The following is a 70,072-nucleotide window of genomic DNA, read 5'->3' as shown; positions in this document are numbered from 1 at the left end:
TTTCACACATTCGGTTTTCAACATCACTACCACATGACATACATGCAAATAAATAGAAATGTATTGAAATAATGAAGCTTAATGTGATCAACATTTCAGATACATGCAAATAGACAAAAATATATGAAGCCTTCAACTAATTTTTGTTCTCTTTTTCTACACAGTATTATGTGTCATTTTGCAGTGATTATGGCTACATGTTGATTAGTAATAAAGAAAGGAAAAAATACAGTAAGAACTATATAATAGTGTTAGAGAACAAACTAAACAATTAATTTATGACATTAAGCTGAAGACTAAGGATACATATCCATCATCTTTTCCTTACAGTACCACATATCCGAATCACTTCTATCAAATCTATTTGAATAGTTTATCTTATTAAAAGTTGCTAAAGATGAGTTCATAGTGTATATGGTTTCGTAGCGTAATATCTACTTTTTTTTCTTTGACATATATGTCACACTTTCCCATTCCACATGAAACTGCTGTGTCAATTCAAATTTACCACAACATTAATGCTTGTTTCCATAGCTGCAAAAGAAGTGTTTGAAATGAAAATATGAGTGGAAGTGTAAATTGTTTGTAGTATTTAAAATACATACATTGACAAAAAGTAAGAAAAAAAAAAGTCATATCCAATTAGATTGACCAGAAGCTCAATCAAAGATAATATCAAATATAAAACCTGTTACTTTGCATTTCGTTGACATTTGGAGCTGTTTAAATTAGCTTTTGTTACCAAAAACTAAACAATAGAAAGAAGAACCTCTTCGAAGAAGAATTTACAGTAACTACATACTATAATGCTTTTGTCTACAATGATATTAACACAACAACAACAACAACAACAAAGCCTTTTCACACTAAGTGGGGTCGGCTATATGAATCCTAGAACGCCATTGCGCTCAGTTTTGTGTCATGTCCTCCGTTAGATCCAAGTACTCTAAGCCTTTTCTTAGAGTCTCTTCCAAAGTTTTCCTAGGTCTTCCTCTACCCCTTCGGCCCTGAACCTCTGTCCCGTAGTCACATCTTCGAACCGGAGCGTCAGTCGGCCTTCTTTGCACATGTCCAAATCACCAAAACCGATTTTCTCTCATCTTTCCTTCAATTTCGGCTACTCCTACTTTACCTCGGATATCCTCATTCTCAATCTTATCCTTTCTCGTGTGCCCACACATCCCACGAAGCATCCTCATCTCTGCTACACCCATTTTGTGTACGTGTTGATGTTTCACCGCCCAACATTCTGTGCCATACAACATCGCTGGCCTTATTGCCGTCTTATAAAATTTTCCCTTGAGCTTCAGTGGCCTACGACGGTCACACAACATGCTGGATGCACTCTTACACTTCATCCATCCAGCTCGTATTCTATGGTTGAGATCTCCATCTAATTCTCCGTTCTCTTGTAAGATAGATCCTAGGTAGCGAAAACGGTCGCTTTTTGTGATCTTCGCTAAATTGCTCCGGTCATTAGTGTGGATAAGTATATAAATGGATAGAGATAGGAAAGCAAACACAAGATGTACGTGGTTCACCCAGATTGGCTACGTCCACGGAATAGAAGAGTTCTCATTAATTGTGAAGGGTTTACACAAGTACATAGGTTCAAGCTCTCCTTTAGTGAGTACAAGTGAATGATTTAGTACAAATGACATTAGAGTACAAATGACATTAGGAAATATTGTGGGAGAAGGATCTCGTAATCACGAAACTTCTAAGTTTCGGAGTGTGGTATCATCTTGACTTGCCTTATCTGTCTCATAGGTAGATGTGGCAGCTTCTCTGGAAGTACTCTTCCTCCATCCAGGGGTGGTATCTTTAACTGGTGGAGATGCACAAGGTAATGTATCAATGTCACTTGAAGCTTACTTGTAGTTTCAGGCTTGGTCAAGCGCGATACAAACCATGTAGTAGGAGTCCCCCAAGTCGCCGAGCTAGGGGATTTGCTGAAAGAGGTGACAGACAAGGTAAGCAATCAGAGCTCCGGCTGATTGTTCACCTTCTCCCCATCTTGCAGCAGCATGAAGGATAAAGAGAAGAAAAATGAGAAGAGATGATATGAGATACTTTTGCTTTTGAAGAAGTAACTTTCCACAGGCTTATTCTTGAACTGAGCTGGAGGGTTTTCTGGTTTCCTCCAGAGTATAAGGCCGACTAAAGAATTTGAGGGTCAAAACAAGTCCATCAAATCTAGAGTACGTTCGACCCTGCTGATATGGGATACTTTTGCTTTTGACAGAGTAATGGATGGATCGGCACGTGTGCTGTTACGCTTGTCTCCACATGCTTCCTTGTATCCTTCGCACTTGCCCTATCTGTTCCTCAAGCAGATGGGGTATCTTCCCTGGCAACATAAGATGTTGAAGATGAGTACTCGAGAGCAATACCAGGTAAGTAATCAGGTAAGGGGTTCCAGGCTGTCAGTTCCTGGCTGGGAGCTTGATTTCAAGTGCTGACTGATTGCTCTCTTTCTCCTTGTCTTGCAGGTAAAAACAAGGCCAAAGGAAAAGACAGGGAAAAAGCATGATATGGGATACTCTTGCTTTTAACCCTGATGATATGAGATATTCTTGCTCTAGTATAGCTTGTTTGCAGAGGTATTATCGGGGGGAAAGAAAGCTGAATATTTCAAAAGGCTTCGTTGGGAGTGCCCTCTCAGATATGAGGAAGGGTTGAGCATTTTTGCAGGTCTGCCTGTCCGTTGGGGATGAAGGTCGACATATATAGGAGTCTCCCTAACAACAAGTAGTAATGCTATTCCTTTACCCTACTTGGTCATAGCACGGTAGTGGGAGCTGCCAGCTTCACATGTTTTAACTCTGTCAGAGCACTTTGAAAAAGTGGTATGTGGTATCTGGCTCTCGAGATTCGGAGAACGATGCTTCTTCGATTTTTGAGAAAGCAATCATGGTGGGGGTCTGGCTCTCGAGATTCGGGGAGCAGTGTCTCTTCGATTTTTGAGAGAGTAATCATGTTGGGAGTCTGGCTCTCGAGATTCGGAAGGCGGTGCCTCTTCAATTTTGGAGTAAGCAATCTTGTTGGGAGTGTTTTCTCGGATGTGAGTAAAGGTTGGGCATGTTTGCTAGTCTACCTTGCCACGAAGCACGGAGGTTGACACACAGGGACTTTCCAATTATCCAACAGTGGTACTGTTCCTTTACCCTTGTGGGTAATAATATGGTAGCTAGACCTTCAAAATTTATGTGTCTAAACTTTGTTAGTGCTGTTTCTTTGCTATTCTTTTACCTTTCTTGGTCAGAGCGATGTAGTGGGAGCTGCAAGCTTCACGTGCTCAACTTTGGCAGAGACTTTGACAAAGTTATCTGTGGTACCCATGAGCTATTGTTGCGTGTGGGAAGTGGGTGATTGAACAGTAAGATTCATGTGCTTTCTACTTCACCAGAAGTCTTCGACAGAATGCCCATAATTTCCGCAAAGCTGAGTGTGCGTGTGACAGGTGCTGACAAGGCTAGAAAAGAATGTGCCTCTTCGATTTCTGAGATCGGCCCTCGTGGTCTCTGAGCAGCCCAGCTTTTGAGAAAGCGAGCGCCTCTTCGATTGATTCGGAGAATGATGCCTCTTCGATTTTTGAGAAAGCAATCATGCTGGGGGTCTGGCTCTCGAGATTCGGGGAGCAGTGTCTCTTCGATTTTTGAGAAAGTAATCATGTTGGGAGTCTGGCTCTCGAGATTCGGAGGGCGGTGCCTCTTCGATTTTGGAGCAAGCAATCTTGTTGGGAGTGTTTTCTCGAATGTGAGTAAAGGTTGGGCATGTTTGCTAGTCTACCTTGCCACGAAGCACAGATGTTGACACACAGGGACTTTCCAATTATCCAGCAATGATACTGTTCCTTTACCCTCTCTTCGATTTTTGAGAAAGTAGTCATGTTGGGAGTCTGGCTCTCGAGATTCGGAGGACGGTGCCTCTTCGATTTTGGAGCAAGCAATCTTATTGGGAGTGTTTTCTCGAATGTGAGTAAAGGTTGGGCATGTTTGCTAGTCTACCTTGCCACGAGGCACAGAGGTTGACACACAGGGACTTTCCAATTATCCAACAGTGGTATTGTTCCTTTACCCTTGTGGGTAATAATATGGTAGCTAGACCTTCAAAATTTATGGGTCTAAACTTTGTTAGTGCTGTTTCTTTGCTATTCTTTTACCCTTCTTGGTCAGAGCGATGTAGTGGGAGCTGCAAGCTTCACGTGCTCAACTTTGGCAGAGAACTTTGGCAAAGTTATCTGTGGTACCCATGAGCTATTGCTGCGTGTGAGAAGTGGGTGATTGGACAGTAAGATTCATGTGTTTTCTACTTCCCCAGAAGTCTTCGACAGAATACCCATAATTTCCGCAAAGCTAAGTGTGCGTGTGACAGGTGCTGACAAGGCTGGAAAAGTAGGTGCCTCTTCGATTTCTGAGATCGGCCCTTGTGGTCTTTGAGGAGCCCAGCTTTTGAGGAAGCGAGCGCCTCTTCGATTTCTGAGATCGGCTTTCGTGGTCTTTGAGCAGCCCAACTTTTGAGAAAGCAAACACCTCTTCGATTTATGAGATCAACCCTCGTGGTCTCTAAGCAGCCCAGCTTTTGAGAAAGCAAACGCCTCTTCGATTTCTGAGCAGGCGCCTCTTCGATGTCTGAAGCTCCGTCGAGTGCAGCTTTTTATAGGGGCTGGCATTAAGTTCCAAAGCACACTTGAATCTCCACCAGTAGAAGCTCCATTCTTGCACTTCTAAGATCTTGATTTGTCCGACCTTTTCTCTCTTCAATACCTTTGAAAATGTCTGGCCCCTCCGACCGTCGTTTTGACTTAAACCTTGTTGAAAAGGCAGCCCCGCCTTCTCCAGACAACATATGGCGCCCATCCTTCGTCTCCCCTACTGGTCCTCTTACCGTTGGGGATTCCGTGATGAAGAATGATATGACCGCTGCGGTGGTGGCCAAGAACCTTCTCACTCCTAAAGATAACAGACTACTTTCCAAACGGTCTGATGAGTTAGCTGTTAAGGATTCACTGGCTCTCAGTGTTCAGTGTGCAGGTTCTGTGTCTAATATGGCCCAACGCCTATTTGCTCGAACCCGCCAAGTTGAATCATTGGCGGCCGAAGTGATGAGTCTCAAACAGGAGATTAGAGGGCTCAAGCATGAGAATAAACAGTTGCACCGGCTCGCACATGACTATGCTACAAACATGAAGAGGAAGCTTGACCAGATGAAGGAAACTGATGGTCAGGTTTTACTTGATCATCAGAGATTTGTGGGTTTGTTCCAAAGGCATTTATTGCCTTCGTCTTCTGGGGCTGTACCGCGTAATGAAGCTCCAAATGATCAACCTCTGATGCCTCCTCCTTCTAGGGTTCTGTCCAGTACTGAGGCTCCGAATGATCCCCCTTCAATGCCTTCTCTTTCTGGGGCTCTACCGACTGCTGAGACTTCTCCTAAGCAACCTTTGTGAAGGCTCCATCTTGTTTGTTTATTTTGACTCATGTATATGTACATATTTGTAGCTTATCGGGGATATCAATAAATAAGTTTTCCTTCATTTCAACGTATTGTGTTAGATACACCAAAGCCTTCTTCGCTAAGTTCTTTGAATTTTCTTTTGTTGAAGCTTGTATGTTGAAGCTTTCTGAGTGGAGCATGTAGGTTGGGGTAGTGTTCCCTTAATTTTTCGAGTGAGGAAAACTTCTCGGTTGGAGACTTGGAAAATCCAAGTCACTGAGTGGGATCGGCTATATGAATCTTAGAACGCCATTGTGCTCGGTCCTGTGTCATGTCCTTCGTTAGATCCAAGTACTCTAAGTCTTTTCTTAGAGTCTCTTCCAAAGTTTTCCTAGGTTTTCCTCTACCCTTTCGGCCCTGAACCTGTCCCATAGTCGCATCTTCTAATCGGAGCGTCAGTAGGCATTCTTTGCACATGTCCAAACCACCGTAACCGATTTTCTCTCATCTTTCCTTCAATTTCGGCTACTCCTACTTTACCCCGGATATCCTCATTCCTAATCTTATCATTTCTCGTGTGCCCATACATCCAACGAAGCATCCTCATCTCCGCTACACCCATTTTGTGTACGTGTTGATGCTTCACCGCCCAACATTCTGTGCCATACAGCATCGCCGGCCTTATTGCCGTCCTATAAAATTTTCCCTTGAGCTTCAGTGGCATACGGCGGTCACACAACACGCCAGATGCACTCTTCCACTTCATCCATCCAGCTTGTATTCTATGGTTGAGATCTCCATCTAATTCTCCGTTCTTTTGCAAGATAGATCCTAGGTAACGAAAACGGTCGCTCTTTGGTATTTCTTGATCTCCGATCCTCACCCCTAACTCGTTTTGGCCTCCATCTGCACTGAACTTGCACTCCATATATTCTGTCTTTGATCGGCTTAGGCGAAGACCTTTAGATTCCAACACTTCTCTCCAAAGGTTAAGCTTTGCATTTACCCCTTCCTGAGTTTCATCTATCAACACTATATCGTCTGCAAAAAGCATACACCAAGGAATATCATCTTGAATATGTCCTGTTAACTCATCCATTACCAACGCAAAAAGGTAAGGACTTAAGGATGAGCCTTGATGTAATCCTACAGTTATGGGAAAGCTTTCGGTTTGTCCTTCATGAGTTCTTACGGCAGTCTTTGCTCCTTCATACATATCCTTTATAGCCTGGATATATGCTACTCGTACTCCTTTCTTCTCTAAGATCCTCCAAAGAATGTCTCTTGGGACCCTATCATACGCTTTTTCCAAATCTATAAAGACCATGTGTAAATCCTTTTTCCCATCTCTATATCTTTCCATCAATCTTCGTAAGAGATAGATTGCCTCCATGGTTGAGCGCCCTGGCATGAACCCGAATTGGTTGTCCGAAACCCGTGTCTCTTGCCTCAATCTATGCTCAATGACTCTCTCCCAGAGCTTCATTGTATGACTCATTAACTTAATACCCCTATAGTTCATGCAATTTTGTACGTCGCCCTTATTCTTGTAGATAGGCACCAAAGTGCTCGTTCGCCACTCATTTGGCATCTTCTTCGTTTTCAAAATCCTATTGAAAAGGTCAGTGAGCCATGTTATACCTGTCTCTCCCAAAACTTTCCACACTTCGATTGGTATATCGTCTGGGCCTATTGCTTTTCTATGCTTCATCTTCTTCAAAGCTACAACCACTTCTTCCTTCCGGATTCGACGATAAAAAGAGTAGTTTCTACACTCTTCTGAGTTACTCAACTCCCCTAAAGAAGCACTCCTTTCATGTCCTTCATTGAAAAGATTATGAAAATAACCTCTCCATCTGTCTTTAACTGCGTTCTCTGTAGCAAGAACCTTTCCATCCTCATCCTTGATGCACCTCACTTGGTTTAGGTCCCTTGTCTTCTTTTCCCTTGCTCTAGCTAGTTTATAGATATCCAACTCTCCTTCTTTGGTATCTAGTCGTTTATACATATCGTCGTAAGCCGCTAACTTAGCTTCTCTGACCGCTTTCTTCGCCTCTTGCTTCGCTTTTCTATACCTTTCACCATTTTCATCGGTCCTCTCCTTGTATAAGGCTTTACAACATTCCTTCTTAGCCTTCACCTTTGTTTGTACCTCCTCATTCCACCACCAAGATTCCTTTTGGTGTGGGGCAAAGCCCTTGGACTCTCCTAATACCTCTTTTGCTACTTTTCGGATACAACTAGCCATGGAATCCCACATTTGGCTAGCTTCCCCCTCTCTATCCCACACACATTGGGTGATTACCTTCTCTTTGAAAATGGCTTGTTTTTCTTCTTTTAGATTCCACCATCTAGTCCTTGGGCACTTCCAAGTCTTGTTCTTTTGTTTCCCTCTTTTGATATGTACATCCATCACCAACAAGCGATGTTGATTAGCCACGCTCTCTCCTGGTATAACTTTGCAATCCTTACAAGTTATACGATCCCCTTTCCTCATTAGAAGAAAATCTATTTGTGTTACAATAAATAAAAAAGAGTTCTCAAATGTACATAATCTTTACTCTGTTTTTTCAAATTCTAAAGCATGATATGGTATCTACCAAATGGAAATAATAAAAGGAAGAAGACCCTTAAGAGTATATGAATGGGCAATCTTTTTCTATATGTCGACTAAATGATGTCCTCTATTTGTTTTTCCTTTTGTTATTTTTTGGCTCAACTATATTTTTTTCCAAAAGTATGCTTGTATTGCACAACTTGCAAGGAGATTCGTTCATTAATTGATACCATGACCAAAGTAATAACCAAACAAAACAAACAATGGGTTAAGGGGATGTAAAAATGGCTTCCAGAACTATTGGATGAATAGCATTTGGAAATATGTTAAGGTTGGAGGAACTACAATGTTGGCATCAAATGAAACATTTCTCATATGACCATCAAACGCCACTTTTTTTGTCAACATGTTTAAATTATAACCGCTCAGTTTAGGAGGATAATTATCTTTTTTTTTTTTTTCCAAATAGGAAGATAATTAGCCAACTGTTCATCTTCAAATATTGTCCAATATTTTAATTCGAATTGTAGAGATAAAATTCAGAAATTGAAGAAACGTGGCATACCTGTAAAGAAGGTGGATGGATTAAGGTGCAAAACAAGCAATGCTCCTTTGGGTTTTCCTTCTGCAAATTTGTCAAAGCCTCCTCAAACAAAACCGAAACCAAAAACAAAAACTTAACCATTGCCAAAGCCTCCTCAAGCCAAAAACAGAATGCCAGTATCAATTACAAAGAAAACAAATTTCAGACCTCGTTACTTGTTTGTTCCACGATTAGTAAATTCCAGAAACTGATTTGTAGAACTTCAATTTAATAATTATGTGAAAATGCATGAGAAGATTGACATTAAGGAATAAGGAGCAATGTGATAGAGAACAAAATACAAAAGTTTAATAATTGAGAACTATGGAGGAGGAATAAAACTCAATTAACCGAAAGAAAAAAAAAAACAGAAGCTAAAAGTGGATGATCATGCAATTGAAAAACCCAAATGTGCAGTAAAAACAACCAAGAGAAAACAGAAGCCAAAAGAAATCACACTAAAAAAAAAATCAAATTGAAATTAAGCAATCGCTGTGCACTTGATCAACCCTAAAGTAACGTACAAATGCCAATTGCCAAAAAATTTAAGAAACCACGTTGAAATTAAGCAGACATTGTTGTAATAAGAAAAAACCTCAAATGTGCAGTATAATTGAAATCAACTCCATTTGGAGGGAATTAAAGAATGCCAAAACCACAATAACTTCATATTACATTAAACATTTTGGCTAATATGTTATAAGCACAACCAACTCATCCATATTAAGAACCCAACAGAAATAGAAACCAAATGATGCACTCTGGCAATTAATTGTTTCACGCATCAACTTGTGAACGAAAGGAAAGATGTGAACAGAAAATAAATTCAACAAAACTGGAAAAATGAAGAGAAGAAATTCCACTTATGAATAGTGGTTAGGAAAAAAAACCAAAATGAATCAAAAGTAGAAGAAATTCCATGACCGACTTGCATATTTATCCTATACAGCAGTCGTTATCAAACTCTTCAGTCGAGGCTCTACACATTGCTTATATCTGTGAGATGAATACGACAAACATTTGAGGTTGAATTAGTGAATTTCAAATACACTGGAAAAGAGAAAATGCAGACCACATCTTGACAAAAATTAGAGAAAATGGCGGATAAAAAATAGAAAGGGAAATCGATTAGGTACTCATGACTAAAGGAAGATTAGAAATTTCATGAAAATAAAAAGAAGAATTGAAAGCAAAATCAAATGTAGAAGAAAATTTTCATACTACTAAAACTACAATATTGGGCGAGTCTCGCCCAGACAACACACATCACATTTATCTCCACCGCCTGCACCGATACAAATGATTTGAAACCTAATGGAAAAAGCACGACAAATAATTGGAAAATGGATTAATATAAACAAAAACTCCCCAGAGCCAAGAGTTTCCTTGTAAGCATAAGAACCTCACCAACGGGCTTCATTGGAATGTAACGAATGCAGAGGGAAACATAAAGACACTTACATGGAGAAGAAACAAATCCAAGTTTTTCACTCAAAAGAAAATAACCAACAATCATACATGAAAATAGAAGGAAAAATGAATTTGGTTAATGGTGGACAACTGTTGGAAAAGAATGCAGAGATCACGGAGAATCCGAGATTGAAAGTTACCTGTGATAAGAATCAGTTGATGTAGAGGAAGAGTCTTTGTTAATATATCTATCTGTCAGTTTCTCCCTCCCTCTCGTTGTCTTCTCCTTGATTTCTGCACGACTACAAATAAATTGCCAAAATTAATATGAAAGTAAACTTACCCAGTGAAATTTGAACACAATGAATTACTTCTCCAGTAGAGTTCATTTCCATATCCTACTACTTTGAGAGGATTTAAAAAACCCTGTTTTCAAAAAATTTGGAATCTCTAATAACAGAAGAATCACACTATGCAAAACCCAAGTCGTTTATTAGGACGAAGAATCGCAAAAGCCTCGGAATTTGAAATCTCATACTTCATTTGAGGTTTTTTCTAATTGAAAACCCAACAATAATAATCCAATCGAAATTGATTGTAAAGACAAAAAGTGAAGGAATTTACGAAAAATCACCTGAAATCTTGTCTAAATCGAGTGTGGATTTCAAAGGAACTTCGAAAAAACACGAAGAAGAGGGGTCTGTGCGGAAGACGAAAGTGGGTTCATTTTTTCCGATGTTTGACCTGTTGTTTCTGTAGAACATGTAGTAGATGGCGGTTTCATCCGAGCTATAAAATATCGATGATATCGGAAATATATGGAAATTTCGATGAAAATATTGAGATATTATCGATATCGATAAAAATTGAATAAAAACCACGGAAATTATAAGAAAAACTTGAAAATTTTTATTGAAACTTTGCAAGATGTTTATTTAGTCAATTATCTATTAGTTTATCACAAAAAATTAGAAGGAAATGCATTGCATGATAGATATAACTGATTTAAGTTGATTATATAGCGAGCTGACAAACATTGTGAGTGTAGAAAATATGTAGTAATTAATGAAAAAAGTTTAAACACATCATAATCATTTATATATAATGAATTAGTATAATATTTTATACTTTATACATTGCATGGTAAGATACATGAGTGACTTAGCAAGGTCGAAAATATCGGTAGTTCAAAAAAATATCGATAGTCCAAAAACACGAAAATTTCGATGAAAATATCGGGATATTATGGATATTTTAGACCATAGTTTCATCTCATCATTGCGGTTAGATGTGGTGTTCGAGAGGTCTACTCTTTTTCCTCTCTCTCGGAAAGATAGGACACAATGCAGTATTTGTGGGAGGATTAATCCAAGGGTCAAAATGAATTTGAAGTGCAAGTATTTTCATCTGGCAGTTGTCAATTGTTATAGTTAAGATGGGCGTTTTTTTAATTTGCTTGTGCTTTTTTTTTTTAAGACAATTTTATACTCTTATGTTTTTTTTACTAGTTTATCCTCATTTTTTGAAATGTTTTGGGTTTGGTTGTGAAGAAAACAAAGGGGCTGTGTTGGCATTTTGAAATGCTTCACCTATTTGGCCTTCTCCCTTTATATATATAGATAGATAGATAGATGATAGAAAATCGGTTAAGGTGGTTTGTGTTAATCTTTAACTTATGAAGAACATTGATGGAGTTTTCTGTGTAGTCTCAGAGAGAGAGAGAGAGAGAGAGAGAGAGAGAGAGAGAGAGGGAGAATCACAACTAAATTATCCTTTTTGTATTCAATGAATGAATCTTATAGTACATAATTATATATATGCCTGACTTTCCTTACACACTAAGTAATCTTCTACTATCTAATTTAACTACCATAACAAGCTTATTCATTCATCTATTAACACTTGTCATGATCCGACGATTCTATATCTTTACACCCCCCTCGATCATATGCTTGGAGAAACCAAGCATAAGATTGGAACAATGAAGCTGAAATAAGGGTGCAGACAGTCCCTTTGTTAATATATCTATGAATTGTTCTTTTGATGACACATGATCAACATGGAGATCACCTCGAATGACTTGTTCCAGCACAAAATGATAATTTATTTTGATATGTTTCACTCGAGAATGAAAAATAGGATTATAGCATAATGCAATTGCTGAGATGTTGTCACAATAGATCATTGGTGCAGTGTAAATTGGTACACACATATCACATCATAACTGCCTTATCCATGCTAACTCATCAGCTGTAATTGCCAATGCCCTATATTTTGCTTCTGTAGATGATCTAGAAACATTATGTTGCTTCTTAGATGCCCAAGATATAGGACTTGAACCAAGATATACAATGTGACCAAAAGTGGATCTTCTATCATTTTGGTCACCTGCCCAATCAGCATCACTATAAGCTTGTCATTGTAACTTGCTTGTTCGAAATTGAAGACCATAATCCAAAATACCACTAAGATATCGTAGGATGCATTTGATAGCTACAACATGGGAGGCCATAGGGTTATTGACACACCTGACCCTGATGTTCTCCAAACATCAGGGTAGGCACTTGCTGGTTGACACCCGAAGGTGACAAAGACATATTAGGATGCATGAGAACAAATAAATATAAACAATACTTATAAATTCAAATACAATGATTATGCAATTATGGAATGTGTTCAGAGCATATAACTAATCATAGACACTAAAAAGGAATAATATAAAATTGAATGAACAAAAGGATGGGTCCTACACTGAAAGGACTCAAAGACGCCGATGCGGGAGTGCCTTGACGCCGGGATTGTACGCCTCGATTCTAAGTCCTGAGGGGGAGCAAAACAAAATATGAGTGGACCAAGTTGATATATAAGTAGTAATAAAATAGTTAATCAACAACGTACTAACCCCCAGGTTTAGAAAATTCGTATAACATAATAGGTAATAGGTTTTTCCGAAAACCTTAGCATGCCATAAAACATTTCCTAAAACATATATCATATATAGTGTGCTAACTAGTGGTATCAAATCGCCCGAAGGCTCTCCATCGCGCGCCTGTAGGCAGGACATACGCCCTGTAGGCAGAACATACGCTCGTAGACAGGACCGTTACGCACCCGTAGGTAGAACATATGCCAGTAGGTAGAACATACACCCATAGGAGGACAATCGCTCGTAAGCAGAACATACGCCCGTAGGCAAGACAGTGACCACCAGATACGCACAAAAACATTGAATATAATCTTTCCAACATAAGTACATATATCTTAAAACATCTTCATAGTATATAGTCATCCATCATATATACTACAAAGAGTGTAAAAACATGTTCATAAATAGTATATAGTCATTCATCATAAATACTACAAAGAGTTTAAAAACATGTTCATAAATAGTATATAGTCATCCATCATATATACTACAAAGAACATAAATTCGATAAAGTATGGTATTTCAAAATATTCTTCATAAAGCATGATAATCATAAAGCGTAAATCTAATTTACTCATAAAACGTTTCATAAAATGTAACCATTAAATCATGCTTTTCATGTATGCATTTCTACTATTAAAACATGCATTTTAGAAAGGGTCCACTCACAGATACTTCATCGTTGAAGAGCTATGACGTAATCGTCGCTAATAATCGCACCTAAGCACATAAAGGGTCTAATTAATAAAACTCTATCATAACGATTGAATTTTGGAAAATGGACTTCATAAGCGGATTTAGGACGTCGAAATTAGTCTAGGAGGGGTCCCGACCGAAACCCGAAAAAAAGTCAACAAAGAGTCAATGTTGACAGGTCAACGATCAACGGTCAAATAGGTCGGGTCAAAGGCCGATCAACGGGCCAAGTCACGGTTTGGGGCTACTGGGCCGAAGGCCCAAGGTCTGGGTCCAAAGGGGTTTGGGGTTTAATGGGTTAATAGGTTTAGAGATTGGGCCTGGGTTTAGGTCGGGTTACAAGGCCCATGGGTTTGGGCCAACTTTGAATTGGGTTTGGTTAGCTTAGGACTAGGTTGGGTTACTTGGGTTAGCTTCCATGGCCCAATTCTTTGGGCCGACCTAGTGCTCTTGGGTTGGGTTTGACCCAGTTTCTGGCCGGGGTGTGCTTGTTTTAAGGAAGAGGAAAGTCGAAGCTTTCCAAGCTCCGTTCAACCCCAAAACATGACCAAAACAGGTCATACAATATACCAAAATGAAGCCCAAGGAACAAGGAAGAGATTCGTACTAATTTCAAGGCGTGTGGTGGCTGGAGTTGGCCTAAAAACGCCATAGAAGCCACGGGTACATGCCGAAAACTAAGTTTAGCTCGTCCGAGGCGATTTCTCGATGTTTCAACGCCCACAATACACATATATGATTAGAAGTGAAATATGGGAACCAAAAAGGAAATCTTTGGAGTGTTTTTCGAGACCTACCTATGTAGAGGGTAATGGAGACCCGCTGGAGCTACTTCATGCATTTGTACCAATTCTTGGGGTGTCCAAATTCTGGAGTTGTCACACACAGAGGAGGGAGATGGACAAGAAAGGTGAGGGAGGTCCCAGAGAGAGTTAGTGTATGTGTGTAGGTGCTCGGGGGAAAAGAGAGCTGAGGGAGAGAGAGTGAAGGTGTGCACGGGAAGGGGAACAAATGAGGAGTTGGGCTGGGGGACAAAAACTAATGGTGGGCCCCACTTGGGCATACCAAAGAAGACCCAAAAATAATATTTTAAACAAATATCCCATAACCCAATTGAATTTACCACAATACCCATATGTTCCTAAATATCCGAGACGGGTTGTTATAGTTATGCATGAACTGACAATATTGATTAACAGAGAAGGCAATATCAGGCCTTGTAAAGGTTAAGTATTGCAAGGCTCCCATAATGCTTCGATACTGTTGTGGACTGTGATAAGGAGTGCCCTCAGTTTTAGATAACCTGTGATAAGGCAAACATGGTGTGGCACTAGGTTTTGAATCTTGCAAACCAACCTTTTTGAACAAGTCCTTTTTGTACTTAGTTTGGGAAACAAAGAGACCATGAGACTGATATGTTATCTGTATCCCCAAGAAATAGTGTAATTGACCCAAGTCCTTCATGTCAAACTCCTTAGTTAATGCTTAAACAACTTTATCAATCAACTGAGATAAACTGCCAGTTAGGATGATATCATCCACATATAAAATGAGAACAATAGTACCAAGATGAGTGTGTTGCACAAACAATGATGGGTCTGCAAGAGAAGCCTTAAATCCCAACCATGGTAAAAAGCTTGTAAATTTTTCATTTCAGGCTCGGGGAGCTTGTTTCAAACCATAAAGTGACTCCCTAAGTTTGCAAACATAATGAGAGGGATGAATTGAACTTTCAAAGCCTTGTGGTTGAGACATATACTGTCACGCCCCAAAAAGAGGCACGTAATAATGCCATGCTCTATTAGTAACTTAATACTATAGTGTTAAAATCTAACACTATAGCACTACATTCCTAATAGAACGTAAGGCTATTTGAGGGGAATAAAATAATTTATTTTTGAGCAGTACGGAAGCGGAAATTATATTGGTAAAACGAAGAATAAAAGGGCAACTGAATTTGGATAAAATTTTTACATAGGAAAAGAATTTCACAATCTACAACAAAACCAAAGAGTTTAAGGTAATTATCATACTAAACCAACTCTTTAGTACGATTTGAAAATGCAAAACGTTGAGTTTGGCTACAAAAATCCCTTCAAGACGATGAGGCTATGAACAACTGAGAAGTTGACAAGTAACAAACAACGCTAGTCCCGACTTTTGTCCAGTTCGTCTACTTATAGGTGCACCAGACCTGTAATAAAGTAATGGTAAGCATCACAAACGTTCATCGTTCCCCCTCAGGGAATCCACCCCAGCTAGGTTTGAAAATAGTATACGACACTATATATACTATAGGAAAATGATTGATGCACAACAAAAGCTTTGTTTAGTTTTGAAAATAGGTTATATGCTCACACAATTTCCTTTAAAAAAACAATAGGGATCCCAATAAATTGCTACATGCCTGATGACCAGTCTAATGACCAACTACTCGCTTACCTGGACCAACTCCGAACGAATATACTTATGGTAAGTTGTAGCGAGAGTGTCCCTTAATGCTCTACCCTTAGATGTCCTAGTACCTCTCCTAGAAAGGTAGCGATACTAATCCCTTTGTAGTATCCCCTCCGGAGGTTTAGGGGATCGAAACCCAAGGCGGTCGCTATGCCCCCTTCACTCTCAAGTCATCACTTTAATTTGTAGCATAAAACAACATGTATATCATGATATAAAACAAAACCATTTTTCCTTATGGTTCTATCACAACAAAATCTATGTAGCTTTCATAGGCATTCGTATATTTACATATACATACATGCACAAAATTCCATAACTAGGGTAAGTGAGGATTCTCCTACCTGGTCTCCAAGCCAAGCAAGCAATATTCCTCACCAATACCTCGATTAAACGCAAGCACTACGAGTAATTGGAGTCCCTAGTTCAACAATTACAATATGCCACTATATGTCCATATATAATGACTAAACTTTATTCCCATAACAACAACTATATCCAATAGGGACCTTCACTTAACCAGAATAAAAATTATGTATTTGAACTTTTTATTATTTCAAATAGATCCCAAAATTTTTGATAATTGCACTTTGGACCCCAAACTTTTAGTAATTTACACAATTACCCCAAAACTAAAACTATTTTTGTAGTTCAGTCCCTGGTATGAAACCAGTGGCTTTGAGGTCTATTTTCCCAGAAATTCAACATATCTTTCAAGCCAAAACACAATCCATCAATAGTACAACTCACTTCTTCCATACAAACGTCCTTTAAGGACTAAATTTGATGAATTTCGAGTCAAACATCAATTTTTTTTCTAAATCTCATCCATATGAAACTTGTACAAAATCCCAAAAATCTGATCATATGTAAATCTTTACCTTAATGTCTGAGAAATCGTTGTCCAGTCATCAAATAGGCTTCAAAGCCCTCAAATTATGCAAGAACAAGCTTGAATCGAAGATTTAAGCCTAATTAGTCATAAACCCAATTTGAACGAATTATTCAAACCTAAATAATAATTCCTCAAAATTTACCTTAGAATGTTGAGCTCGATTCACTGAACATGTAGACGAAAACTATTCCTCAATCGAAATTTTGGATTGAAAGTTACGAATTTCGAAAGATTAACAAAAAAAATTCTTCTCTACAAAGGCTTAACATGCATGCTTGCATGTAGCCATATATCTCACTACAGCGTCCAACCCGTGCACTAGTTGGTAACCAAAACCAAAAGAATGAAGTCCCTATTTATAGGGAAATGGTTGCTCCAATTAGCTTGTCATTGGTTGACATAGAGGCAAAGAAAGTCTACATGCAAGTGGTGTCAATTGCATGATAAAAGCATTGACACCGCTCTTGCCACCTTCAGCTGCAAGGCTACTTACAAGCAGCTCAAATACTTGGTTTAAAATCACTGTAGATGCTCATAGAACTACTTAATGCCACGTCCAACCTGTAACTTCCAATAGTCATCCTTGTATGCCAATCCAAAGTTGACAACAAGGCTTCTTGATAATTCTTATAAATTAGCAGCATGGTGGAGCTTATCAATATATAACCATGAATAAGCTACTAGGTTCTCTTGCGGAAGGTGGCCGTCTAATTGATCTCCACGTGGCTAATTCCATCACTTGTAAGCTGTCTTGCGTCATCGACACATTGGTACAACATGAAATTATCTTAAAAATTCATTCAAGTTCCTAAAAGTAATCCGAAAGATGTTACAAACTCGTAATGACGTTCACCATCTTCTCAATAAATAAGCACAATATATTTTTTTTTTCAAATATTTCTCTTCTTCAATAATAAGTTCTTGGGATCTTACATATACACCACTTCATGCAGATCACCATGAAGAAATGCATTCTTCACATCCATTTGCCTTAAGGACCATTTAAACTAAGATGCTAATGCCAAAATTAACCTAACTGTGGTAGGTTTCACTACAGGACTAAAAGTCTCATTGTAATCAACTCGCTCCTCTTGGTTATAGTCTTTTGCAATTAGCTTGCTTTATATCTTGCCATTGAACCATCATGATTGGTTTTGATACGATAGACCCACTTACAGCGTACTAAGTTTTTGTTAGATGCAATGGAACTATAGACCAAGTATTTTGAGATTTCAAGGCAGTGATCTTATCTTCCATAGCAGCAATCCATTCTGGTATTTTACTAGTAGACTTAAAAGTTGCAGGTTTTCAAACTTGTGTAGATGACTTAACTGTAGCTGAGAACACCTTCTTCTTGGATATGCTACTTTTAGATCGAGTTTGCATAGGGTGCAAACTCACCGAGGGTATGAGAAGGACAACTGACAGATTTTCAAGTTGAAAATTAAGATCAACAGGGATTGGGGACTGTGTAGTATCTGCAATTGATGAAGCAAATGATGAATGATGAGGGAGAGATTCCATAGATCCCAAAGTATTAACAAGTATGGACATGGAACACTCTAAGGCATTAGTGGTAGTAGCAGTTGAAATGATATTGTTATGTGAATTGACTAGTGAAGAAGGAATTGTTGGTTGTAATTATGATGATGTGTATGTAGTGAGTGGTGATGCATGGTTGGAGGTAATGATGGATGAATAAGGAAAGTTTGTCTCATCAAACAAAACATGTCTTGAGACATATATTTTGTTTATAAGAGACAAAGATAACCTTTATACTGGCATGCATAGCCTATGAATATGCATTGTGAGGTTTTAGGTTGCAACTTACTAGAGTTCAACTATTTTAAAAGTGGGAAACAAGCATAGCCAAAGACTTTAAGATGAGATATAGAGGGTGGGGTTCCAAACAAGCATTGAAAGGGAGATGACATATGAAGAGTTTGACATACCATTCTATTTATGAGATAAACAAAAATGACACAAGCATGAAACCAAAATTTAGGTGGTAACTTTGCTGTTTGAAGTAGAGTAATGGCTGTTTCAAGTATGTGTCTATGCTTCCTTTCAGCTAGACCGTTTTGTTTAGGGGCATATGGACTTGACTTCTGATGAATTATACATTTTTTTAGTAGGTATTGTTTGAATTTGTGATTGGAGTATTCACCCCCACCATCACTTTGAGATACTTTCACATTTGTAGAAAATTGAGTAACCAAAAAACTGTGAAGGTTGACAAATACACCAAAAACTTCAGTTTTATTTACTAAGGGGAAAATCCAAGTAAACTTGGTACATTCATCCACAAAACTTACATAGAATCTATAACCTTCAATGGAAACAATGGATGAAGGACCTCAAACATCACTATATATGATCTCTAGAGGTTGTAACACAAATGGAAGCTTGGCAAACTTGCCTTCCAAAAAAGATTTACAAATTGAAGACACATGATCTAAAGATGTATGAATGTTGGATTGTTTTAACATTGCAGAAGTAACAATGTTGGAAGGATGTCCTTGTCTTTGGTGCCCCAAATTTATTTTGACTTGACTGCCAAGATAACATGTTTGTTGCTGAAAGGATGCATTGTATTTTTGTGCTTGAGTGATGAGATGCTATGGAATGTGAAAGGGTATAGGATAGAGACCTTCTCTACACAGTCCCTGAAGGAGGATTTTCCTTGTGATCTTGTCCTGGATCCAGAAACAAAACTCATCACAAATGAATCGACATTTGTTATCTTTACATAGTCGATATATAAATAAAAAATGTTGTGATAATATTTTCTTTAACTCGAAAGCATACTTAGGATTATGAAGAGTAGTATAGCCTGTATTAGAGATTGGCAAACCTGAGCCACTTGTAGTTGTTACTGTATCATTGCGAGAAAATGGTGTTGCTAGATTAAGATTGGAGAGATCCGAGGTTATATGAGAAGTAGCCCTAGTATCAACAACCCAGAATTGTTCTTGTGGTGCAGAAAGAGAAAATGCAATGTGCATTGCAGAGAGATTGGAAGATGGTGATCTGCCTTGATAAGTGAAGTTTCCCCTGTGATAACATTGAACTGCAGTGTGCCCAAACTTCCAGCAAATTTGGCATTGAACTTTGGATGGTGTTGAAGTTGTAGAGGAATGTCTCTAAAAACAATCTACATCAATGTGACCCTTTTTGTTGTATATTTGACATGTAGGAACTTCATAACCATACTCGGGACAAGTGGAAACATGAGGTTTGGTAGTTCCAAGAATTCTAGTACTTGGATTAGAAGATCTTGCATTATACCTTGAATTGGAGTGAAAATTGATCCTGCCCTTACCTCTTCCTTGAAAACCATTCGAAATATAGTCTCCATTGTAGTTAGAGGAATGATTATTGTAGCCACCATTAGTTGAACCACCACTATAAGCCTGTGACTGTGAGGAACCACTGGAAGGCTCTTCTCCTAACATAAGAGCTTTGCCTTTGCCTGATGTTTCTTGTGCAACCATTGCAGTAACAAAAGACTCAGAAACTGAATGTTGCTTAGTAGTTGCTTCCTCAGCTAACAATTGGGATCGAAACTCCTTAAGAGTGATCACATTTTCCTTGCCTCTTATAACTGTCCTGAAGGTATTATATTCAGAAGGCAAACCTTTCAGTGCCAATTTCACAATATCATCATCTCCAAATGTTACACCAGCTGCAGAAAGATGATCCCTCACATCTTTAATTCGTTGCAAATATGTTGAAACTGAATATGTTCCCTTCGTAATGTTTTGCAACTTAGTTTTTAACTGAAAAATACAGCATGCAGTAATGATCTTGAGAAGATTGCAGTGCCTTATACTTCTTAAAGTTTTGCATTCATCAATGAAACTCCTGGAAGCTCCTTCTTGTTGAAGGTTTAACACCTTAACAGCTACTACCGCCATCACTAGAAAGTACTCCTCTGTATATGGAACCAAAACTTCCCGAACCAATGAGATTTTCCTTTGAAAACCCGTTGGTTGATTCAAAGAGTTGTAAATAAGAGACACATGATTTCGAGTCCTCATCGGTGCGTGAAGTTAAAGGTCAACTTCTTGACTTTTCACCTTTGCACAAGCAGCAATGAAACATGAGAGTAATTATTAATGCAAGTGCGCAAGTTAGAGGGATTATTACTTTTGGGGAAAGTAGTCCTCGAGATGATTTAGATTTTTTGCTGGTGCATACAGGTAGAAGTAATTCTCGGATGCCACCACAGAGCTTATTATTTCTAAGAATCGAGAAACCACTCGCATTTGAAAATATCCCTTCCGAGGGCAATTCATCCTAAAATTGATTATGTGAAACATTGAGTTGCTGTAGAGATCCAAGCTTACCCAAAAAGTCAGGAATCTGGCCAGATAAATTATTGCATGAAATATCAAGTTCTTCCAAGCCTCTTAACTTGGCCAGAGATTGAGGAATTGTTCTTTCAAATTCGTTACCTTCCAAATATGGACGCACCAAACTAGCACAGCTGCCAAGGGTTTTGGGGATTTCACCTGATAACTTGTTTCCTGATACATCTAGCTCCGAGAGATGTACCAACTCGCCCACTTCAGATGGTAGAGAACGAGTCAAAGAACTGTTCGATATGGACAAAGAAATTGAAAGGGATGAAAGCTCGATAACCTCTTTAGGTATGGTGCCACTTAGCTGATTACTAGAAAGGTTAAGCATCAACAAGTTTTGGCAGCTCCCAAGACTTGGAGGTATGCTTCCCTCAAACCTATTCCCCTCCATGAAGAGCCTTGTGACCGAAGTCAAGTTGCCTAGCGTCGATGGGATTGTCCCGGAAAATTGGTTAAGATATAAATACATCCCCTGCAACTTCTGAAGCTTTCCGATTGCATCAGGGACAGTACCACCAAGAGAGTTTTGTTCCATTCCTAGACTGGTCAAGTTTACAAGATTCACAATGCCGAAAGGGATGCTTCCATGTATTAAATTCCCACCCATTGTAAAAATTCTCAGTTTCGTCGAAAGGTTGGCTATGGATTCTGGCAATTCTCCTCCAAAACGATTACGACTAAAACTCAACACCTCAAGATTAGTACAATTCGCCAGGAAACTGAGAGAATTCAGGTCACCTGTTTTCCCACTTCCAAGCCTATTGTCGTCAAAGTTTAGTCTCAACAAGCTTCTCAAACTTCCAAAATTTTCAGCAGGGAGTTTTCCCGTGAGGCCATTTTCGGCAAAATCAAGAAATAGAAGTTTAGAAGCATTTGACAACGAAACAGGAATACTTCCGGTGAATTTGTTGATACCGCCAGCAAATATCTCAAGATTAGGAAGAGTAGTCCCCACATTCTGTGGGAGCTCTCCATGCAGCTGGTTCTGAGTAACTGTAATATAGTATATCAACGATATATTATAGATTGAAGAAGGAACCGTACCGGAAAGTTTGTTTGATGGAATTATGAATCTTCCCAAGCTTGTCAACCGCCCGAGAGCATTTGGTATGCTTCCTTAAAATTGTTGTAAGCAAGAGAGATTGCGTACCGGGAAGAAAAGTTTCCTATCCAATCCGGAATTGCTCCAATGAGATTGTTGTCATCAACCCAAAAATGAGTTAAATTCAACAACGAACTGAGTTGGTCCGGAATTGACCCAATAAGCTTATTTGCACCAACATCAAACATTCTCAGCTGCGTGCAGCGAGATATATTAGTTGGAATTTTCCCGCCCAAGGAATTCGAAGACAGGTTGAGGTATTTCAGGCTTGCTAGACGTCCCATTCTTGAGGAATTTCACCATAAAAATTGTTGTCTATGAAGTTGATTCCAGTAAGATAAGTAAGGTTTCCGATAGAAGGTGGTATGGAGCCTACCAGTTTTTGAGCTTCCAAGTTCAAGATCACGACTCTTTTGTTTGAAACGTTGCATGTAACGCCAATCCAACTGCACAAATCTGTCGAATCATTCCACGAGTTCATGATATGGAGAGGATCATTTGTTATTCTTCTCTTCAAGTCCAGCAGAGCGAGGCGGTCAGATTCGTTTCCAAAGACGAATTCCGGGCACGTGATCATGCATAAGAGAAAGAACCCGGGAAGGAATTTAAACAGAAGTTTCATGCAGCAAGTATACGAAAGCTCCATTTTGTTGCAAATCTGATTACAGATTTCATTTTGCTTTTTTTTAATTGTGATTTTGTTGAATGCAGTGTTCGAAAAGAGGACTCTGATTCTTCATTATTGGGTTAATATTGTAGTGGATTTGTCTTCATTCAGTGAGGAGATGCGATTACGAGACATAGCCTCACTGTCAAAGAGGTATAGGAAGACTTGGGAAAAAATTCTAAAAAAAAGACTTGAACTACTTGAATCTAAGGGGAAACATGGCACAAAACAGCAGCCAAGATTCATATATATATAGTTGATCTCACTTAGTGGGATAAGACTTTGTTGTTATTTTATTTGTTTCCTATCAGCAGCCCCATCAACCGGAGAAATTCTTAAATGCGGATATCCAAACAACGCGGCCGTAATCCGACTGCCCTCCGAAACATCCCCACTTGTATCTTGATCCCATCCCTTTGTGCTTGGTTACTTTTGGTGTCCTGGACGGCCGTCTGTACCCAAGCATCACTCCATTGATCACTAGGGCCAGATTGTTAATTTCACCATATGGAGATTAGAGTTGTTAATTGGAAGTGGGGAAGCACGCCAAAGATCGATTAAGACGAGTTTGGAAATATTAAGGCCTAATCTGAGTTTTGGACCGGGAACCTCTCCTAAGCTAAGGATGAGGATCCTCTTGATCAAGGAGTGTGGACCGTTGGAAATCCAACGGTTATAATTATTATAATTCTAAAGGGACATCCTGTTTGTAACCGTTGGATCATCCAACGACTCACACTCTTTGATCAGTAGGATCCTCATCCTTAGCTCAGGAGAGGATCCTAGTCCGTTTAGTTTTGCATCACAAACTTATTTTATATTATCATCTACTGTATTTGTTTGAAGAAGCGTTAGAATGATAAGGCGCTTTACTATGTGGACCAGTTTATTTAGGGTTTGAGTTGACATCAGCCTGTCTCAAATAATTAACATGGCCAAGATATTTGCAGCTCATAAGAGGCTACCATTTTGCTAACAGTTTTATAATTTCTGTACACAGAATAGATCTTACATCTAAGCGCATTGTCAGCTAATACTGGGAGGAGTCTTTTCACATTCAGCTTGCAAAATTGAATCAAATAAATTCACAAAACCTTTGTCTTACTATCATATTACTCCAGATTCTGGCATACACCTGGATATCTATATATATATAAATACACACACATATATATATCCGTTTTCATGCAGGGTTTTTGAAATAAAGGTAAAGTTTTTGCATCAGTATACAATCTCCTCGAGCTAAATTCTTATTTTTGAAAAGGATTAAATACAAGGCAATTACACATTAAGATGCTAAAAACTACAAGATAGTCCATGCCTTTTTTGTTTGGTTTTGTAATAAATGTCCACCCACTATTAACCAAAATTTATATATTTAACGCAATTATTTGGCTAGTACTGAGGGTGACATGTTAAAGGTGTCGATAGGAAGAGTATCAATTATCTAATATATAATATTATAATAATTGTCTTGGAAAAATAAATTAGGCGCTCTCTATGTTATCGTAAGCAAGGAAGAAAATATCGGTAATATCGGAAATATCGGTAGTCCGAAAACACGGAAATATCGATGGAAATATCGGGATAATATCGATATCGATAAAAATTACATGGAAACCACGGAAATTGTAAGAAAAACTTGGAAATTTTTATTGAAACTTTGCAGGATGTTTATTTAGTCAATTATCTATTAGTTTATCACAAAAAATTGGAAGGAAATGCATTGCATGATGGATTTAACATTATCAAGTTGATTATATAGCGAGCTGACAAACATTGTGAGTGTAGAAAATATGTAGTAATTAATGAAAGAAGTCTAAACACACCATAATCATTTATATATAATGAATTAGTACAATATTTTACACTTTATACATTGCATTTTTGGTTCTTCTCTGACAGAATTTGGTCTTCACGTGGAGAAGAAGATAAAGTAAGCAGATTTTTTGGTTCTTCTCTGACAGAATATTTGGTTCTTCTGAGCAAAGTCACTTCCAATTCTTTCATACAAAACCGTGTGCCACACACACACATCCTCAAAGTTTTTTTCTTTTTCTCTCGAATAACACACACATACATAACCATACACACACACACACACACACACACACACACAAAACCATGGTTTTATACAAAACCATGTGCCAAAACTCTCTCGGATAACACACACACACACATAACCATACACGTGAACACACACACACACACAAAACCATGGTTTTATACAAAACCATGTGTCAAACCGTGTGCCACAAACACACACACACACACACCCTCAATGTATTTTTTTCTTTCTCTCGGATAACACACACACACTTCTCCCTCATTCCACACACACACACACGCACACACCCTCCATCTACAGAGATCGGAGATCTCTCTTCTCCCAAACACACACACACACACACAGAGATTGGTGATCTCTCTTCTCCATTCTCCGATCTCTCTTCTCCCTTCTCCGATCTCTCTTCTCCCAAACACCCACATACAAAGAGAGATCTCCGATCTCTCTTCTCCCAAACACACACACACACACACAGATCTCTCGATCTCTCTTCTCCCTTCGCCGTTGATCGTGGCTCTGGCGAAGTCAGAGTTGGCTCAGTCGTCTCTGGCGGTGCGCCGCTGAGCAAGGATCACGTTCAGTCATCTGGTTCGTCTTCGTCTTCGTCAGGTGAGATTCCATTGAAACCCTAAACCCTAAACCGACTTCACATATGTTGAATCGTTTATGCATGCGTGAAATCTGAAGTTTATATGTGAAATTGATGTTAAAATTCGTGTTTTTGCAAGGTTTTTGGGACGAAATCGGCCCGGGAATAGGCACACCGTCTCCGGCGTTCTTCTCCGACGTCGCCTCGGAGTCCGATTGCACCAAACTCAAAAAAATTTCGCCGATATTTCCAAAATATCGCAATATTTGGCCGAAAACCATTCGGATACCACTTAGAATATCCATCACCCGAAAAACCGATAATATCGGCGATATTTCGCCGATATTATCGGCATTTTCTTCCATGATCGTAAGCTTCTTTTCATTTGGCAGTTGTTTTTGTTCTTTATATAATTGAAACCCTTCCTAGCTATCAATTTAAGCTCTCATATATTGTCAATAGGTTAATATATATATATATATATATATATATATATATATGTATGTAAACTCTCAATATTAAAAACAAAGAAGAGCTTGGCTCCTTAAGGTTGAGGAGGAGGTTATGTATATAAACTCTCAATATTAAAAACGGAGAAGAGCTTGGCTCCTTAAGGTTGAGGAGGAGGTCCTCCTCAAAATACTTAAGTTTAGTCAATCAATTGTAGTAAAAGAACGGTTCGTAATGCATTTACCAAATCTATCCATATATTTTTATACAATTCAATTACTCAACAATTTTAGTTTTATTATTATTTTTTTTGTGGAGTTGATGTTTACAGAGTGACGTATATATAATATGAACCGTTCTTATCATAAGCACGATATTCTTTGAATACGCAACGAAGTACTTTAAGGAGAAATTTCTCCTCAATCTAAGGAGCCAAGTGTTTTTCTTAATAAGGACCATTTCTGGTTTGTTCAACTTTTCCACATCTGATAGTTCAGTTATTTGGTCATATTAAACAATAATTAGGGAGTTATGTCTTATTATTAGTGATCATGTATACACAAAATAGATGTTTCTACTGAAATTGACTTTTGGTTATTTACTAGTTCGTTATTCAGTTATATTTTAAATAAATAATATTATCTATACTAAAGGGGATAAGAGGTGGGCCCTTAACCTCACAATAGACTAGCTATTGAGAATGAGTCTCACATTGATGAGATGATGGACCTTGCATAGACTTATAAGAGGTTGAATTACTTCTCATATTGTCAATTGGTTTTAAAGTAGAACCACAACTTTCTTTACTAGCAACAATGTTGTTCAAATTCACTTTGGTGAAAATCGAGCATAAATCCTCTCACTTACAATCGCTTACATGTGAGTGGACGGTTCTCAGCATAATAATCAAAACTGGGGAGCCGTTCCCGCGCTTAAGTTTTGACGAGCTTCCTGATCACTACATATCGCAATGCAACCTTGGAATTTTCCTGACCATGCTGGTTTCCTACGTTCTAGCAATGTGTTTTTTTGGGGCCTTCCAAGACCCCATCCTATCTGGTTTATACCTTTTCTTATACAGTATTTATGTATCATGAATGGAAGAAAATAATTTCATTAATAAGGACATTTTATCTGCCATATAACATAAAATTTTAAGATTGAATAACGTGAATCAGCCAAGTAATAGCCGAATAATTGCATAAGGATTAATTTAATGCCCAATGCAAAAAGAAGTCACAAGTTGCATGCAGAGACGCAACCCCTTGAATCGAATCATATACGTATTTTTCTGATGGCACTACATAATTGTAATTAGAGGCGAGGACGTACGTTGCTTAAAAATAAGACTTGAATAATTTTGCTGCATGTTCCAAAAGTCGGATGCGACCTCTCTTGATCGATAAATTAAAAGAACAACTAATGAAAATAATTTGAAAATTTTGAATTTTAATTAAAATAACAAAAATGTGTTGTAAGTGAATAGTGTCAGAAGTGATTTTTTAAAGTAAAAATATCATTTTCGTTAAAAGTGAACAGTACCATAAGTATTACGTTAAAACTTCCTAAATTAAATGAAAAAAAATATATACTGCACTAATTAGCGAGAAAATCACAATAGTTGACAAATAGGTCTGCGTGGATCATATTAATTAGCTAACAAACTATATTGTAATTATGTGCACACGTTATTTATTGTAGTTTTGATATCAGTAATAGTAAAAAGCCCTTCAACATACTTTCTCATTCGGAAAATGGTAGACAAAAAAAATCATATATGATTTACAATGAGTTGTGATTTACCTAATAATTGAAACATCAGTCACCATCTTAAAAATAGTATTGTTAAACATTATTCTTATGTGCACTTGTATTTATAAGCAACAGAGTGCGATGCGCGTAAGAAAAATCTAGTGTATTCACCGAGGTGTGATTTACAATGAGTTGTGATTTTCTGTTTTTATTTTAATAGAAACAGAGTGCGATGCGCGTAAGAAAAAATTTAGTTTATTTATTGAGGTATTTCGTTGAACATTTGGTAGGTTTGTTGTCGTCAACCAAACCATGTTATGCACATGTTAACAAATATCAATATATGTCGAAGCAACCTAATGAATGTTATCGAGAGAATTTGCCGAGTGCTCTCGACTCAACTTATCAAGTGCTATCGAGATATACCTAGCATATATTATATCAAATACTTGGTGAGCACAAAGAGGACCATACCAAACATTCAAAGAATCCTCAAAAGACCTTCACACGTATATTTTCCCAGACTCAGGGTGGTCGTTAGACCACGCTGGTCCCCATATACATCCGCCACCTAACTATTGTATTATGTGTCACGTGATGAGAAATGTAAATCAAAATAGTATTATTCTTAATTGTATGTAAGAATTTCTTTACACCTCGAAATGGATTTGATCGTATCAAGTCTACAAGAGATGCTGTATAACACGAAAGGAAAACTTTACTGGCATGTTTCGTTTTTTGTAACTAAGAAAAAATATTTCGGATTGTGTGTAAGAATTTCTACACAAAAGATTTCATTGTGGATGAAGAAAATTTATGTCTGTCTGCCAGGAATAAATAATTTCTCAATCCCAATATAAAAGGGTGGCAACAAAAGAATAAGGAATGAGACACAAGACAATTGTATAAATCCATTGTTTTATAAACCGTATGTAATATATCCCCCTCTCTAGGTCTACAGAAAAAATGGACGTATAAGGAGGGAAATACACCAAGAACATGGCTAAGTTAAATAATCCAATAATTTTGGTTACCCCTTTTTCTAAGGTAAACAATTTAATTTCAAGGAATGGTCTTCCTTTGTGCTTTGATGAGATTACAATTTTAATTCTAATGTATGGGTTGGTCACAAATACCATGGTAGGTCTTGCTATCTTTGTAACTCATTGAAAAATAAAGCAATGGGGCAATTGCCTAATCAATAAATAATCGCAAAACATGTTTCCATCACCATCTTTTAATTATTGATAATCTCATCTCATGGACCCTCAATATTTATTATTCATTTTAGGAGATACAAATATCCTTTCACAAGTCATAATGAGCCACATATAATTTGTTTAGACGATAATTATACATAGACATACAAAATTAACTCATTTTTTGACACATTGTCTAATAGACACAGATCTTACTGTTGTTTGTGGAATTTATTTATATTGGAGTGTGTCAATTATGTATGTCTAAATATCACTCACTGTAGTCACTTAGTACTACGGTCTAGTAGTATATATTCTTCTTCACTTGTAAGTGAGAGGTTTTAGGTTCGGTTTTCGTCAAATGTGAATTTGAACCACATTATTGCTAGTCCATTGTGAGGCTAAACCTACATTCCCTTAGTGTAGATAATATCGTTTGTTAAAAAAAAAAATATCACTCACTCTATATATATATATATATATATATAAACCTCGCATGTAACTCAAACATTTGACCTGCTTCTCCACTATATATGTAGAATTGTGACCAAGAAGAAATGGCTTCATCTGACTAAGCGAAAGGAGATAGTTGGAATCTGTGAGTTTCAGAAAATGAGCAACGTTAAAACCGGAGAGAGGAAGAGGCTTGCGTAGTCAAGGGGAATAGGGAATAGGTTGCACGGCAAAAAGCAAAAGTTTGGAGAAAATTGACCGAGGGGGACGGCAAAAGGTTGAAGAAAGGGGAAGGAGACTAGGGTTTAACTAGTAAAGGGAACCTAAAGCTAGTGATACTATGCAGAATTGTAATTCCTTGATTTCATTGGTAATGCAATGTTACAAATATATACTAGTCAATTGACTTGAGAGGGGATCCACCTAGAGTAGAGGATGAAGACTTGAAGAGGCTTGCGTAGTCAAGGGGAATAGGGAGTAGGTGGCACGGCAAAAAGCAAAAATTTGGAGAAAATTGACCTAAGGGCGACGGCAAAAGGTAGAAGAAAGGGGAAGAAGACTAGGGCTTTACTAGGAAAAGGGAACCTAAGCTAGTAATACTATGTCGAATTGTAATTCCTTGATGTCATCGTAACGCAATATTACAAATATATATTAGTCAATTGACTTGAGATACAAGTAATCCTAAATTCATGGGGATTTACAATACATAGCCCAACAGAATCCTGAACGGATTCTCCTACACTAACAATATATCAACCTTACATACATGTGAATGAAATTTGAGATATCTTCCACCTAAATAAAACAAAGTATTGATAGACTAAGGACTGTTTTGGTATTGCTGTGCTATGAGAATAAGCTCATTTTTGTTGTGCTGTGAGAATAAGTTCATTTTTGCTGTTTCACGTTTTTAGCTTTTTTTCACCCAAAACTGTGAAAATAAGTTGTTTTTAAGTGTTTACTAAACACCTTTTTGAGCTCAACTTTTTTTAATACCCAGTTTTTATAAAAGCAACTCAGTACCAGATTAGTACTAACTAATCATTTACGATGCCAATTATGTATCAAGGTATCCACACAATGCTGAGAGCATAGTTTTAGAGGCAGGTACATTTGACTTTTACTAAAAAGTCAAATTATTGAATGTTCAAACTCAAACATTGAACTATATAAAGCCTGCAACCAACATTTCTTTTGTATAAGCGTGTCTGTCGTCATACTTTGGTCTATTCGCCATGAAAGTTCCTCTCGAGCTATATCTCTTCAACTTCACTTCTTTCCCTACGCTGCCGCTCCTCTGACAATGACCATGACTCGAATCGACAGCCGCCGCCTTAGCCTTGCCAAATTTCCCATCTTCTGTACTCATTTAATTGTTGCAATCATCGTCCTCGTCTATGCCGATAGTATTATCTATGGTGACTCGGAACAGTCAGTGGCGTCAAAGAACGAGGCGATTTCTCCGTTGCTGCAGAGTTATCATCATAATTCTGCAGGCGGATTGATCAAGTCTGATGTAAGTCACTTAGTTCTGCGTTCCATGCAGGAGGAGACCATTGAAGTTGGTAAAGAAAACACAAGGCCTCTTGTTCCTCCTTTAAATGTCACAGAAGAAGAAAGAATTGCTTGGTTCCGAAGCATGCTGTCGGAATTTCACATTTTCAAGTCAGACAAGTCTGCAAAGCAATTCCATGGCCGTGTTCTGGAATTCTTTAACAAGGAGTGTGAGGGTCAGTTCTTTATGACATGGATTTCGCCGGCGAGGTCTTTTGGGAGCAGAGAGTTCTTGACAATGGAGAGTCTCTTCAAAGCCCACCCTCGCGGATGTTTGATGATTCTATCGAGAACTATGGACTCCAAGTGCGGTTACAGAATTCTGAAACCGCTGAAGGATAGCGGGTTCAAAGTTCATGCTGTGACACCTGACTTGTCATTTCTGTTGAAAAACACGCCGGCAGAATCCTGGTTTGCTGAGATGAAGAGAGGCAAGAGAGACCCTGGTGAGATTCCATTAGCCCAGAACCTGTCTAATTTGATAAGACTCGCAGTTCTGTATAAGTATGGAGGTGTTTATTTAGACACAGACTTCATCGTCTTGAAATCGTTCTTCGGATTGAGAAACTCGATCGGTGCACAAAGTGTGGATGTGGTTTCGAAGAACTGGACCAGATTAAACAATGCAGTTCTGATCTTTGATATGAATCATCCCCTTCTGTACAAATTCATGGAGGAATTTGCCCTCACTTTTGATGGGAATAAATGGGGGCATAATGGTCCCTACCTTGTTTCCAGAGTGGTCCTGAGGGTGCAAAACCGACCCGGTTATAACTTCACGATTCTACCCCCTCTCGCCTTTTACCCCGTCGATTGGAGTAGGATCGGAGGATTGTTTAAGAAGCCAGGAAGTCCGGCTCATTCTCGATGGATAAGAGAAAAGCTGCTTCAGCTTAACGGGGAGACTTACGGAGTACACCTATGGAACAAGCAAAGCAGCAGAGAAGTAGTTGAAGAAGGAAGCATTATGCAGAGATTGATCTCCGATCGCTGTATCATTTGCAACGACATATACAGTTCTTCAAGAATTTTAATCAAATAAATGGTGAAGCATCTTCAATCTGCGACAAAGTGGCAGACCGGAAATTAGTCTTTCGGTTTTTTCATTCATTTTTTTTTTCCGATCACACAAACTTCGTTTTTTATTTTGAGTTTTTAGCCCCACTATAATTAAGATCATTGTTTGAATATAATTTGTAAATCTCAGATTCTGTAAACAAGTTAAGAAGTTCCCAGTTTCAATATGTTAATCGAAGTTAACCTTTTCATTTATATATAAATATATGTGGTTTGTATTACAAGTATGCAGCTAATATCAACATTTTCTTCTACTAAAAGCGATCGTAAGCCGCCTTAATCTCAATCTAAATCTAAATCCTTTGCATCTCCATAATCCAAATCCTGGCAATCTTCTAAACGACTTTGTCCTAGTCAATCTGCGGGCGCCGATTCTTACATCTCTATCCTGAAAGCCATAATCTCCACCCAAGAAGCTACCATCTGAAGCAAATTTATCCTGTCCATCATCAATCCTAGAACCCTCTATTGGTCTAAGCTGTTTGATGGATTCCCAGGGGTCACGGGTTTCGTTCTCATCATCTGTATCACTGCCCATAGAAGGATAGGCTTAACTATCGAGGATCCACTGAAATCCTCGAAATGGTTCCCCAAAGTCGGATGCTCCATGTCAAACAATATCCTCAAAGATGTGTTTCCTACTTTCATCAAACCTAACAAACTGCTACTTCTTCGAGCTGAAGAAAATGACGACCAGGAAGCAGAAGAGGAAGACAAGGAAGACAAAGAAGATGAAGACTGATGAAGCGACTTCTGATACTCTATAATCTGCCTTATCCTCTCCTTCTGAGCTTCTGGATCAGCCAAAAACCCGATCTCATCATCATCCTTCTCTTCGGTTATTTCCGACAAACTCATCCTAATCCTAAAGATCCAGGGTACTAGGATTGTACAAAAGGAACAGACAAGGTGCAGATTTATGAAGAAGAAGCAGAATAGGGCAGGAAAACACCAACAGATGGGACTAAGCCGGCGATGAACTCCCTTATAAACTATAAAGAATGTCGAAAGCCGGCGATATGAAAACATTTGTTTTTCCTTCCATATCTTTCCAAGAAGATTTTGTGTCCAAAAAGACAAGACAGTAACACAAACAAGTGAAACAGAACTACCCAGGCATATCTGGGTAATTGTCCTCCCAAACTATAAGGAAAACTACAAATTAATTAATTAATTAATGGAAATTGAAATTTAAAGCTTTGACTCATTAATTTCAAGCAAGAACAAGAAAAGTATTTGATCAAAATCCTCATAACATAAACTCAAGATACATAACTTACAATTAAAAAACAGAAATTAAACAAATTGGAGGATCCATTAATTAACTAAGACAAGGACTCATCAATTTCAACTTTGACAATCGTATTGTCCTCAAACTTATCTTTCTTTGGGGGCGCCGGCGGCACCGGAACCCTAGGTGGTCCTCTGCCCTTGTTCTTGTTCCGCGGCCGCGCCTACAGTTCAATGTTCGATCTTTCTCAGAAAAATTTCAAACTTTAAAAGAACAAAATCATCACTTCAATGAAATTCATGAGCTTTTTTATGTGAAACGGTGAAAATTTCGAAATTTGACTTACATTTCCAAAAGAGTGATTGAAGCGCTTTCCCCTTTCGGTTTTCTTATCGCCTCTGCCGCAGTATACTGCAGAAGCACAAAACAAAATTAGCGCAAGTTACACAGAGAGAAAGAGGATTTGGAATTTGCGTATACCTGAAGGAACTGGCGGAGAAGAAGCTGTGGAGAGCGAGAGCGAAGCAGTGGAGGAGGGGAGAGAAATGGCAAGGGTTTCGGAGCGAGAGAACGAAATGCGGGAGTTGAAAGCATGCGACTGAGAGGGGGCTGGGGGAGCTCCGAGTATCAGTGACGCCATGGCCGGAGCTTGAGGAGGAGAAGCAGATAAGGCTTTCGAGGGAACCTACCTGTGGCTGTGTTAGAGACCGTTGGGTTGAATATCGCTTCTATTTTGTCAGCGTTTTGTAGTTTTGCGTGCCCAAGATTAGGTTGTGCCTTTGGTTCTTTAGGTGTACTTGATGGGTAATTCTTTGTAGTCTCTGCCTACAGATACACTGGAATTAAAGATGGTCAAATATTCATTGGTTATGGGTAACCGCAGTTATCCGTCCATTTAAATTAAATGATTATAGTTATGGGTAACCGTTTAGATAAATAAATGGTTATGGATATAACCGTTTACTTGTGAAATTTAAATGGGCGATTATGGGTATTAACCGCGGTTATAAAGTGATAACCGTTTACCCATTTATTTTATATATGTAAAACTAACACAAATCATGTTCTTGATTTAATAATACTTAGCACCCAATAAATTAGCAAGGAATTCATTGGTCCTTCTTTCAATAACACTGCTACAAGAATAATGATTCTCATCATCAAGTAATTCATCAAATTAATTTAAATTCTTTGCGGGTAACCGTGAAATTGACAGAAATGTTTTCTAAACAATTTTTGTAACCCAATAGTAGTTAGCAAATATTATATTTAGAGAGATTATATTCACACACCTCAAATTACTTCTCTCACACCTTTCTAATTTTTTTAATATTTTTTACACACCACTAACACTTGATAAAAAAATATTAAAAAATTAAAAGGGTGTGGGAGAAGTAATTTGGGGTGTGTGAATATAATATCTCTATATTTACCTTCATTGGTAACAATTAAAAATATCTTCTGTAAACTATTATTTCAATTATTGGAATGATATAAGAATTTAAAAAATTAAAATACGGAAATGTATGATGAATGTACTTATAACAGTGTTTAATTGTCCAAAAAAAAAAATTATGACAATTTTTTTTTAATTTTCAAGTTGTTAAAAAAAACATGTAGACGGGTGAAAAATGGGTAATGGTAAAAAAAAATGATAAACGGGTTAAAAAGGGTAAATGGGTAAATGGGTAAACGGGTATTAAACGGTTATAGTTAAATGAGTATGCGGTTATGGGTATGGTTAACCGTTTATAAACAGTTATGGGTATGGGTATAACTGTTTAGGGAATTACCCAATGGGTAAACGGTTATACGAGTATGAGCATAAACGGTTATGGGCAAAATAACCGCGGTTACCCGTCCACCATAACTATTGCCCATCCCTAACTGGAATATAGGGATGGGCATAAGCCGAACCGGGCCTAAAATTGAAAAGATTGGACTGCATCCTTTTGAAAATAAAATGGAGAGAGCCAGGCTAGGTTATAGAAATTTAATATAAGAATCGAATCTAACCTGACCTGTGTGTAGGGATGGGCAATGGTTATGCGAGCGGGTAACCGCGGTTAATTTACCCATAACCATTTATGCTCATACCCGCATAATCGTTTACCCATTGGGTAATTGCCTAAACGGTTATACCCATACCCATAACCATTTATAAACGGTTAACCATACCCATAACCGCATACCCATTTAACCGTAACCGTTTAATACCCGTTTACCCATTTATCCTTTTTAACCCGTTTATCTTTTTTTTTTTTACCATTACCCTTTTTTCACCCGTCTAGATGTTTTTTAACAACTTGAAAATTTAAAAAAAAATTGTCATAATTTTTTTTTTGACAATTAAACACTGTTATAGGTACATTATCATACATTTCCATATTTTAATTTTTTAAGTCCTTATACCATTCCAATAATTGAAATAATAGTTTACATACGATATTTTTAACTGTTACCAATGAAGGTAAATATAATATTTGCTAAGTATTATTGGGTTACAAAAATTGTTTAGAAGACATTTCTGTCAAAGCATTTCTATCAATTTCACGGTTACCTGCATAGAATTTAAATTAATTTGGCCAATTCCTTGATGATGAGAATCATCATTCCTGTAGTAGTGTTATCGAGAGAAGGACCGATGAATTCATGCGCCGTCGACATGCAAATGCCAGAAATCTCCATTGAGGGAGCAGGTAATGTGCTCGGCTGCCTTCGGGACGTCGTTGGGCTGCTATGTTGCATTGTCAAGGCTATGCTTGAAGGCGCGGTAGGGAGCTGTGGAGCTAGGGCCATGTTACATGTAGCAGAAGATGCTTAACTTTTGGTATTAAGCCACTCTAGAGCTGAATAATGGAGCAAGGGTCGGCTAGGCCGTGTGACGCGCAGCAGGAGGTAGTGTTCGACTGCCAATACATGTTGCTCTTACGTAGAATCTTCTGGGGTGATGAGGACAAAACTTGCTTTTGAGTGTTCCTTCTAGTGTTCGTCTACCTTTGGCATGTCTTTTAGGCCTAGTTGTTGCGTTCGTCAGGATTCGATGGAATAGTGCATCATGATGATGACTGTGTGCGTTTGAAGGTAAAACTTGAGCTTTTAGGTTACAACAACTATCGTCGAAGTTAGCTTTTAAATTTCTGATAACATCAATTAGAGCTTTTAAACTGTGGAATACAACTGATAGCATCAAGGAAAGCTTTTAAACTATGGAATATAGGTAATCGGGCCCCCAGCTCTTCTCGTATGATGGTAGAGCTTATTTCTGCTTCAGATGCGACTACTCGTCCAGTCAGACTTTGAATCTCTTTCAGAGTAGTGGGGAACTTCATATTCAAGATCGCTTGGATTTGCCTTAAATGGGCATCGGCGAACTTCGTCCCAAAGTGCATGCTTCTCTGCCATAGCGAAAGAGTCTGCCAGAGTTAGATCTTCTTTCATTATCAATTTTCCGAACAATGGGTGGTCTGCTGGAAGTCATTTTTGGAAGGCTGCTTTAGCTATCGAGTCGTTGCATCTAACTCTTTTTGCCTTCTCTACTTTGAACCTCCTCACATAGTCGCGAAGCGACTTCTTTGGGTTCTTCTTGACGTCGAACAAATGGTCAGACTTCTTTTTGATTGAGCGATAGGATGAATATTCTTTGGTGAAAACCAAAGAAAGTTCGTAGAAATTTCGGATGGATTGTGGCGGCAGGGTGTAGAACCAATCTTGCGCCTCGCCTTGTAGAGTGGTGGCGAATATCTTGCATATAAGATCATCGTTGTTTCGATAAAGGATCATTGCGCTTCGGTAGCGCTTTAAGTGTCTTTTCGGGTCTTCATCCCCTTTGAAAGATGTGAAATGTGGCATGCTGAACTCGCGTGGAGGCTCTGCCTGCTCGATCTCGTCCGTGAAGGGTGACCTGCTTATGTTGGTTATGTTCCGTCGTAGTGCCTCGTCGGTGACCTCGTTGCATTGGAAATCATGCAATTGCTTGGTCAAGAGTCTCTCTACTTCTTCCTGAATTTGCCTTTGTTGGGGTAGCGGAGTTCTCAGCTGCCCCCAGCCATGACTTGCTGGTCTAGGCTGCTCTTCCATGTGTTTGGCTCGTCTATGCCGCGGATGCAGTGCATGTGGTGCATTCTTAGCAGGCGAGCGAGTTCTTCGCAGACTGCTGGTCGAACTTAAGCCGGTTTGAATGACTGCTTATCTCCGTCCGTCGTGCTGCCTACTCTGATGTGAGGTGGATGATGCTCCTTGCGGGCTTAGCCGCGAATGAACACTTTGCCCAGAATGTTGCTCATGTTGACTATCAGAATGTGACCCTAACCGTGAATGTATGCTCATCCGTGGGCCTAGTCAAGAGTGCACGCTCCTCCGCGCGCTAAGACTGGAGTATACGCTATCTCGGGGGCCCAATCGGGAATGTACACTGCCCGAACGTTTGATTCGTGGCTGGTCGAGTGGCTGCTTACCAGGACGCTGCTTGAAAGGTTCATCTGCCCTTGTCCTACTTCGGGATACCTCGTTAGGGGGACGTTGGATCTCGATGCGTTGCAAAAGTTGATTCATCAAGGTTGTCTGTTGTGCAAGGGCGCTCGTCAACTCTATGACTTGTCGAGACAAGTGTTGTTCGCCATTTGGATTGGAAGAGCTTGGAAGGAATGCGTCTCCTTGGGCAGTGGAAGGGTGGTAGACTTCGAGCATGAGATTTGAGTTGGGAAATGTCAAATCCGTGAAAAAATATAGTGAGAATGCCCCCGGCTCGATGGTAGGTCCGGATGGTTGAAATAGTCTTGGGCCGACTTGGGCTGCTTGGGAAGCCACATGAGCAGGCTGGGCCGTGAAAGTGGGCTGCTCGACTGGAGCTGGCTGGGCCACAAGAGTGGGCTGCTCGTCGGGAGCAAGTTGGATCACGAGAGCAGGCTGCTCGGCAGGAGTAGGTTGGGCCATGCGAGTAGGTTGCTCGAAGGGAGCAGGCTGGGCCATAGGAGTGGGCTGCTCGACGGAAGCAGGCTGGACCACGGGAGTGGGCTGCTCGTCGGGAGCATGCTAGGTCATGAGAGCAAGCTGCTCAGCAGGAACATGCTGGGCCGCGAGAGCAGATTGCTTGGCGGAAGCAGGCTGGGCCACAAGAGCAGGTTGCTTGGCGGGAGCAGGCTGGGCCATGGGAGTGGGTTGTTCGGCAGGAGTAGGCTGGACCACGGGAGTGGGCTGTTCGTCGGGAGCATGCTGGGTCACGAAAGCAGGCTGTTTGGAAGGAGCAGGCTGGGCCTCGAGAGCAGGTTGCTTGGTGGGAGCAGGCTGCTTGGAGTGTGATGCACATAGGTGCGAGGCTTGGGCTTGGCTTGGCTTGGCAACGTGTTGAGTTCGCATTGGGCTTGGAGTGACATGGCTTGGGTCATGGCCTTGGTGCCGTGAGCCTTGGATGGCACGGCTCAGGCCGTGGTGAAGGCACCATGGACCTCGCCACCGTGGTGGTTCATGTGGTGGAAACTCATGGTGGTGGTGCCGCTCTACTTATTGTCGCATTTAGCCTCACGGATCTCCGCAATCCCATTTCTTGAATATTAAAATTTTCACTTGTGGAATTTTCTAAATTTCTAGCCATTATATTTTGCTTATACATTTTATCAAGGAACCTTTGCAAGTAAAAAAATTCTAATAATAAAAATGTATGAAAAATATTCAAATGGACTAGAAAATAAAGAAAAAAACCTTTTGTGCGAGAGTCTTCTAGAGTGTGGATTTCAACTCTCAATGAAAGCACCAATTTGTGGATGCAAATTTCTTCCTCCTTGATCTTGGACAAAATTGCACCTACAAAACAATTAACACCTTAGGTCAAGGCTAAGAGCCTCACGCGCTCACGATAAATGGGAGGGGCTTTGGCCGAAGAACCTCCGATGCCAAAGTTAGAATTTAGAGAGAAAAAGTGTTTGAGAATTATAGAGAATTTTAGCAAGAGTTGCAACCAGGTTTTGGTGAGAAATGTGGGGCTTTTTATAGAGGAGTGGCCGGCCTCTTAGGGTGAGAAAGGATCGGCCACATAGCCTTGTTTGTGGGTTTTGTTCATGATTTAAGATGATTTTGGGAGTTATGTGATTAATTGACTAATTAATTTGGCAAAATAAAATTATTACCAAATGAATTAGCTAATTAATGGGATGAAATGGGCAAATATCAAGAGATAAATAAAACATGGCCAATTCCTTTTCTAACAATAGGTGGCCAGCCCTTCACTTGTTTTTGGGGTTGAATGGATGTTTTAATTGACAATTAAGGAATTGATTAGGAATTAATTCCTTAATTAGTCAATTATTATGATTTTAAACGAAGATTTTAGGAAATATGAAAAAATATATTATTTAGCTAATTGATTAGCTAAATGAAATAAATTAGGTTTCGGGAATTACCTTAAATGAGGATGGATGAGATAATTTGGAATTGGTTACCTTTTTGGAGCATTTTTAACTTGGTTAAGGATGATTGCCCGCTACTTGCGCATAGGAATCCTGTTATACCTCAAGGGTATTTTTGTCCTCTTTTACCCCAAAAACCACGTGTCGCCTTGTGATTATTTTTGGCTCCACAACAAGTATATTTACAAATTATTGAGGGATGTAATCATGGAGGCGGGAGAGCATAATGTTGTCCACGTCGTGACCGACAACGGTTCTGCATTTGTCAAAGCTGAAAAAAAGTTAATGAAGCATCATAATGTGTTTTGTACATCATGTGCAGCACATTGTATTGATCTCATGTTTGAGGCAATGAGGAAGAGAGAGAATGTTGCTACTGTGGTAAAAAGAGTTAGAACAATCACAAATTATATTTACAATCATGGTTGGTTGTTGGCAAAGATGCGTGAATTTTGCAAATGAGACATTATTCGTCCAGCTACCACTCGATTCGCCACCAACTATATTGCATTAGACAGCCTACTTAAGAAGAAAGCAGGGTTGAAGCAACTATTCACTAGTGACGATTAGGCCAACCACAATTTGAGCCGCTCAAATGCAGGTCGTATGGTGGAAAGTATAGTGCTTGATCATGCTTTTTGGACACAATCAGAACATGTGTGCCAAGTGTTTGAATCTTTTTACAAAGTTTTACGGATCGTTGACACAGAAGTGTATCCTACTATAGGGGCAATATATGAGTTGATGCGTGTAGTGAAGGATGAATTGGAAAGAAAACATGGTGCAAGGTGGGTCATAAAGATAATTGAAGACCGATGGTATAAAACATTATACCACGATTTGCATGCAGCAGGTATAAATTATGTCATAATTTGCAATTCATTTCTTTAATTGCATAAGTATTATTTCTCTTATTAGAGTATGTGTTTCTTTGAACAGCATATTATTTGAATCCTCGATACCAATCCAGACCCGGTGTTGGAGATGATGGTACCCTTATACGTGCTGTACATAATGTATACTCTAAATTAGACCCTGCATCACCAGCAGTTGGCCAATTTGGAAATGAGGTACACAATTACTTAAATTATAATAATTACTTTGTTGGATTAAACTAACACGATTTATTGAATTCAGCTAACATGGTTTAAAGATGCAAGAAGAACTTTTGGAGAACCAACATCAGTTGCTGCTCGAACAAAAATGTCTCTTAGTGAGTGTAAACATATTTCACGATAAGTTTATAATAGAATTTGTTGGAGTTATTAGGCTTATCAACATTGTTTTTCATTGTAGCTGAATGGTGGATCATGTATGGGACTGATGCACCAACTATGAGAAAGTTAGCAATCAAAGTATTATCACAAACAGCTTCTTCATCTGCTTGTGAAAGAAATTGGAGCACATTTGCACTCATACGCACAAAGCAAAAAAATAGGTTGGCTCATAGTCAGTTGGAAAAATTAGTTTATTGCTACTACAACATGAAGCTTCAAATTCGAGATAAGGAAGCAGAAATAGATCATGTCGACCGTGGTGACCCACTAGATGTGTTTGATATTGTTACTGAAGATGATGATACAGAGGGTAACCAACTTTATCAATGGATTAGACCTCTTTATTTAGATGATGATGAAGGCAACCCAGCTCCCAAAGTTGCTGAAGAAGCACGTAATGAAGGGATAAATGTAGAAAGAGTATTAGCGGAGGAGGTGGGATCTAGCAGCGCTAACTCTTTGGAAGAACTTTTGCGCCCAAGACCAAGAAACACTGGAATTCCACCTTCTTCCAATCCTACACAACCACAACATCGTGCTGATACTAATGATAGCTCTAATACAAGATCAGGAGGAGACTCACCTACCACCGGAGGTGGGAATGATGAAGGATATAGTGGAGTTGGAGGCAGTAGTGGTGGATATGGAAACTATGTTGGACCACCTCCCGGATTTATGAGCCCCTTCACTGCTGAGGCAAACTTCACGCACGCAACACAGGATGAGGACCATGGCAGTAGGCGGGCAGGACCAGGAATTGGTGCCATAGGGAAGGACTATATTCGTAGAGAAAGAGGCAAAGGGATTTTGTCAAGTCAAGAAGATGACTCGTTATCTATAACTTCGGACTCTGTTGGAGTGGGAAGTAGTAACTATGGTTATACTCATAACCAACCATTTCCCTACCCTTCATATCCCATTCCTGTTGGGATGGAATCGAGCGACTCATGGAAACAATCCGAGACTCAATCTTCAAATGATTTTGCTTATGGACAAGGTCAACCAATCTCGGATCCATATGGGTGGCATGTTAACAATTACATGCAAAACTATTTTGGGGATTTATCATTTGATAACTACTCTTCACAATACACCCACTCTACACATAGAGATGATGAAGATAGTGAAAATTTTGAACCTCATAGGAACTCTATGTGGTACTAAGTCACTCATGTATCTTACCATGCAATGTATAAAGTGTAAAATATTGTACTAATTCATTATATATAAATGATTATGGTGTGTTTAAACTTCTTTCATTAATTACTACATATTTTCTACACTCACAATGTTTGCCAGCTTGCTATATAATCAACTTGATAATGTTAAATCCATCATGCAATGCATTTCCTTTCATTTTTTTTATGATAAACTAATAGATAATTGACTAAATAAACATCCTGCAAAGTTTCAATAAAAATTTCCAAGTTTTTCTTACAATTTCCGTGGTTTCCATATTATTTTTATCGATATCAATATTATCCCGATATTTCCGTGTTTTCAGACTACCGATATTTCCGATATCATCGATTTTTAATACCTTGCCTATAGTGACATGTACGACTCATTCATATCTCACTTATAATTATCTGTACGACTCCCCCATATCTCATCAATCAATGCTAGCACATAAGTCGGAGTCACCTATAATGACTTGTACGACTCATCTATATCTCATCAATCAATGCTAGCACATAAGTCGGAGTCACCTATAGTGACCTGTACAACTCATAGGCAACTTGTATGACAGTGTCGGAGTTGCCTATTTATTCCAACCTGTACGACTATGTCGGAGTTGCCTATATAGCTCATCTACCAATTCCTGCACACGAGTCGGAACCACATAATGTGGTCTGTACGACAGGCTGGGTGTAAATAAATACGCTCAAGTGCTATGATCACATGAAAGCTAGGCCTTATCCTCGGGCGGAGCACTAACACCAAGGTGCAGGATAATGAGCATTAAATGCATAAAAACATAACCATACACATTGAAATCACTGTCATCAACATGTACTCACCTGAATCTTACCGGGGCATCTGCAACGTCATTTGGCATAACCACTTTAACGTCCCAACATTCTTAATAAGAACTAAACCCAGTGATAGACAAGAATAAAATCATGGTTAATCTCTACATTGTTAACCATCATAACTTCTTTCCTTAAAGAAACCAAGTACCATGTTAAATTTGGATTGTTTTATGTCTGCATCTAACAGTCTTGTTAGACTGCCTACGTACCCTCAAACGGGATCAAGCCATTTGTAGTTCAACTTAGTACTTTAAAGCATTCACAGTAATTATATGCCAATAATATGCATATATATATATATAACATGGCATCAAATGCATAGAACAATTTAAAAGCATTTGGAATTATCAGTCATATCTATATACGATAAAAGGAAAATACCCACTCACCTGAGGTCCGAGCTACGACTCCCTAGCATGAAAATCGAAACATCATTAACCATCGTGGCCTTCAACAATTATCAAATCACATCTCAGAGTTCTCATCGATAAAACACGTAACTTACATAAAACATATCCCCAAGGACATTCTAGAATGATTTGGGACCAATTGACCAAAAGTCGATCGTCGATCAAAGATTGACGGTAGGGTCCATAACCCTACGTAACTCGATCCAAAAGATCCGCATCTCAGATTTCCAATTTGTAACTTCCAAAGGTCCAAATTGTGCTTCTAAAACATCATACTAAAGTTTCATTACGATCCAACGGTTGGATCTCCTCCAATTGCCAATTCAAGTGGTGGTCAATGTTTTATTTTACGAACTTACAATTTCAATTTGGGAAGATCCGTACGTCAGATTCCCAATCCGTAAGTTTCTAATAGCCTCACATATTACATACTATAATGTATTAAAATTTAATGATGATCCAACAGTTGGATCGTCGATTACTGTAATAATCAAGTGGCGAACCATAATGGGACTAAGTTCAAACGACTGAATTTCGTCAATCGGACTTCACAAACGGAACCAAAGTATTCAAATTTAGCCTAGGAAAGTCAGGGGATCCCTCAGCCCACGCGCTGCCACAGGTGGCGATTGGCGGCCCCGACTTGCCGGAAAATTCAACTATTTCTAAAAATTACCAAAATTAACATAAATGAAGATCTCAAAGAGAGGAACAACTTTCATACCGATCACGAAGTCCAAAAGTGGACGGAAGATAGTAAATTTTTCCCACAAAGTCAGCGGGTGCCTAAAGCTTCTCGACGTCAATTCGTCGTCTACGGTGGTCCAATAGGGTCAAGGTTGGTTGAGATTTTCTCCTGGGATGATGGGCTACAAAGCCCAGTGGTGGCATCGACCATTGCTTTTCCAATTCGTCGAAAAATTGAAAATAGTGGCCGGAGCACAGCGAGAATCGTCGACTTTCGTGGTCTCAAACCACCTCATACAGTGGTTAATCAAGGTGATTATTGGTTGGGTTTTGTAGAGGGGAATAAGAGCTTCAAGATGGTGGTGGTGGCGTCGAAAAACTCCACAGAAGTTGGCCAGAATTGGCCTTGGAAAAGGGGAGGTCGCGAAGGTGTGGGTGATAGGGAAGCTGGGAGCTTTCTCTTTTTTTTTTTTTTTTTCTGATTGGCTGAAGGCTTTCCTTCCCTTTATGTGATTGGTCCTTTGTGCCTAAAATTTGATTGGGCTACTTCCTTGAAGGAGTTAAATTAATTTACAACTGAAATATAAATAACTAAATTCAAAAGTCCGTAACTATATTGTTTTCATTCGGACTTGCAAACGGCTTTCGCCTATGCGTTCGCACCAACAAGTACGACAAGGATACGCTAAAAGAATAAGTCATACGTTCATCTTGACGATGGTAAACAAAAGTCAAAGTCCTTGCCTCTAGGGCATTTTTGTAAATTCACAATTTTAAAATTAATAAAAACATAAAATTAAGAACGGGTTGTCACACCTTGGGTATTAATAACATCATTAATTATTTTAATAATAATTGTTTTTTATTTCTAAATATATTCATTTAATGTTAAAAATGTTACAATTAGTATATTTATATTTATGACTAAATTTTTTATCATATATTTTTAGTTTTAGTTTGTACCCATTTTTAATTAGTAATTTTTTTTTTTAATTTGTACCAATTTTCTTTTCAATTTTAATTTGTACCCATATATTAATTTCTTTTTGTGCCCATATTTTTTAAAGTTTATTTGTATTTGTACCCATATTTTTTTTATTTGTACTTTTTATTTTGCTAAGTGTACCCGTGCTAATTATATGTACCCATTCATGTAAAACTTTTTAATCTTAAAATGTACTCATTATTAAATATACCAATTTGTTATATGTAAAATGTAGCATTTTTTTTTATATAAAATATATTCAATTTTTTTTTTCAAATCCATTTTTAAACTTATATGGGTACATTATTTTTTCTTTGATTTTAAAATGTATCCATGTCAAGTGATGCGTAAAATAAGTTAACACACAAAATTAAACCCTCTTTTTGACAATTGTAGTATGGATGTAAGTAGGGTATCGTTCTAGGCCGGGGATTAGGAGGGATTGCTAATCTATTCTAAATTAATTTAAAAATATTAAATAAGACTCAAGGACACAAAACTAGGCTAAAAACTCTAATAACTCGAAACACACTTAAAATGACTCAAAATAATGAAAACAATTAAATTAAACACTAGGAACTGAAATGGACGGAAATTAAATTAAAAGACTAACAATAAAGAAAACTAAATAAATAATATAATTTAATAATGGATGGTGTTTGGTTTTGATGAAAAGTAAATTAAACTTAATTAAATTACAGAATTGATAAAAACATAAAATTAAGGTAAAATGATAAATGACGGACTAGCTAGAGGGTTCTTCTCCACACATGACACATATGCAACCTAAATTGATTTTCAGTTGTTCTTTCAATAAATTGTGAATCTCAATACTCCAGATTAACCGTGAACAGCACTTTTTTAATCTTCAAGTTTTCCTTAAGTTATTGAATTGGACGGGAAAACGCATACAACAATTCAAAACATTCTTCAAAAGTCCCCTACGTGAAAAGCACAATAGAGATACAATCAAAGATCATTAAACTTTGTGAAAACTATAAGCATTGACGAGGCATTCGTAACTATGAAAAGCATGATACTCTTGCCAAGAATTTACTTAACGTGATTGTGACTAGCAACCTTTACTACTTGTGAAAATAAGTTCATAACGATTAGGTGAAATTCACTTATATTCTAGCATCAAATTCATGCATGTAAATTAAGCGTGCACTCTCAACCAACATACACAAATCAGTTTTTATACGAACGGATAAGTAAATTGAAATCACAACTTATGAAATCACAACCGAAGGTAATCAATTCATATTACAAATATATTCATGGCTTTGAATTAACCTCTAGCCAAAATAAGTTTAATTACACATTATTAAAACATAAATAAAAGAGAAGTTTGGAAAGATTAAACCGAAAAATAAGGGAGTTTGCTGTCTGTCCGTGCCTCGCGCCACGTGCTTTTTCTGACCTCCCTGTCTCTCGGTCCTCACCTCTCCAGCTGCTTGACAGTCCTCAAGACTGCACAGCAGCCTTCCTCTCTCAATCCTTCGTTCCCCAGTCTGCGCCACGTGCTGCCAAGGCAGCACCTTATTTCTCCTGACTTCTCCACGAGCTGCCCAAGCAGCTCTCCTCCTGACTTCTGGCCTCGGGCTGCACAAGGCAGCGTCCCTCTTGGTTCAGCTGCCAAATGGCAGCCTTGCTTTGTACTTCTCTCCGTCCTCCCTCTAGCTCTCGCTGACTCCCTTCTCGAGCTGCCCAAAGGGCAGCTCCCCCTTTTCCTTCTATCTCTCCCCGCGTGCTTCTTTTTGTTTTCTGTTTTTCTATTCCCTCTTTTCCCGCATACTCCTGCCTTCCACTCCTCACGTTTCCACCTTGGATTCTTTCCTTTCTTTGTTCAACTCTTTCTTTCCACCGTTTTCTTTCTTTTTTTTTTTCTACAAAACAAAACCATCATGATGATGTTTCAAACATCATCACGACTTATCATTATTAAATATAATTTTTAATTTAATTTAAAAGCTGATCTACACAGACAGTTTTGACGAATTTATTACATAAAATTTCACTTGTTCTATTTTTATTTTCTTTGCATAAACAAATCCTATAAACACAAAAATAACGTAAATAGCTCAAAAATATAAGAAACTAACTAAGAAAAGACGAGTGAATTTGAAGTAAAAATATATATAAATATGATCCGATCAAATACCCCCATACTTAGCTTTTGCTAGTCCTCGAGCAAAACAAAGAAAACATGAAAAAGTACTAACATGAAAAACATTAGCTTCCCTCTATGTGACCCTCATAGAATTTCATTCAAGAAAACAAATCATCAAGAACCATAGCTAGCACCAAACAAACTAATCCAAGTTCATTTTCCTTATTCAAATATTAGCAGTAATCTTTGAATCATCCTTGAAGTGTAGTGTGTGAGATAGCCATGCTAATGCAATTTCAAAATTTTTATATTTTTAAAATCATCATATGCAAACTAGCGACATTCTCACGGGATATGCACTCAATCACACATGTGTTTAGTTTTAATGTGTTTCGCTCAAAGAATCAAATGTGAAATTTCTACCATAAGCTTGCATAAAGATCACTTCTCCACAGTCATAATTGCAAAACTTAAATCAAGAGGACTTTTATTGGATGTAATGAGGCTTAGGGATAGGGTTATTGAAACGAAAGAATAGGACACACAAATTCCAAGCTACATTGCAAGCAATTTTTCTCTTTAGATTTATAAGAACTCAATTCTCCAGCAATTCTTCTAGCACCTCCAATCACACCCTTAAACTGAAACTTGAACAACTTTTTATTTTCTTTGTGTACAATTTTTCTTTTTCTTTTTCTTTTCTTCTCTTTTTTTTTTTTTTAAATACAAACATGAAATACCCCCACACTTATTCTTTTTGCCAAACACCTTCAAAGTACTTCACAAACGTTTCTCATAAGATAATTTCGCATTGCTCGCTTGGAAAGGGTAAGGAAAAATGTTTCAGGTATAAGGGTAGACATATCTGGTGATAAGAAATAAAAGGCTCAATATACACGGCTCAAATTGGCAATCTAATGATATCATTTTTCTTTGGGAAACATGGTTATTTGGGCCATGGTGGTAAACCTAATGCCTCTATCATTTCCAAGTTCATGCAATCAATGACAAACATTTCGAAAGATCGTTACGCAAGTTCTAGAGATGTATCTCACATAAGTTCATCACACATGAAAGAATAGGAGTGTATGAAAAATGCACACACTTTCAATCGGCTCAAAAACTCACATATGATGTATATGGTCACTAAATTCACATATGAAGCTTTAAGTCATACTTTAGTTTCACATTAACAAGGCTATGTGCATTTGGTTTTTCAAAGATGGTCAAACATGTACAAAACTAACAAGAGAATTAGGAATTTCACCAAACACATGTTAACTAAGTTCTTGATGATCATGGTTCAAATTTTTGATCCAATTATATCATTGGGTCGGGAAACTAACAAAAAATCTAATTCAAAACAATAAGGGAAACAAGACAATATTTTTGGATTTTTTAAATTTTCCGATTTTTTTTTTTTTTTTATAGAGAAAACAAAACTAAAAAAAATAAAAAATAAAAAGCAACAACACAGAAACAAATGAAATTCTAGAGATTTCTACCCCCACACTTAAACTTGACATTGTCCCCAATGTCAGAAAACACTATAATGCAAAAATAAATAAAATAAACAAAATAATAAAAAAAAAAAAAAAAAAAAACAAAATAAAGCAATTGGACTGAAAACTTCCCTAATTTGCAGTAAAATCAAGCGATGACCCTCAAGCTAAAATTCTGCAATCAACTTCAAGGGTGGAAATAACCAAAAGTTCCTGCAAAGAAAAGGAAAAATTCAGTTAAGTACGCAAGAAAATTAATTAAAAAAAATATTGCAAACGAAAAATTGAAAATTACGATAAAAGATAATGAATAAAACTAATAAGTAATCATTGGTCGTGCTTGTTGACTTTCCACAGCTTTCCTCTTGAACAGGGTGACACTTAGCTTTTTACTTGCAAGTGATGATTTGATGATATTGTACGGCGAAGCTTTGCTCTTTGGTGATGTTGCAGTTCCTTATTTGTTCTCCAAGCAGATGTGGCAGCTTCTCTAGTTCCTCAGTTCGGACTCCTTCCGCTGGGATGATTGTGCAAGCTGCATTCTTCTCTGCTTGTTTCTTCTGCACAACGGGCAGGCACGAGGGAAAGGTGTTGGTCCTTATTTCTTTCTTCAATCTTTCCAAGTGCCCACCTCTTGCTTTCTTTCTCCTTGTCCCTAGCTGAATTGTCTCCACATGCTTCGAGGTATCATTTTCACTTCCCTTACTGTCCCCCAGGCAGATGTGGTAGACGAAGAGAAAGCATAAAATGATGAAGATGAGTACTCGAGAGCAAGGCTAGGTAAGCAATCAGGAAAGGGTTCCAGGCAGTTGGCTCCAGATTGGAAGATTGATACCAAATGCTGGCTGATTGCTCTCTTTCTCCTTGTCGGAAAACAAAGACAAGGAGAAGGACATGGAGAAAGCATGATATGAGATACTCTTGCTTTCAACCTTTATGATATGAAATACTTTTGCTTTGAATGGGTTGTTCGCAGGAGTATCCCAAGGAATGAGGAACACAGAGTGACTCGAGAGGATTCTTTGGGAATGCATTTTCGGAGATGAAGAGGTGTTGAGAGGGTGTGCTGAGAGAGTGCTTTTGCTGTGGAAGGCGAAGGTAGAAACTTATAGGACTTGTCTTCACAACCGGAACTGTTCTCTCACTTAGTGTCGGCAGCCGATGGATGGGTGAAGAATACAAATTACGCGCTTTCTGACAAAGCTGCCCGTAATTTCCGCAAAGCAGATTCCTCATTGATATCTAGAATCGGCGCTTCGAGCTCTGAGCATCGTCGATTGTAGAGGTAGCATGTGACACGTGCGGATAAATCTGGAAAAGAAGATTTGCCCGTGGGTTGAAGCCCAGCTTTTGAGAAAGCTAGCGTGTCTTTAACTGTTGAATTTCCCTCTTCGATTTCTGAATTGGTGCTTCGACAAACTGCCCGAGATTTCCGCAAAGCAATTTGCGTGTGACAAGTGACGACACGTCTGGACAATTGATCCTTTGAAATCCGGGGTTCGGCTCGTGGTTTCTGAGCAAGCCCAGCCTTTAAGAAATGAAACGCCTCTTTTGAGAAAAGAATCCGGCTTTTGAGAAAGGAACCCCGACTCTTCGATTTGCGAGAGGACGCTGCTCTGAGGAGCGCCTCTTCGATTTCTTCTTTTTATAAAGGCGTTAAGCTTGTTCCACAACACACTTGAGCTCCCCCTAGTAAACACTCCCATCTTGCACTTGTTTAATCTTGATCAGTCCAACTCTCTTCTTTCTTCACCACCTCTGAAAAATGTCTGGCCCTTCCGATCGTCGTTTTGACTTGAACCGTGGTGAAGAGGCAGCTCCGCCTTCACCAGACAACATATGGCGGCCATCCTTCATATCCCCTACCGGTCCCCTTACCGTGGGGGATTCGATGATGAAAAATGACATGACCGCTGCGGTGGTGGCCCGAAACCTTGTCACTCCCAGAGATAACAGACTGCTCGCAAGGCGGTCTGATGAATTGGCGGTCAAGGAGTCTCTGGCTCTCAGTGTGCAGTGTGCGGGTTCCGTATCCAACATGGCCCAACGCCTATATGCCCGAACCCGTCACGTTGAATCCTTGGTGGCTGAAATACAGAGTCTCAAGCAAGAGATTAAAGGGCTCAAGCATGAGAATAAGGAATTGCACAAGCTCGCACACAGCTATGCCACCAGCATGAAGAGGAAGATTGACCAGATGCAGGACACCGATGGTCAAATTTTACTTGATCATCGGAGGTTTGTGGGTTTGTTCCAACCGCATCTGCCTTCGTCTTCTGGGGCGGCACCGCGCAGTGAAGCTCCAACTGATCAACCTCTGCCGCCTCCTCCTTCTGTGGCCCCGCCGACTGCTGAAGCCCCGCCTACTACTGAAGCACCACCCGACCAATGAATACTATTAGTTTACATCATTGTAAAATTTTAATTTTAATTGTTTTTTTTTTTTTTTTTTTTTTTTTTTCATTAATTTTAAATTTTATCTTTTTTTTTTTTTTTTTTTTTTTTTTTTTTTTTTTTATGTAAATTAATGTAAAGAGACTTTGGTTAACCTTCCCCCACACTTAAACTAAGTAATACAAACTCACAGAAATCAACCAAATAACACAACTAACTAAACAAAACAAAATGAAAGCAGTAAAGATAAGGGTGTAAAAATGCAAATCTGATTGGGTTAGCGATTCCAAAGTCTCCCTTCGTTGAATGCTTGGGTTGCCTCCCAAGAAGCGCTTGATTTAACGTCTTTAGCCGGACGCATCTTTCCTTTAAATTTCCCTCAGCTCCATTTGTGCCTAAAATCAAAGAAAGAAAAATAAATCAAATATCAAAAGTAAAATACACAAACACCAATATAAACATAAACAAAAACAAAAATAAAAGGATTAGCAAAGTTACTAATCCCCGGCAACGGCGCCAAAATTTGATGCGTAAAATAAGTTAACACACAAAATTAAACCCTCTTTTTGACAATTGTAGTATGGATGTAAGTAGGGTATCGTTCTAGGCCGGGGATTAGGAGGGATTGCTAATCTATTCTAAATTAATTTAAAAATATTAAATAAGACTCAAGGACACAAAACTAGGCTAAAAACTCTAATAACTCGAAACACACTTAAAATGACTCAAAATAATGAAAACAATTAAATTAAACACTAGGAACTGAAATGGACGGAAATTAAATTAAAAGACTAACAATAAAGAAAACTAAATAAATAATATAATTTAATAATGGATGGTGTTTGGTTTTGATGAAAAGTAAATTAAACTTAATTAAATTACAGAATTGATAAAAACATAAAATTAAGGTAAAATGATAAATGACGGACTAGCTAGAGGGTTCTTCTCCACACATGACACATATGCAACCTAAATTGATTTTCAGTTGTTCTTTCAATAAATTGTGAATCTCAATACTCCAGATTAACCGTGAACAGCACTTTTTTAATCTTCAAGTTTTCCTTAAGTTATTGAATTGGACGGGAAAACGCATACAACAATTCAAAACATTCTTCAAAAGTCCCCTACGTGAAAAGCACAATAGAGATACAATCAAAGATCATTAAACTTTGTGAAAACTATAAGCATTGACGAGGCATTCGTAACTATGAAAAGCATGATACTCTTGCCAAGAATTTACTTAACGTGATTGTGACTAGCAACCTTTACTACTTGTGAAAATAAGTTCATAACGATTAGGTGAAATTCACTTATATTCTAGCATCAAATTCATGCATGTAAATTAAGCGTGCACTCTCAACCAACATACACAAATCAGTTTTTATACGAACGGATAAGTAAATTGAAATCACAACTTATGAAATCACAACCGAAGGTAATCAATTCATATTACAAATATATTCATGGCTTTGAATTAACCTCTAGCCAAAATAAGTTTAATTACACATTATTAAAACATAAATAAAAGAGAAGTTTGGAAAGATTAAACCGAAAAATAAGGGAGTTTGCTGTCTGTCCGTGCCTCGCGCCACGTGCTTTTTCTGACCTCCCTGTCTCTCGGTCCTCACCTCTCCAGCTGCTTGACAGTCCTCAAGACTGCACAGCAGCCTTCCTCTCTCAATCCTTCGTTCCCCAGTCTGCGCCACGTGCTGCCAAGGCAGCACCTTATTTCTCCTGACTTCTCCACGAGCTGCCCAAGCAGCTCTCCTCCTGACTTCTGGCCTCGGGCTGCACAAGGCAGCGTCCCTCTTGGTTCAGCTGCCAAATGGCAGCCTTGCTTTGTACTTCTCTCCGTCCTCCCTCTAGCTCTCGCTGACTCCCTTCTCGAGCTGCCCAAAGGGCAGCTCCCCCTTTTCCTTCTATCTCTCCCCGCGTGCTTCTTTTTGTTTTCTGTTTTTCTATTCCCTCTTTTCCCGCATACTCCTGCCTTCCACTCCTCACGTTTCCACCTTGGATTCTTTCCTTTCTTTGTTCAACTCTTTCTTTCCACCGTTTTCTTTCTTTTTTTTTTTTCTACAAAACAAAACCATCATGATGATGTTTCAAACATCATCACGACTTATCATTATTAAATATAATTTTTAATTTAATTTAAAAGCTGATCTACACAGACAGTTTTGACGAATTTATTACATAAAATTTCACTTGTTCTATTTTTATTTTCTTTGCATAAACAAATCCTATAAACACAAAAATAACGTAAATAGCTCAAAAATATAAGAAACTAACTAAGAAAAGACGAGTGAATTTGAAGTAAAAATATATATAAATATGATCCGATCATCAAGTTTAATCAAAGAAATTTACTAATGTTATTAAGCCTAATATCTTTTTTTTTTTTTGTGATTTTGAAGAATGCACCCATGTTTTGATACAATACTTTTTTTGGTTAATTTTGATGAATGTACCCATGTTTATATACACACACACATACACAAAATAATATATTTATATTTTAATATTTTTAATCCCACAAATTATGGTTTTTTTATTTAAAATCTTATTTATATAAACAACTAAAATTTCTAATTTTCAATTTAAAAAAATATAGTAACGTACATAGAAATAAATTATCACATTAATTTCAGGGACCTCGATCAAAAATTAAAAATCAACAAGATTTCAATCAAAGAATATTCATGGCCAAGGACCGCATCCAAAGTCTCTCTGGAGAAAGTAGGTTCTCATCCCTCCTTTTGCTACTTCATTGATTAAAACCTTATTCATTTTCAATTTTGATCAAGGTCCTTGGGTATTAATAACATCATTAATTATTTCAATAATAAAATATTTTTACCTAAAAATATTCATTTAGTGTGAAAAATGTTACAATTAGTATATTTATATTTATGGCTAAATTTTTTATCATATATTTTTATTTTTAGTTTGTACCCATTTTTAATTTGCATACCTTTTTTAATTTGTACCAATTTTCTTTTCAGTTTTAATTTGTACCCATATATTAATTTCTTTTTGTGCCCATATTTTTTAAAGTTTTATTTATATTTGTGCCCATGTGTTTACCATCATGTGGCATTGTAATCAACGATAGAAAAATTACATATGGTATATTTATGTTTTATGGCTAAACTTTGTATCATATATTTATATTTTTAGTTTGTACCCACTTTTAATTTGCAACCCTTTTTTAAATTTGTAGTACTTTATTTTTAGTTTTAATTTGTACTCATGTATTAATTTCTTTTTGCGCCCATATTTTCTAAAATTTCATTTGTACTCATAATTTTTTAATCTTTTATTTGTACCCTAATTTATTTATAATGTACCCATTCTTCTTTATTAATATACCACTTTATTATATGTGAAATGTACCGATTTTTTTAACACTATGGTTACATTCTTTTGCCATTTATTATTTCTTATTGTTACATAGTTTTTATCCATTTATTCACTTAAAATGTTTGAATTTTTTTATTGTAGCCGTTTCTAATAGTATTATAATGAGGGATTTTAAATTTATAAGATTATAAATCTCATAAAATATCAAACAATTAATGTCAAAACTATAAAACTATAAATATTAATAATAATATAATGAGGTGTACAAAGTCAAGGGACTTTGATCAAACTTTGAATATCATTATTGTGGATGCAAATTTTCTCCTCTTCGATCTTGGACGATTTTGCACCTACAAAACAACTAGCACCTTAGGTTAAGGCCAAAAGCCTCACGCGCCCACGATGAATGGGGGGGGCTTTGGCCGAAGAACCTCCGATGCCAAAGTTAGAATTTTAGAGAGAAAAATTGTTTAGAGTGTTTAGGATTTTTTGTAAGAGAATTGGAATTGCCTTTTGGTGAGAAATGAGAGTATATTTATAGGGATAGGATGTGGCTAGGGTTTTTTGGGTTTGATTTAGGTTTAATTAGCCAATTTATTTGGCTATTAAACATAAAATGAATATTTTGGTGGTTTTTTGTATAATTGGCTAATCAATGTCACAAAAAAGGAAAATTATGGTGAAAAAAGAAGGAAATGGCCGGCTCCCTTTGGAGAAGGGATAACCGACCTTTAGGGTGATTTTTGGGCTTAATTTGGTGATGTAATTAGCCTTTAATATATTGATTATATTAATTGGTTGAGGATGTTATGGAATGTTTGAAATAAATGGCTAATTGAATAAGAAAAAAATGAGGTAAAAACATATATGGAATGAAATAGGTTTTGAATTGTTACCCATTTTGGGTACTCCTGACTTGGTTGATGGATGATTCTCCACTACTCGCGTGTAGGAAACCCGGTATGCCTCGAGGGTATTTTTGTCCTCTTTTGTCCAAAAGTCCACGTGTCGCCTAGTGAATATTTTTGGCTCCACAAATGCCCCCACACCTGTTGGGCTGCTCGCAGAAAAGGGCAGCAGGTGTAGAGATCTTCTTGCTTTAGGAAACTTAAGACTGCTTCCTATTTTGATGTATATTCTCTCTTTAATAGGAAATTAGATCCTTCTAGGAAAGGGAAATAAATTTCTCTCAAAGCCTATTTAAATCCACCTTAAGTGGGTTATTAAATCAACTTTGGAGAGCGATTTATTCTACCCTACAAGAGAAAGATGGCTTAGAGGATATTTGTTCCCCCTCCTCTAGCAATCTTCTACATCTTGCCCGTGAAAAGGACCGTCTTTCGTTGATTTCTTCATCTTCTTCGTGGATGGTGCTACCGCGGGGCAGCCGTCGGGGTGGTGCGGCACGTCGGCTGGCATGGGCCAGGAGTCGACTCGGTATGGGCCGATGAGGTATTGTGGCAGGGACCACTGCTTTAAGATGCTCGACTTGGCTAGAACCAAGGGCAGCTTGTGTGGTTGGGGCCTCGGATTGTGGCACTGGGGCGCAGTGCTAGGCAAGTCACATGGCTTATGTCCTTTTAGGCTTTTGGACATGACACGAGCTAGGCCGGTGATTGAGAGAAATGAAGAGGTTGCGGTCCTCATAAGCTGCTAGAATGTTGGGTTAAACTTCCCTGCTAGGTACCATGAATGACATTGGCTACTTTAACTCTTTTCGTCAGGAGAAACGTGGGCTGCTCCCAAAAGATGAGGTGAATAGGATCAAAGTGGATGCACTGGTTCGTCCAATCACCGTTGTGGATCCCACTGCAACTGAAGGTGGGAAAATGGATCTTCTCTGCTTGCTCAAGAGATGCCGGCTGAGAAAAAACCAAAGACTTCTTTCGCTGCTCGAGCTGGTTCGCCGACTACCTCCAAGCTTGTGATTGACTTGACTTTTTCCAAGGGGACGAAAAATGAGGCTGCTAGATCTGAGCATGTGGCGCCTTCCATGTCAAAAATGGCTAGTACGATTGCTGATAGGATTGTTCGGCATAAAGGTCTTGTCATGCCCTTAGTGCCGAATTTTGTACCAAGACGTCTGTTGGGAACTAAGTCCAGTTCACCTTTGGAGAGGCTTTCTATTATGAAAAGCGATAAGGTGGACTCTACTGCTAAAGTGGCGCCAAGGCCCATTCCTTAGCTGCTGAGACTGATTCGCCTGTTGGGAATGAGGAGACTTATCGCATAGGCAGCTGTGAGAAATCCACTAAACCTGCTTCTGGGGAGGCTGCTGAGATCTATGTGCTTTTGAAACTAGATCTCTTGAAAACATGGATGCTTGTGCCAAGTTTGTTGATGGCGTCAGAAAGGTTGTTTGCCCAAGCTCGTTTGCGAAGCATACAACCCAATATAGAAGGACCGCTCTGCTTGCTATGATGTAAATATAGCAAGGCTGCTAAGGAGATGGCAAATACTATGGCAGATTCTGAACTCGTTGCTTTGAAGGGGTCTAATATTTCTGCCCCCACTTCTCTCATATTCAAGATCTTAAGTTTGTAGTTTCTGAGCTTCGTTTCGCTGCTTATGCTAAAAAGGGAGTGGATGAGCTGCAGCGCGTTCGTGTTAGTCTGCTTAAGAAGAATGAGAAGCTGAAGGGTGAGAAGGATGGGCTTGAGGTTTTAAGACCTTCTCTATTTCTCCGGAAGACTTGCTTGCTTTTACTTTTAAGGCTTCCATTGGTGAAGTAGTTGGAGAAGTTAGTGCCTAGGCTGGGGCAGCCGGGGGTGAAGCGCCGGATGATGCCGCTGCTAAGAGCGTTATGACTGCTGAAGGTGTGGCGACCGAGTAGTCGTGGGATGTCCAAGCTGCTGTAGTGTAGTATTCTAGGTAGCCTTTAGGATTTTCTTTGTTTTTCCTTATAGCTCTTGTTTTGCTTGAACTCCTTCGGCCTTTGCTAGTTATTTATAAACATGTTTTCCTTCGTTTTTCTTCATCTTCGCTTCTTTTATTCATGCCCTAACCTTTAGACTTGATAGACCAGTGGCAGGCATGCTACTTTTTTATAAGCAGACAAGCTCGCGTAGCCTATGCAGCCGTAGGTGTTGGTGTAGAACTTTGCAAAGTTGTTAGCCATAGGGTTGGCAGCCGGATGCCTTACTTACAGAAGCAGACAAGTCCGCGTAACCACTAGGCTGTTAACCTTGACTTTCTTCAATTCCGTAGGTTGCGTAGCAAGTATCACAACACTTTAGGACTTGGTGTAGGTTGTTTCGCACTTGGTAGAGGTGAAGCTTATCGACTACGTAGCATGTCGGCAGTGGATAAAACTTCGTATATGCACGCTAGCTTGTTTAACCTTTCACAAGAATGTGCGGTTGTATAAGTCTAGCGCTGCTTTACTGCTCGAAGGGCAAGCCGTAGGCAGTCTTCCGGAATCCGTAGGCTACCTTAGTGCACTCGGTAGCAGCTTTAGGGTTCCAAGACAGCCGTCTATAGGGCGTATTACGTAATGTGCCCCCTCTGTCTCTAAGGCCTGGTTCCCCGCGGATTAGGCCAAGAGACCCAAAATCCTTCAGTTAGCTAAGCCTTGAAAAAGACCATTGTGGCTACTTCTAGGAATCCCGGCGCAAGCCATCATGCATCTAGTTACACTAGGGCAGCCAGGCTCATCCACGTCTGGATATTCGGAGTGTAAGTTTATCCTCCCGTCTTGGAGAGCTAACCCATATGGGTGTCGGGGAATTGGTTTACCCTCTCGCACTGGAGAGCATGGTTGGTCCCTCATGGGGTGCAATTCCTGCGATGAGTCCCTAAGAAGGGCGCAGTCTTCTTTTGAAGTGCATGAGTGATTAGTTGTTGTAAGCATGCAGCCGAGCCAAGTTGTGATTACTTCTAAATTCTTCATTGAAAAACGGGTGAAACGAACGAGAACTTAGCTGTAAGGTAGGAATTGCATAACAACTGGATAGTCCTCAGCTTGTGAGGTGATGCCCGTCGAGCTTTTTGAGTCTTCGAGCTTTGATGTAGTGGGAGGTCACACACGGTACTTCTTCAGATTGTAGGCACTCCACTACTTTTCGATCATTTTATCGTTTCATGGTGGCGAGGGTGTAATTACTCTTGCCGCCTACTCTGCTGATTTTGTACGGACCTTCTCTATGGGCAATGATGAATGCTTTTCTTAGGACTAGATCTCTGGGCTGGAATTGCTGCTGGTAAGCTGCGATGCGAGTGAAGTCTACTCGCACTTCTCCTCTGCCAGATTTAAGCTTGTGGCCATCTCATTTTGGTTGCTCGTCTTTTGGTGGTGCAATATGCCCATAGACATCTAGGGAGTTCATCTGGCCATTTTCTTTTCTTACTGGTGAGGGATTTCTTGTGACAGTCGAGGATCATCTTGGTGGATACTTTGGCCCGCCTATTGCCTTGAGAATATCTTGGCGTAGACATGTGCTGCTTGATGCCATATTTTTGGAAGAACTTGGCCAAATCTTTACCCATGAATTGTGGGCCGTTGTCAGTGACGATGGATTAAAGGATGCCATATTGACAAATGATGTTCCTCCATATGAAATGCTCTATGTCCGTCTGAATCGTGGTCATCATGGGCTTTGCTTCTACCTATTTGGTGAAGTAGTCGGTTGCCACGATCGTCATGCCTTTGCCCCCAGTAGTCTGGCTGGTGATTAGCTGGGAATCGGAATAAATTGAAAGCTTTTCACCGCCAAGTCTTTTGTCATTCGAAGGCCTGCTAGTAGGGCTTCGTACTCTGCTTCGTTGTTAAATGCTTTGAAGCTTAGAATGATCACCTGCTCGAGCATTGAAACGTCTGGGGTGGCAAGAACCACGGCTGCTCACGAGCTTTTGTAGTTGGATGCGCCATCGACATGCAAACGCCAGAAATCTCCATTGAGGGAGCAGGTGTGGCTAAAGTGTGCTCAGCTGCCTTCGGGGCGCCGTTGGGCCATTCTGTTGCGTTGTCAAGGCTATGCTTGAAGGCGCGGTAGGGAACCGTGGAGCTGGGGCCATGTTACATGTAGCAGGAGATGCTCAACTTCCGGTATTAGGCCACTCTAGAGTTAAATCTTCTGGGACGACGAGGACAAAACTTGCTTCTGAGTGTTCCTTCTAGTGTTCGTCTGCCATTGGCGTGTCTTTTGGGCCGAGTTGTTGTGTTCGTCAGAAAACTTTGCATCTGCCAGGGTCTATGCCTTTATCGTCGCAGGTTTGGATTCGGAGGAATAATACGTCATGATGATGACTGCGTGCGTTTAAAGGTAAAACTTCAGCTTTTGGGTTACAACAATTATCGCCAAAGTTAGCTTTTGAATTTTTAATAGCATCAAGAAGAGCTTTTGAACTGTAGAATACAGGTAGTCGGGCCCCCAGCTCTTCTCGCATGATGGTAGAGCTTATTGCTACTTTAGATACCGTCAACATGCGAATAAGTCCTTCATTGCTACTATGGAGGTGATGTCGGGTACTTCTTCAAGTCCTTGAATGTGCATTGGCGAGCCTCATCCCAGAGTGCATGCTTCTTTGCCAAAGCAAAAGAGTCTGCTAGAGTTAGATCTTCTTTCATGATCAATTTTCTGAATAGCGGGTGGTCTGCTGGAAGTCCTTTTTGGAAGGCTGCTCTAGCTATCGAGTCGTTGCATCCGACTATTTTTGCCTTCTCTACTTTGAACCTCCTCACATAGTCGCGAAGCGACTCCTTTGGGTTCTTCTTGACGTCGAACAAATGGTCAGACTTCTTTTTGATCGAGCGATATGATGAATATTCTTTGGTGAAAACCAAAGAAAGTTCGTAGAAATTTCGGATGGATTGTGGCGGCAAGGTGTAGAACCAATCTTGCGCCTCGCCTTGTAGAGTGGTGGCGAATATCTTACACATGAGATCATCGTTGTTTCGATAAAGGATCATTGCGCTTTGGTAGCGCTTTAAGTGTCTCTCCGGGTCTTCATCCCCTTTGAAAGATGTGAAATGTGGCATGCTGAAATCGCGTGGAGGCTCTGCCTGCTCGATCTCGTCCGTGAAGGGTAACCTGCTTATGTTGGTCATGTTTCATCGTAGTGCCTCGTCGGTGACCTCGTTGCGTTAGAAATCATGCAATCGCTTGGTCAAAAGTCTCTTTACTTCTTCCTGAATTTACCTTTGTTGGGGTAGCGGAGCTCTCAGCTGCCCCCAACCATGACTTGCTGGTCTAGGCTGCTCTTCCATGTGTTTGGCTCGTCTATGCCGCGGATGCAGTGCATATGGTACGTTCCTAGCAGACGAACGAGTTCTTCGCAGGCTGCTGGTTGAACTTGAGCTGGATTGAGTGACTGCTTCTCTCCATCCGTCGGGCTGCCTACTCCGATGTGAGGTGGATGATGCTCCTTGCGGGCTTAGCCGCAAATGAACACTTCGCTTAGAAGGCTGCTCATGTTGACTATCGGAGTGTGACCCTAACCGTGAATGTATGCTCGTTTGTGGGCCTAGTCGAGAGTGCACGCTCCTCCACGCTCTAAGACAGGAGTATACGCTATCTCGGGGGCTCAATCGGGAGTGTATACTGCCTGAACGCTCCGTTCGAGGATGGTCGAGTGGCTGCTTACCGGGACGCTGCTGGAGAGGTTCTTTGTCTGCCCTTGTCCTACTTCAGAACATCTCCTCTGGGGCACGTTGCATCTCGGTGCGTTGCAAGAGCCGGTTCACCAAGGTCGTCTGCTGTGCGAGGACGCTTGTCAACTCTATGACTTGTCGTGACAAGTGTTGTTCTCCATTTAGGTTGGAAGAGCTTAGAAGGAATGTGCCTCCTTGGGCAATGGAAGAGTGGTAGACTCCGGGCACGAGATTTGAGTTGGGAAATGTCAAATTCGTGAAAAAATATGGTGAGAATGCCCCCGGCTCGATGGTAGGTCCGGATGGTTGAGATAGTCTTGGGCCGACTTGGGCTGCTTGGAAAACTACTGGAGCAGGATGGGCCGTGAGAGTGGGCTGCTCGACGGAAGTAGGCTGGACCACGGGAGTGGGCTGCTCGTCGGGAGCACGGTGGGTCACGAGAGCAGGCTGCTTGGCAGGAGCAGGCTGGGCTACGGGAATGGGCTGCTCGACGGAAGCAGGATGGGCCACGGGAGTGGGCTGCTCGACGGAAACAGGCTAGACCACGGGAGTGGGCTGCTCGTCGGGAGCAGGTTGGGTCACGAGAGCAGGCTGCTTAGCAGGAGCAGGCTGGGCCACGGGAATGGGCTGCTCGACGGAAGCAGGCTGGGCCACGGGAGTAGGCTGCTCGACGGAAGCAGGGTGGACCACGGGAGTAGGCTGCTCGTCGGGAGCAAGTTGGGTCACGAGAGCAAGCTGCTTGGCAGGAGCAGGCTGGACCACGGGAGTGGGCTGCTCGACGAAAGCAGGCTGGGCCACGGGAGTGGGTTGCTCGACGGAAGCAGGCTGGACCACGGGAGTGGCCTGCTCGTCGGGAGCAGGTTGGGTCACGAGAGCAGGCTGCTTGGCGGGAGCAGGCTGGGCTGCGAGAGCAGGTTGCTTGGCGGGAGCAGGCTGCTTAGTATGTGATGCATGCGAATGCGAGGCTTGGGCCCAGGCCCGTGCAAACTTGGATGGCACGACTTGGGCGGTGGTGAAGGCTCCATGGACCTCTCCACGGGTGGCTACCGAAGTAGCCACCGTGGTGGTTCCCATGGTGGAAACTCGTGGTGGTGGTGGTGCTCCACTTATTGTCGCATTTAGCCTCACGGATATCCGCAATCCCATTTCTTGAACATTAGAATTTTCACTTGTGGAAATTTCTAAATTTCTAGCCATTATATTTTGCTTATATGTTTTATCAAAGAACCTTTGCAAGTAAAAAATTTTAATAATAAGAACGTATGAAAAATATTCAAATGGACTAGAAAATAAAGAAAAAACCTTTTTGTGCGAGAGTCTTCTATGAGTATGGATTTCAACTCTCAATGAAAGCACCAATTTGTGGATGCAAATTTTCTCCTCTTCGATCTTGGACGATTTTGCACCTACAAAACAACTAGCACCTTAGGTTAACGCCAAAAGCCTCACGCGCCCACGATGAATGGGGGGGCTTTGGCCGAAGAACCTCCGATGCCAAAGTTAGAATTTTAGAGAGAAAAATTGTTTAGAGTGTTTAGGATTTTTTGTAAGAGAATTGGAATTGGCTTTTTGGTGAGAAATGAGAGTATATTTATAGGGTTAGGATGTAGCTAGGGTTTTTTGGGTTTGATTTAGGTTTAATTAGCCAATTTATTTGGCTATTAAACATAAAATGAATGTTTTGGTGGTTTTTTGTATAATTGGCTAATCAATGTCACAAAAAAAGGAAAATTATGGTGAAAAAAGAAGGAGATGGCCGGCTCCCTTTGGAGAAGGGATAACCGGCCTTTAGGGTGATTTTTGGGCTTAATTTGGTGATGTAATTAGCCTTTAATATATTGATTATATTAATTGGTTGAGGATGTTATGGAATGTTTGAAATAAATGGCTAATTGAATAAGGAAAAAATGAGGTAAAAACATATATGGAATGAAATAGGTTTTGAATTGTTACCCATTTTGGGTACTCCTAACTTGGTTGATGGATGATTCTCCACTGCTCACGTGTAGGAAACCCGGTATGCCTCGAGGGTATTTTTGTCCTCTTTTGTCCTCTTTTGTCCAAAAGTCCACGTGTCGCCTAGTGAATATTTTTGGCTCCACAATTATGGTTTTAGTCAAAAAGTGCTAAAAACTAGGGACCGTATCCAAAGTATCCCTTATTTATTCATCATATTAAGATCAACACTTTCTCCAAAAAGATCCTTACCCAAATTTACCCTCACGTCTGTCAAAAGAAAGTCAGATAAAGTACTGTTGGATTATATGCTACTCAGCCGCACAACCAAATCCTCCATCTTCTCCACCGTCTCATTTGCCGCCATATTTTTTGTCATCTACGCAGACAGTATTATTTCCAACATTTCCATGCAAAGAGTTGGCCTCAGCAATCATGAAATTCTTGACCATGATCACTAGACACAAATTCCTGAAGAGAAAATCAAATCAACGTCACAGCTTCCCAATATGCAAGCAAATATTGATAACATTGAAGATGAAATTCATGATCCTTTGATTCCTCCAGAAAATGCCACACAAGATGAAGGCTAGGGTGGTTCCGGCGAAAACTGCCGGAGCTTGAGATACTACACTCTGACAACTTGACAAACCAATTCCACGGTCGAGTGCTCGAGTTCCTTAACAATGGATGCAGCTCTAAGTTCTACATGATATGGCTCTCACCGGCAAGTCAATTGGGAAAAAAGAGTTCTTGGCCTTGGACACCCTCCTCAAGTCCAACCCTCAAGGATGCTTGGTGGTCGTATCGAAATCCATGGATTCAGAAAGAGGATTCAAAATACTAGCAATCACGCCGAACTTGCCTTTTTTGGTCAAGGACATGCCGTCCGAGTCTTGGCTTGAGGAATTGAAGAGTGGGAGGAAGGACCCAGGTTACATCCGATTATCTCAAAACCTAGCAAATCTTATTAGGCTTGCAATGTTGTACAAGTATGGAGGCATATATTTAGACACTGACTTCGTAATATTGAAAGATTTTTTAGGGCTGAGGAATGCAGTTGGAGCACAAATTATAGATAAGAACTCTAAACAACGGACTACACTAAATAATGCGGTGATGACTTTTGATGTAAACCATTCGATTCTCGAGAACTTTATAGACGAATGTGCTAAAACTTTTAATGGGAACAAATGGGGTCACAATGGACCTTACTCGGTTTCGAGGGTAATTGAGAGAGTTGGAAACTCACCAGGTTACAACCTTACAATCTTACCCCCCTGTTCGTGGCTAGAATTTCCGTCGAGAATGTCTCCTAGCCAACGAGCACACAGCTCCCCGAGAGGTTGGCGCCAGTTGATGTTTTTCTGTCGGGCTTCTGCTTCCCTGGCGGGCTTATCGGGCAAGGCTTATTGGGCAAAGCTGAAAGAGAATGACAGAGTTAACTTTGAAAGGTGCCTTCGTGAGGCCTTAGGTGTAGGCCTTGAGGCTCACAATCAAGATTAACTTTAAGTGCTCAAGCGTGTCACTGCCATCTTCAGCATGGCAGATGTAAAACGGATGTTGAGTTTTAATTGTATATATACCCGAGAGACTATGTTAGTTATGACAGATGTCTTTGTGGGGCCTTAGGTGTAGGCCTTGAGGCTTCCAGTCAATAACTAACTCAGTACTCGAACATATAATGTTCGTTTCATTGATTGTATGCGTCTTATAACTATTATACTTCTGATTACCTGAGCCCGAAGAGCAGAATGAATCCAAATAGGTGCCTTTGTAGGGCCTTAGATATAGGCCTTGAGGCTTCCCATCAGAATTTCTTCTATACTCAAACGTTCTAGCCTGAGGAATAGAATGAATCCAAATAGGTGCCTTTGTAGAGCCTTAGGTGTAGGCCTTGAGGCTTCCTATCAGAATTCATTCCATACTCAAACGTTCTATGGTAATCATAATATAATAGAAATAAAACTAAGGGATATGTCGATTACTTGCGCCCCAAGTAACTTCGGACTTCTTGTTATCAAAGTTTGTCGTGGATAGGTTAAGTCCACATAAGGTTCTTTTTTATGCCTTGAGGCCAAAGACTTTTAAGTGATCAAATCTTACATGCCCGAGGGCTTAGAACTTAGATCTGGTTTGAACTGTGAACACATATTCAAATCGGATTCAAGCATTGAAAAAGTCTTTTTAATAGTCATCTGACTAGAAATAACTTGAATACAACTTGAAGTATACAACATATTGCTAGGTTAATGAATGAAAAGACAGAAACAAAGAAGGTCGGGCAAGGTTTAACCTTGTCGAGCAAGGCTGATCGTCTTGCAACTTCCTATCTTTATGGTTTATCAAGGGGGTTGAGAGCTTTAGAAAAGGGGTAGGGAGATGAGTTTACAGAAAGAAATCGATACTACAGCAGGTTCTTGACAAGGTAGCAGAGCTATTACAAAGGGTTTATCCTGAGAGGGATGAAGGTTTGGGCAGACTACAGCTTCATTTTGAAGGCAAATCTGGCTTTGAGCAGAGTTTGTGCTTGTATTTGTTTGTTTGATTGAGTGTCCTCAACTCTGATTTCTCTTTCTTCTTTTATAGACACTTTGGCTTGGCCTCCTGTAGTAATAATCTTGCCCAAACGCAGTTTGAAGGATAGTGACTTATCAGCTATTTACTTGTACTACCACTGTAAAGTACTTTTTGGGCTGATTAGCTGGCTGGTCTATACCACTTGGTCTTTGGGTAGGTGAGCAAGTGGTACAAATGATCTGTACCTAGTCAAGAAAGGCCTTTTCTGCCTTCTGGGCTTGGGCTGGACTTCGGGCTTCTCTCCTCTTTTTGGGCTAACTCCCTTTTGAGCCCAAAGTTTAAGTTTTAACCCAAACACCCCCAAGGCATTTTATGCGGTGGACTGGGTTGGGATACACAGGCTTTTCAGGAAGCCTAAGAAAAGATCAGAGTCAAGAGCAGTGAATATCACTCTAAATGAGCTAAATGACGGGGAGACTTAAGCCATGCACTTGTGGAACAAGCGAAGCCGTAATTTGGTCATTGAAGATGGAAGTGTCATGGCTAGATTATTATCAGAGCATTGTGTCATTTGCCAGGACATATATATTTCCTAAAGAAGATTTATTTTTTGTAATATGGTGAAGGGGAAGCTACCTTTAAGCATATCAACTCATACGTGGCAAAGCCGCTGCAGAAATGAAAGAAAGAACAGAAGCTTATTATTCTGAACTAAAACTGAATTGGTATTTTAGGTTTGAATAAATCCCAAGGCCAGGAAAGCTGTCATCTTTTGCCAAAGATTTGTAATTTTCGGTCTTTTGCTTCAAGATTTTCTATTTCTCCAGTTTCAAATGTAAAACGGTCACTGCTTTATATTTATATGTAGTTGTAGATGTTCTATAAGAGCAACTCCACCCTTGGTGGTTGCTTGGGGGACAGGCGAAGGGAAAGGGCCCGAGGGCCGGTGGATAGGGCTCCAACGTTGGGCAGCCCGAATGAAGGTGGGAGCCCAAGGCCCAGGCCCGTGGAGGATTGCCAGCCCTGCAGCCTGAGGTGGGTGTGACGTCAGGCTGACGCCAAGCCTGGCGTCGGTCTTTTTTTTATTTTTTTTGTGTCAGGCTCGTGCCCCTCACTTGCGAGAGGGGGCGCGTCAGGAAATGCAGGTGACTGTTGGGAAGCCACGTGGCTTTCCACGGTCCGTTCGATCTCAACGGCTCTTTAATATGAGCCGTTCGATTTGAAACGGTAATAAAAAAATTGATTTAATATCAACCGTTCGATCTGAGATCAACGGTTGATATTAATCTGCTTTATAAATTAAAAAAATAGTTTTAAAATTAAGAAAAATTACCGTTGTGACACGTGGCACAATCTGGAGTGTTGGAATTTAATTTTTTTTTTAAATCCAACGGCAGAGATTAATTATTTGAATAAAAAAATTTAAAAATTGTAAAAAATCCGAAAAAAATATCTGAAAATTTAAAAAAAAAATGTTTGTACTTTTCTATAAATACCTTCTCATTATCATCTACCTTACACCACAATTTCATATGTTCTCTACTACTTTCAATCACATTCCTATCTTTCTCTCAAAGTTTCAATCCAATTTTTTTTTCAACAAAATGACTACGGATGCAGGTACGAATTGGACGTCTCTTGAAGATGTTGTATTGTGTACTAGCTGGGTTGAAGTTACTCATAGTTCGCGTATGGGTAATGAGATGCAGTTGCGAGAAATGTGGAGTCTTATTCATACCAATTTTCTTGAGAAAATGGGTGGGAGTAGAACCAAAGAATCGATGTCTAGTCGTTGGAAATTACTTAGCCAATCGTTTACTATTTGGAGAGGCGCCTTGGCACAAGCTAGTAGTAATGTTTGAAGTGGGAAAATTACACAGATCAGGTAACAATATATTATTTATTTGTTTGTACTATACCCAAATTTACATTGTAATTATTTGTTTGTATTATTTATTTGTTACCTACTTTAATTATAATTATTTGTTTGTATTATTTATTTGTTACCTACTTATTGTTTGTATTATTTATTTGTTACCTACTTTAATTATAATTATTTGTTTGTATTATTTATTTGTTAACTACTTTGATTATAATTATTTATTCTCCCCCATTGTGTAGCTAATTCAAGCACAAGCTTGGTATGGTGCCAAAACCAAAACCAAAAATAAATCATTCAACCGGTGGGAATGTTGAAATAATGTCAAAGATTGTCCTAAATTCAGAGTTGTGTCTGTCGGTCCAGAAGTTGTCATGAACAGCACCCTGTTATACTCTACACCTGATCATGGCTCGTATGAAGATGATGCAAAAGAAGTGCCCGAAACGCCCATCCCTGAACAAGCGTCGAGTTCGACCCGTTATCCAATTAGGCCTCAAGGTAAGAAGGCTTCAAAGAGAAAAGGAAGTGCTTCCAAGCATGATAATGCAAAGTACATGGAAGAACTTATTCGCCATAGTGAATTGACTTTGGCGCGGGAAATTGCGAAATTTGAGGCTGATAAGGCTAGAGATGAGGCAAAAGCTGCAGCTGTTGAGAGAGAATTTCAAGCTAATCAGAGAGAAAGAAAGCTACTTAGGCAAGAAAGGGAACTGGTTAGAGAAGAAAGAATGACTCGACAAGATCGTGAGATCATGAACATGCCTTTAGAAGAGAAGTCTCCAAATTCTAAATATTTTTGGAAGTCGGAGAAAGAGGATGTGGTGCATAAGAGGCGTGCAAGAGAAGTGAGAGCAAGAGGAGATGGTCCTAGCACCACAAATTGGTTAAGTGATGATGAATAGAGTAGTTTTTAGATATATGTGCAAGTGCATTTTAGCCACATCACCATCATTCTCAAATTGATAAGAAAAACTCATGCAAATTGTATATAGCTTGGACTTAGAAATCCGTCCTTTTGGTTGTACATAGGATGCACATTGAAAGACTTCGTTTACTATATGATTCAGCTGCTTTGATTAGTTTATGAATTATTTAGATATGGGGTGTGTTGAACTGTGGTTACGATTTCAAAACCCGCAGAGAACAACGAACATTTTTGCTAGTAAACACTAAAGTGACTATTATTTAATCCAACAGTCATATGGTTCAGATTTGAGTGATTTTCGGTAGACTTGATTTTTTTAGGAAAACCTAAAAGATAGACAGTATGGATCGTGAAAATACATTACAATCTAATTTCTCAGCAAGTGCTTACATCTAGCAATCTCTGTTTCTCAGAGGGGCTGTGGTCTGAGTGGTGTGGCCATGGTGGATGAAAGCAAATCCGCAAGCCCTCCCTTCAAGAAACTGAAGTTGGATTTCGACGGCCCGTCCTGGAACCACTTCGTGAACTGGAGTCCAAAGACTCTCTCTACGACCCAACTGTCGTCCACTTGCAAGAAACTTGGTACTGCTCATTGCCTTAGATCATCTCCAACTACTCATGCGATCCAGGATTACCACAGTAAGTTTTATATGAGTACTCAAACAATATATGCTAGCTGTAAAGTTTTTTTAATTATACATATGCTTTTCCTTTTTTGTTTTTTGTTTTTTTGTTTTTGTTTTTTTGGCTAAAAATATACTTTATTAAATACGAATCAAAACGTTTACATCTTAAGCTAGAATATTAAATAAAAACTCCGGCCCCAGAGCATCCCAACTGAAGACACCGCCATGTAAGGCAACATATGAAGCGACAGCATGAGCAGCGGCATTTCCATTCCGCTTAACAAACGTAAACCTCACTCTTTCTAATTGAGACACCAACTAGCCAATATCATAAACAAAACATTCCAAACTAGCATTAATTGCATATTCCTTATTAATCATCCGAATAAGCATATAAGAGTTAGACTCCATGTCTACATCTGTTAAAGTTGTTAAGATCTCCTAGCTGATAGGGTTAGGTTTTCCTTGTTTCTAGGTCGTAGTGGTTTGAAGCCCTGCATAATAATCCCTAGTCTTGAGGGACATGTTATCTTCTGTTTTGGACTTAGTCTTTCTCCACAATTCTAGGGTTGTAAAGTCATGGTTGTTATTTCCCATTCAGCTTGTTTTCAAGGCTATTTAATAGCCATGATTGTTTTCTAATTCAATAAGAAATATTCTCCCTGCATATTGAAGTTGTCGTGTTTTTGTTCCTGTCAAGCTCTTTGCCATTACACCTGGTTTTAACATCTAGTATCAAATCCCCATCATGGGGCCTGACCAACAGTCTGTACCACAGCAATCAGCAAGAATGAGTAACATGACAAGCGAGAGTAGTTTTGTGCAGCCGGCTATCCCACAATTTGATGGTCATTACGATCACTGAGTATGCTTATGGAGAACTTTCTGCGTTCAAAGGAATACTGGAATTTGATAGAAACTGGGATCTCTGCAGTAG

General features: G+C 39.2%; 3 protein-coding genes and 1 long non-coding RNA gene across 4 annotated transcripts; 2 read left to right on the top strand and 2 right to left on the bottom strand.

Annotated features, from left to right (window-relative positions):
• Nucleotides 1-21,262: 21,262 nt before the first annotated feature.
• LOC103433656 (putative receptor-like protein kinase At3g47110) lies at nucleotides 21,263-22,713 on the bottom strand. The gene is made up of 2 exons (XM_070820249.1): nucleotides 22,419-22,713; nucleotides 21,263-22,320 (listed from the first exon to the last, which is right to left on the bottom strand). The coding sequence occupies exons 1-2, from the start codon at nucleotides 22,711-22,713 to the stop codon at nucleotides 21,263-21,265; spliced, it is 1,353 nt and encodes a 450-aa protein (XP_070676350.1).
• Nucleotides 22,714-25,154: 2,441 nt separating this feature from the next.
• On the top strand, nucleotides 25,155-26,474 carry LOC103433583 (uncharacterized). Its single transcript, XR_529162.4, has 2 exons — nucleotides 25,155-25,773; nucleotides 25,893-26,474. It is a non-coding gene; the product is annotated as an uncharacterized lncRNA (long non-coding RNA).
• Nucleotides 26,475-30,552: 4,078 nt separating this feature from the next.
• Nucleotides 30,553-32,440, top strand: LOC103433582 (uncharacterized). The gene has a single exon (XM_008371847.4). The coding sequence runs from the start codon at nucleotides 30,914-30,916 to the stop codon at nucleotides 32,204-32,206; it is 1,293 nt and encodes a 430-aa protein (XP_008370069.1). The 5' UTR covers nucleotides 30,553-30,913; the 3' UTR covers nucleotides 32,207-32,440.
• A 985-nt stretch (nucleotides 32,441-33,425) lies between these two features.
• Nucleotides 33,426-34,274, bottom strand: LOC103424451 (small ribosomal subunit protein bTHXc-like). The gene is made up of 3 exons (XM_008362533.3): nucleotides 33,953-34,274; nucleotides 33,819-33,883; nucleotides 33,426-33,695 (listed from the first exon to the last, which is right to left on the bottom strand). Exons 1-3 carry the CDS (start codon nucleotides 34,110-34,112, stop codon nucleotides 33,567-33,569), a joined length of 354 nt encoding a protein of 117 aa, XP_008360755.2. The 5' UTR covers nucleotides 34,113-34,274; the 3' UTR covers nucleotides 33,426-33,566.
• Nucleotides 34,275-70,072: the final 35,798 nt, after the last annotated feature.

Source organism: Malus domestica, chromosome 04, assembly GCF_042453785.1.
Source record: "Malus domestica chromosome 04, GDT2T_hap1".
NCBI classification, from domain to species: Eukaryota; Viridiplantae; Streptophyta; class Magnoliopsida; order Rosales; family Rosaceae; genus Malus; species Malus domestica.
This window is presented reverse-complemented; position numbering and strand designations above follow the sequence as displayed.

Excerpts from the sequence above, each read along its gene's own strand:
- LOC103433656 (XM_070820249.1), bottom strand. The coding sequence starts at position 22,713 with ATGGGACGTCTAGCAAGCCTGAAATACCTCAACCTGTCTTCGAATTCC. Across the intron at positions 22,321-22,418 it reads ATACCAAATGCTCTCGGGCG|TTACTCAGAACCAGCTGCAT; the intron begins GTTGACAAGCTT and ends ACTATATTACAG.
- LOC103433582 (XM_008371847.4), top strand. The coding sequence starts at position 30,914 with ATGACCATGACTCGAATCGACAGCCGCCGCCTTAGCCTTGCCAAATTT.
- LOC103424451 (XM_008362533.3), bottom strand. The coding sequence starts at position 34,112 with ATGGCGTCACTGATACTCGGAGCTCCCCCAGCCCCCTCTCAGTCGCAT. Across the intron at positions 33,884-33,952 it reads TTCTCCGCCAGTTCCTTCAG|TATACTGCGGCAGAGGCGAT; the intron begins GTATACGCAAAT and ends GTGCTTCTGCAG. Across the intron at positions 33,696-33,818 it reads TCAATCACTCTTTTGGAAAT|GCGCGGCCGCGGAACAAGAA; the intron begins GTAAGTCAAATT and ends ATTGAACTGTAG.